Genomic DNA, 70744 nt, shown 5'->3' with positions numbered 1-70744 from the left:
CCACCAACAGCCAGGCCAACTCGCCACCCATGTCAGTGAGCCATGGTGGATGTGAGTCCTTTAGCCCCAGGAGACTTTAGGTGACCAACATCCTAACTGGAGTCCACTGAAGGACCCTGAGCCAAAATAGCTCCCCACTCCCTGCAGCAAAGCTACTCCCAAATTCCCAACCCTGAAAGACTATGAGATGATTTTTTTTTTTTTTAGATGGAGGTTTGCGGCTCGCTCTGTCACCTAGGCTGGAGAGCAGTGGTGCAATTTCAGCTCACTGCAACCTCCAGCTCCCAGGTTCAAGTGATTCTTCTGCCTCAGCCTCCCAAGTAGCTGGGATTACAGGCACCTGCCACCACCCCCACCTAATTTTGTATTTTTAGTAGAGATGGGGTTTCGCCATGTTGGCTGGGCTGGTCTTGAGCTCCTGACCTCAAGTGATCCACCCACCTCGACCTCCCAAAGTGCTGGGATTACAGGCATCAGCCACCACGCCCAGCTGATAAATGTTTATTATTGACCTCAGCTACTAAGTTTTGGGAGCAGTTTGTTATGCAGCAATGGATAACTAATACCCATTATCCAGGAAGATCTTCCTGTCCCCTAGACCTGGCTACATGCCCTCTTCTGTGCACCCACGGTCTTTTAATTTTGTTACCTTTTTATTAAGCAAGTCCACATCAATCACACTATGTTCCTTAAACCTAAACCAGATGTTGTGACTCCTCCACCTATAACCCTCTCATAACTTTTCCTTTTGCACTTAGAGTAAAGTAGGGTTTGCAAAACCCGGCTCCAACTGCTCTCTTCCTTGCCCTTGGAGTTCCAGCCCTGTGGAACTTCTTTTCTCACGCACACTGAAGTCATCTCCCTTCTCTGAGATCTTTCCTCTTTCGGTTTCCCTGACCCCACAGCCTTCCCTCTGTGTTTTCATGCTGGGCCCCTTCCCAGCGCAGAAACTCATCTCTCTTCCTGTCTTCTGACCACTTCTTGACCATCACCCCTGAGTCATTCTCGATTCTATTATCTGTTTAACTTATATGTGTATGTGTATATATGTGTGTGTGTGTGTGTGTATATATATAGAGAGAGAGAGAGGAGAGAGAGAGAGCATGAGAGAGAGAGACAGGGTCTTGCTCTGTTGCCCAGGCTGTAGAGCAGTGGTGTGATCATAGCTCACTGAATCCTTGACTTCCAGGCTCAAGTGATCATCCCACCTCAGTCTCCTAAGTAGCTGGGACTACAAGCCCGGCTATTTTTTTTTTTTTTTTTTTTTTTTAGAGATGGGGTTTCACTATGTTGCCCAGACTGGTCTCGAACTCCTGGCCTCAAGCAATCCTCCCATCTTGGCTCCTGAAGTACTGGGATTACAGGTGTGAGCCACCACACCTTGCCCCCTGTTTTATTTAATTCATAGACTTTATCACCATGTCAACATATTTGCTTATGTATTTAACATACACTAGAGTTTGTGTTCTTGGAAGGCAAGGGCTTCATGTGTCTTGTTTACTGTTCTCTGCAGGTGCTCAATAAATATTTGTTAAATGAGTAGATGAAAGAATAGATTTCCATCCACTCTCACCCCTTTCCTAGGGAAAGTCCAAAGCTATATTCATCTCCGTATCCTGGCATCCAGCTCCTGGGCAGTTTTTGAACTGTCGGGTTAAGTATCTTTAGAAATTCACTGGGCGAAAAAGGAGTGTTGAGCTGTCCTGCTTGGCCACCAGAGAGTGACAGAAACGTGGAACTGACTCCAGGAAAGGACCTGAACCCAGAGGGAAAGGATCTTGTTAAAGTCCAACGTTCCGATGCCCAAGGGATGGCCATCCAGGGGCAGAGACTGGGCTCTTTCGGGCCCACAGGAGCGAGGAGGCAGGCTTTAGGAGGTACACGGGGAGCATTAGATCCCAACCTTTCCTTTCCAGACTGTTACATCCTGTCTCCCTAGAGGGGGCTGGCAGAACAAGTGATTTAATCCTTGGATTCCATTCTTCAGGCCCTCTACACCTATAAATAGCAGTGCTTATAGCTCTTGCCTGTAATCCCAGCACTTTGGGAGGCCAAGGCAGGAGGACCACTTGAGATCAGGAGTTCGGGACCAGCCTGGCTAACATGGTGAAACTCTGTCCCTACTAAAAATTTTAAAATTAGCTGGACGTGGTGGCACACACCTGTAGTCCCAGCTACATGGGAGGCTGAGGTAGGAGAATTGCATGAACCTGGGAGGTGGAGGTTGCAGTGAGCCAAAATCATGCCACTGCACTCCAGCCTGGGCGACAGAGCAAGACTTCGTCTCAAAAAAAAAAAAAAAAAAAAAATAGCAGTGCTTTGGGTTTGTCCATTGCTTGTAAACTCATCAGCCCCAAACTCAGCAATTATTTGTGCTTTTGCTCATTTGTTTGTTTTTTGAGATAGGTCTCACTCTGTTGTCCAGGCTGGAGCGCAGTGGCACCATCATAGCTCTCTGCAACCTTGACCTCCCAGGCTCAAGTGATCCTTCTGCCTCAGCCTCCCAAGTAGCTTGGACTACAGATACACACCATCGCACATGGTTAATTCTAAAAAAATTTTTTGAGGCTGGGCACAGTGGCTCACGCCTGTAATCCCAGCACTTTGGGAGGCCGAGGCGGGTGGATCACGAGGTCAGGAGATCAAGACCAGCCTGGCTAATATGGTGAAATCCCGTCTCTACTAAAAATACAAAAAATTAGCCAGGCGAGGTGGCAGGCACCTTTAGTCCCAGCTACTCAGGAGGCTGAGGCAGGAGAATGGTGTGAACTCAGGAGGCGGAGCTTGCAGTGAGCTGAGATCGTGCCGCTGCACTCCAGCCTGGGCAACAGAGCAAGACTCCGTCTCAAAACAAAAAAAAAATTTTTTTTTAGAGAGAGGGTCTCGCTATGTTACCCAGGCTGGTCTCAAACTCCTGGGCTCAAGTTTATCCTCCTGCTTCGGCCTCCCAAAGTGCTGGGATTACAGGTGTGAGTCCCTGAGCCCGGCTCAAACTCAGCAATTGTTATTTTTCTTCATATATCTTATGTGGAGCAACTTTCAATCAACAATGTAGGACCTCCTGGCACTGATAATGTATGGGGTACAGGGAGTTACAGAGTTGAGCAGGAATCCTCAAGGAACTTACGCTATAATGAACAGTAACTATTTTAAAGTGTATAATTCAGTGGAATTTAGGACATCCACAGTGTTATGCAAGCATCACCACTGTTTAGTTTTTTTTGTTTGTTTGTTTTTGTTTTTTTTTGTTGTTTTTTGAGACGGAGTCTCGCTCTGTCGCCCAGGCTGGAGTGCAATGGCGCGATCTCGGCTCACTGCAAGCTGTGCCTCCCAGGCCCACGCCATTCTCCTGCCTCAGCCTCCCGAGTAGCTGGGACCACAGGTGCCCGCCACTGCACCCGGCTAATTTTTTGTATTTTTAGTAGAGACAGGGTTTCACCGTGTTAACCAGGATGGTCTCGATCTCCTGACCTTCTGATCCACCCGCCTCAGCCTCCCAAAGTGCTGGGATTACAGGCGTGAGCCACAGCACCCGGCCACCACTGTTTAGTTTTAAAACATTGTTGGCTGGGCGCGGTGGCTCACGCCTGTAATCCCAGCACTTTGGGAGGCTGAGGTGGGCAGATCACTTGAGGTCAGGAGTTCGAGACCAGCCTGGCCAACATGGTGAAATGCCATCTCTTCTAAAAATACAAAAATTAGCTGGGTGTACACCTGTAGCCCCAGCCACTCAGGAAGCTGAGGCACGAGAATTGCTTGAACCCGGATGGCAGAGGTTGCAGCAAGCCAAGATCGCGCCACTGCACCGCAGCCTGGGTGACAGAGCGAGACTCGGTGGCAAAAAAAAAAAAAAAAAAATGTTGTCACCTTCAAAGGAGAGACCACGCCAGCTAGGCAAGCACACCCCATTCCCTCCTGCCCCCAGGTCTCGGCAACCACTAATCCACTTTCTGCCTCTGTGGCCACACCTCTTGTGGATATTTCATACAAGTGGAGTCAGACAATATTTGACCTTTTGTGTCTGGATTATTTCCCTTAGCATAGTTTTTGAGGTTCATCATCTTTCCTCTAAATCTGAAACTATTCTAAAATTTCAAAGTTTATTTCAAAACATTGAGAGCAGGTGAGCCCTGCGGGTTGCCTGTGGCTCTAGAGAGCTGGGTTTGAATTGGTAAAGTTTGGGCTCAGATCTGCTCCACGTGCTTCCATATTCTGGGAGCAACACTTACCAGGGGCATGGTCTTCTCATGATAGATGGCAGAGATGCAAAAGGCCAAGCCAAACCACATGAGTTTATCTAAAGCATCTGCTGATGTTACATCCACCGACATTTCATCAGCCAAAACAAATTACATGGCCAGGTGCAGTGGCTTATGCCTGTAATTCCAGCACTTTGGGAGGCCAAGGAAGATGGATTACTTGAGTTCAGGAGTTCAGGACCAACCTAGGCCAATAGTGAAATTCCGTTTCTACAAAAAATACAAAAATTAGCCGGATGTGGTGGTGCATACCTGTAGTCCCAGCTACTTGGGATGCTGAGGTAGGAGGATCAGTTGAGCCTGGGAGGTGGAGGCTGCAGTGAGCTGTGATTGTGTCACTCTACTCCAGCAGAGGTGATAGAGCAAGACCTTGTCTCAAAACACACAACACAACAAAACATAAAAGCAACAAATCACATGGCTAATCGACATCCAGGGGTCAGGATAGCATGCTCTTCCCAAGCTGATAAGTGTCCATGTCTGGGATGAGGAGGAAGAAAGATGTGTGAACAAATCATCCAATCTGCCAGAGAGAACTAAACACTCCACTTCCACTCTATATGGTGGACATCATTATGTCTGTCTACTTTATTTGTTTTTTCAGAGACAGGATCTCACTCTGTCACCCAGGCTGGAGTGCAGTGGCACAATCATAGCTCACTGGGCTCAAGCAATCCTCCTGCCTCAGATCCTGAGTAGCTGGGACCACAGACATGCACCACCACACCCAGCTAACTTTATTTATTGTTTGTAGGGATGGGGTCTAGCTATGTTGCCCAGACTGGTCTTGAACTCCTGGGTTCAGGTGATCCTCCTGCCTTGGCCTCTCAAAGTGCTGGAATGATGGGTGTGAACCACTGCACCTGGCCAAGATGCTTTTTAAAAGATGTGCAATCTCACCACTGTGAAAGGAAAATAATTCTTGGACCCCGAAATCACTAAACCAAAGGGAAAAGTCAAGCTGGGAACTGTTTCAGGTAAACCTGCTTCCCATTTTATTCCTAAATGATAGCTACGAAGACTTTTAAAAAAATGCTATATACCTCCCTCACAATTTATCTGGAAGGAAATTCCTTGTGGGCCTCAAGATCTTTACCCTAAAACAGTTCTGTTGAATTTCCCCCAGCAACGTAAGTTGACAGCTGATCTTCACAGGTGCGAGACAAAGGACAGAACTTAAAGTCATCCCTCTGTTCACTGAAGACAAAAGCATATCTGATTGCTTCCTCTGCCCTAGTATATATTAATAAAAATGCAGATTCTGACAGGGCGCCGTGGCTCATGCCTGTAATCCCAGCATGTTGGGAGGCCGAGGCCGGCAGATCACAAGGTCAGGAAATCGAGACCATCCTGGCTAACGTGGTAAAACCCTGTCTCTACTAAAAATACAAAAAATTAGCCGGGCGTGGTGTCAGGCGCCTGTAGTCCCAGCAACTCGGGAGGCTGAGGCAGGACAATGGTGTTAACCTGGGAGGCGAAGCCTGCAGTGAGCTGACATCGTGCCACTGCACTCCAGCCTGGGCTACAGAGCGAGACTCCGTCTCAGCAACAACAACAACAACAACAACAGCAACAACAACAAATGCAGATTCACTAAGCCCCTCTAAGGCATAAATGACTATTTCTCTACCCCACCCTCACATGTAAATTGCGTATTCAGTGAAAAACTGATCAAAGACTCAAAAGAATGTAACTGTTTGAGGCCGGGCGCAGTGGCCCTCGCCTGTAATCCCAGCACTTTGGGAGGCGGAGGGAGGTGGATCGCTTGAGGACAGGAGATCAAGGCTAGCCTGGCCAACATGGTGAAACTCCATCTCTACTACAAATACAAAAAAAAATAGCTGGGCGTAGTGATGCATGCCTGAAATCCCAGCTACTCGAGAAGCTGAGGCAGGAGAATCTCTTGAACTGGGAGGCAGAGGTTGCAGTGAGTGAAGATTGTGCCACCGCACTCCAGCCTGGGCAACAAGAGCAAAACTCCATCTTGGAAAAAAAAAAAAAAGAATGCAACTGTTTGTCTTCTATCTATCTATCTATCTATCTATCTATCTATCTATCTATCTATCTATCTACCTATCTATGTATGTCCTGGAAGCACTCCCTGCTTCAAGTTGTCCTACCTTTCCAGATTGAACCACTGTCCATCTTATACATACTGATTGATAGCTCGTGTCTCCCTAAAATGTATAAATCCAAGCTGTACCCCAATTACCTTGGGAGCATGTCATCAGGACCCCCTGAGGCTGTGTTACAGGAACATCCTTAACCTTGGCAAAATAAGCTTTCTAAATTGATTGAGACCTGTCTCAGATATTTTTGGTTCACAACATGAAAAATGATAAGTGAGATAACGCAAATGTTCATTAGCTCTACTGGGCCATTCAACCTTGTGTATATATATTTCAAAACATCACGCCATACACGATAAATACAAACAATTTTTATTTGTGAACTAAAAGAACAAAATAAAAAATAAATCAAGGCCAGGCGCGGTGGTTCACGCCTGTAATCCTAGCACTTTGGGAGGCTAAGGTGGGCAGATCACCTAAGGTCAGGAGTACGAGACCAGCCTGGCCTACAATGGTGAAACCCCGTCTCTTCTAAAAGTACAAAAATTAGCCAGGCGTGGTGGCAGGCACCTGTAGTCCCAGCTACTCGGGAGGCTGAGGCAGGAGAATCGCTTGAAGCTGGGAGACAGAGGTTACAGTGAGCTGAGATCACGCCACTGTACTTCAGCCTGGGTGACAAAGGGAGACTCTGCTCTAAATAAATAAATAAATCAGAAAAAATTAATTAATTAAAAGATGTGCAAGCAGGACAGGTAGAACATACTAACAGTATTGATTTCTAGGTGATAGAGTTTATGAGTAATTGCAATTTCTCTTTTTTTTTTGAGACGAAGTCTAGCTCTGTCGCCCAGGCTGGAGTGCAGTGGTATGATCTCAGCTCACTGCAACCTGTGCCTCCCGGGTTCAAGCAATTCTTCTGCCTCAGTCTCCTGAGTAGTTGGGACTACAGGGGTCCACCACCACTTTTTTGTATTTTTAGTAGAGACGAGTCTTCACCATGTTGACCAGGCTGATCTTGAACTCCTGACCTCGTGATCCTCACGCCTCAGCCTCCCAAAGTGCTGGGATTACAGGCGTGAGCCACCGCACCTGGCCTACTAATTGCGGTTTCTAAGATAGCCACCTCAATACATAGATCCCATCCTATGCACTCGTCTTGCTGTAAGAGGAGTGGATGTACCTCTATCAAGTGTGGGGGAATGGGGTCTACATTCCCTCCCCTTGAATCTGGGAGGGCCTTTTTTGCTGCCTTGAGCGAAAGTGTTACCGGAAAGGTCCGATCCAGACCCCCAGAGAGGGTTCTTGGACCCCGTGCAAGAAAGAATTCAGGGTGAGCCCACAGAGTAAAGTGAAAGTTTATAAAGAAAGTCAAGAAATAAAAGAATGGCTACTCCATAGGCAGAGCATCACTAAGGGCTGCTGGTCAGCTATTTTTATCGTTATTTCTTTTTATTATTATTATTATTATTATTTTTGAGACAGAGTCTCGCACTGTCACCCAGGCTGGAGTGCAGTGGTGTAATCTCGGCTTACTGTAACCTCTACCTCTCAGGTTCAAGCGATTCTCATGCCTCAGCATCCCAAGTAGCTGGGATTACAGACATGCACCACCACACCCAGCCAATTTTTGTATTTTTAGTATAGACAGGGCTTCGCCATGTTGGTCAGGCTGCTCTTGAACTCCCGACCTCAGGTGATGTGCCTGCCTCGGCCTCCCAAAGCACTCCCGGCCCAGTTATTTCTTGATTATATACTGAACAAGGGATTATTCATGAGTTTTCCAGGAAAGGGATGCGCAATTTCCAGAACTAAGGGCTCCTCCCCTTTATAGACTATATAGGGTAACATCTTGGCATTGCCATGGCATTTGTAAACTGTCATGATGCCAGTGGGGGTGTCTTTCAGCATGCTAATATAATTAGTGTAAGCAGTGAGGACGTCCAGAGGTCACTTTCCTCGCCATCTTGGTTTTGGTAGGTGTAGGTCGGCTTCTTTACCACATGCTGTTTTATCAGCAAGGTCTTTGTCACCTGTATATTGTGCTGACCTCCTGTCTCATCCCGTGTCTTAGAATGCCTTAACCTCCTAGGAATGCAGCCCAGTAGATCTCAGCCTTATTTTACTCAGCCCCTATTCAAGATGGAGTCACTCTGGTTCAAACGTCTCTGAACAAAGAGTATGGCAGGAATGATGATGCACGACCTCCCGAGGCCAGATCATAAAAGGCAACAGTCTCCCAGCTGGCTCTTTCTTTCTCTTGAAAGAAAGACCTAGGACCTAGCCGCCATGTTGTAAGGAAGTCCAGGCCACATGCAGAAGTCACATGTGAATGTATATTAAGCATGTCTTTTTAGTTATTTCTGATAGAATAAAAAGTCTGTTCGGATACCTGGGGCCTTTCTGATCCTGGAGGGACTATGCCTCTTAGGACCAGCCAATTCCTAGAGAGAGTAACAGAGTGGCTTTTAAGCGTGCCTTTCATATGCAAACCAAGCAATCACAGCTCACCCCCTCCACCTCCTTTATTGGGATATCAGATTCCAGGCCAATATTCCCCAATCCTAATCACCCCAGGGCCAGGGACTTGACATCTCAATGAGATGGGATAGTTCCCTTGACCTTGACACCCTTCATGGGTGGGAACTGAAATGGATTGTTTCACTCAGTCCGCCCCTGGCCACGCCTCTCGAGAGGGAGCGTGCAAGCTAGCAAGTGTAGGAACCAGAGGCAACGCACGCTGGAACCGGCCAGTCGTTTGTCTCTGGTGGGAGCAGGCCTTGTGCGGCCCCTGCAGCAGCGTCTACGCCCCTGCCCTCTCGGCACCCAGGTTCTTGTTCCGCGTCCAGGAAGAATCAGGTCACCCAAACGAGTTCAGGGGTAGGTAGTGTATGCGGAGGATTTTATTGGGTGGTGGATGTGGCTCTTAGTAGAATGCAGAATTGGAAAGGGGATCGTGCGGGAAGAAAAGTGATCTTTCCCGGAAGCTGCACTGTCTGAAGTTAGCCTCATTTAAACGTAGTCTCTGACTCTCAGCTACTTGTATCCCCAGTGCTCAGCCGCTTGCATCCCCGACCGCTTGCATCAGCCAGCTGAAGTCTTTCTTTTTTTGAGACGGAGTCTCCTTCTGTGGCCAGGCTGGAGTGCAGTGGCCTGATCTCATCCCACTGCAACCTCTGCTCCCAGATTCAAGCGATTCTTCTGCCTCAGCCTCCCAGTAGCTGGGATTACAGGTGCCTGCCACCACGCCTGGCTAATTTTTGTATTTTTAGTAAAGACGGATTTCGCCATGTTGGCGATGCTAGTCTTGAACTCCTGACCTCAGGTGATACACCCGCCTCAGCCTCCCAAAGTGCTGAGATTACAGGCATGAGCCACTGAGCTCAGCCAGCTGAAGTCTTTTTATGGACACAGGATAGGGGTGGGATGGGCCAAAATGGCAATTATTTGTGGCGGGGGGCGGGGGCGGCGGTGGTGGAGAAACGGGGTCAGCTATTTTGACTTAAGGCTGAGGTTTCAGGCTTCAGGATGGAGTTTTCCTTTTTTTTTTTTTTTTTTTGAGATGGAGTCTCACTCTGTCACCCAGGCTGGAGTGCAGTCACCACTCTCTCAGCTCACTGCAACCTCCTTCTCCCGCGTTCAAGCAATTCTCCTGACTCAGCCTCCCGAGTAGCTGGGATAATAGGCACGCACCACCACGTCAGGCTAATGTTTGTATTTTGAGAATTAGTGTTATATTAGTGTTACTCCACCCCCATTTATATCAGCAATAATCCCATTTTCTGTCTTTCTTTCTTTTTCTTTCTTTCTTTCTTTTTTTTTTTTTTGAGACAGAGTCTCACTTTGTCACCCAGGCTGGAGTGCAGTGGCCTGATCTCAGCTCACTGTAACCTCACCTCCCGGGTTCAAGTGATTCTCCTGCCTCAGCCTCTGGAGTAGCTGGGATTACAGGCGCCCACCACCAGAGCCGGCTAATTTTTATATTTTTAGTAGAGACGGGGTTTCACCACATTGGCCAGGCTGGTTTGGAACTCCAGACCCCCAAAGTGCTGGGATTACAGGCGTGAGCCACCACGCCTGGCCTTAATTATCCCATTTTCTACAGTGAACAGAGATCACTTTTATAAAAAGAATTGGCAAGTGTTATGTTTAAAAAAAAAAAAAAAAGACAATTAGGCCAGAGTGAGACATCTTGATTTTCTTTTTTTAAAAAATTTAAGTTATTTCTACTCCACTGGAAACAATAATATTCAGCAGAGGGATTCTTCTTCTTTTTTTTTTTTTTTTTTTTTTTTTTGAGATGGAGTCTTGCTCTGTCACCCAGGCTGGAGTGCAGTGGCCGGATCTTGGCTCACTGCAAGCTCCGCCTCCTGGGTTTATGCCATTCTCATGCCTCAGCCTCCCAAGTAACTGTGACTACAGGCACCCGCCACCTCGCCCGGCTAGTTTTTTGTATTTTTTTAGTAGAGACGGGGTTTCACCGTGTTAGCCAGGATGGTCTCAATCTCCTGACCTCGTGATCCACCCGTCTCGGCCTCCCAAAGTGCTGGGATTACAGGCTTGAGCCACCGTGACCAGCTGGGATTATTCTTCTTAATATAAATGTTTATCAAATACTGTGTTAATACAAAATAGCAATTTCACAAACACAGAAAGGGTCCAATACCAGCAGGACATTTTTTAAAAGTCATGCCGCAAACGCCACTTTCAGACATTGTAGACATTATAGGTCTATAAAAGTGAATATGAAAGACAATCATATAGTTTCTGTTTTCCCCCCACCCCGGAGAAAGGCCTTAAGAAGCAGCGAGGCCTGCACCTGCAGAGGTGGGGAAGCTCCTAGTGGAACCTGGCAGTGTAAACAGGACTGGTGGGCAGTGCATTCCGTGAAAGACCAGAGCCTGAAATTTGAAAATGCTTATGGAGGCAGAGTAGCCCTTCCAACATTGATTGCCCTCCTTCCTTTCTCTAGTGTATTTAATCTTGCTTTCTTTTTCTTTTTCTTTTGAGACAGAGTCTCACTCTATCACCCAGGCGGTAGTGTATTGGTGTGATCTCGGCTCACTGCAACCTCTGCCTCCCAGGTTCAAGCGATTCTCCTGCCTCAGCCTCCCGAGCAGCTGGGATTACAGGTGTCTGCCACCACACCCGGCTAATTTTTGTATTTTCAGTAGAGATGGGGTTTCACCATGTTGGCCAGGCTGGTCTCAAACTCCTGGCCTCAAGTGATCCACCCGCCTTGGCCTCCCAAAGTGCTGGGATTACAGGTGTGAGCCACCACACCTGGCCTATTTAATCTCTTTCTCCTGCCTTCTAAACCCTCTTGACCTAATGCTGGCTTAAGTTCAGGGCCACGCTGCCCACTGGGTCTCTAGGACCACCTAGCCTCAAGGTCCCCCACAAACATGGGCCATCACGAAGACAAGAGGCCATGAAATGTGATCCTGTATTCCTCCCAGTGGGGTCAGGGTTATGGGTAACCAGATTCTTGGAAGCTCCTAATTTCTTTCTTCTTACCTGTCCCCACATGGCCTGGGGGCACTCTGACTCCCAAGGTATGCTTGGGACACCATGCTGAGCCCTACCAATTGTAGCAAATAGACACTAAGCGCCTATTACCAACAACTATGGCTTTCCGGGAATGTACCACTAAGAATAGCTTTCGGAACTTAGGATTCAGAACCACTCATGGGTCATAAGATCAGTCTGGTGGGTTGCAACCAGCAATTTGAAACCATGACGTAAGATGGGATGGGATAGGACAGGGCAGGGAAGGATAGGATAAGATAAGATTGGATGGTGCTAGGATTTGTGTTCCTCCAAATTCTACGTTGAAAACCTAACTGCACGGTGATGGTATTAAGAAATGAGGTGTTTGGGCAGGGCGCAGTGGCTCCCAACTATAATTGCAGCTCTTTGGGAGGTGGCCAAGGTGGGCAGATCACTTGATGTCAGGAGTTCAAGACCAGCCTGGCCAACATAGTGAAACCCCATCTCTACTAAAAATACAAAAATTAGCTGGGCGCCATGGTACGCATCTGTAATCTCAGCTACTTGGGAGGCTGAGGCAGGAGAATTGCTTGAACCTGGGAGGTGGAGGTTGCAGTGAGCCAAGATCACACCATTGCACTCCAGCCTGGGCAACAGAGTGAGACTCTATCTCAGAAAATAAGAAAGAAAGAAAGAAAGAAAGAGAGACAGAGGAAGGAAGGAAGGAAAGAAGGAAGGAAGGAAGGAAGGAAGGAAGGAAGGAAGGAAGGAAGGAAGGAAGGAAGGAAGGGAAGGAAGGAAGGAAGGAAGGAAGGTCATTAGGTCAGGGATGCTGCGCCTTCATGAATGGGATTAGCACCCTTACACAAGAGGCCTGAGAGAGCTGCTTTGCCCATGTGTCGGCCATGGGAGGAGACAATGAGAAAACACCACCTAGGAACCAGGAAGCAACCCTCACCAGACACCAAACTTGCCAGTTCCTTGTTCTTGGACTAATCAGCCTCCAGAACTGTGAGAAATAAATTCCTGTTGTTTATAATCCACCCAGTCTATGGTATTTTGTTATAGCAGCCAAAATAGACAAAGGCTAGGACAGGATAGGATAGGATAGCAAATATCAGAGCACATCACCAGTCAGTCCTATTTCAGTAAACTGGAATCACTGTGTAAAATGTATTTCTTTCTTTTTTTTTTGAAATGAAGTCTTGCTTTGTCACCCAGGCTGGGATGCAGTGGCATGATCTCAGCTCACTGCAGCCTCCACTTCCTGGGTTAAGCAATTCTCCTGCCTCAGCCTCCTGAGTAGCTGGGATTACAGGCATAAGCCGCTGTGCCCAGCTAATTTTTGTATTTTTAGTAGAGATGGTGGGAGGGAGTTTCACTGTGTTGGCCAGGCTGGCTTCGAACACCTGACTTCAGGTAATCCACCCACCTCCGTCTCCCAAAGTACTGGGATTACAGGCATGAGCCACCTCACCCAGTCTGGAAAATGTATTTCTTAGTATGAGTCTTCATCAAATAGGCTTGAAAAACACTGCCCTATGGGAGTAAACAGAAGACGACTGACCTCTGCCACCTGGACCCTGGGTGATGAAATGGGCAGGTCACATGATACACAGGTAAACCCAACACCTAACCCGTAAGGGCTGCCGGCGCCAGCTAGGATGTAGCACCCTCCCTTTCTGACACTGCAACAGGGGCAAAAATCTGTTTGAAAGTCCACCAGGAAGCCAGATTTACAAAAAAAAAGTTGTCAGGACAAGCTGAAGGTATGTGAGCAGGCAGACCTCCGCTCAGATCTGTGATAACCAGTCATGGCTGCGCCGAGTCCAGTAGATCCCAAATCCTCATCCCAAAATGCCAGATGGATAAAAACAGTCACCTATGTACGCACTCATAATGCTTTAAATAAAATATTGCCTAGTTAAGGTATTTAAATGCCTTTTTATCATGTGGGTGCTGGTGGAGAAAGCTCTGCACAGAGATGGACGCTATAGGAGACGGGTCCGCAGCCCACAGCCTCCTTTCTGCACAGTCAAGTCCCCAGAACAAAGGGCTTTCCCAGAACTGAGGTTACAGAGGCTGCCAGGCCGCACAGGAGGCTTTGACCACAAAGTGTCCTTGCCCACCAGAGAGACTTCCAGCCTTTGCGCGTTCCCTGCGGTGGCCTGATGGGAGGCAGAGGCAGAGAACGTCAGTGTTTGTGTCTTCAGACCTACCAAAGCTCAGGACGAACTGACAAAATCGGGATCCAGCAGCCAGGACACGGGGTTGCTAGGAGGACTTAGGGAAATGGCCTTTCCCTACCTGGCCTCTCAGGGAGCAAAACCGCTGCGTGTTGTGGAAAGAAGCACGTGACCTCCAAGGACCGTGAGCTGAATTCCAGGCCCCGCCTGCACCAGCTAGATGACCCTGGACAAGTCACTTAACCTGTCTGAGCAACCTCAGTATCCTCATGTAGCATGAAAACAGTAATTTCGGCCAAGCATGGTGACTCACGCCTGTAATCCTCGCACTTTGGGAGGCCGAGGTGGGCGGATCACTTGAGATCAGGAGTTCGAGACCAGCCTGGCCAACGTGATGAAACCCTGTCTCTACTAAAAATACAAAAATTAGCTGGGCGGGGTGGCAGGTGCCTGTAATCCCAGCTACTCGGGAGGCTGAGACAGGAGAATCGCTTGAACCCGGGACGTGGACGTTGCAGTGAGCCGAGATTGCACCACCGCACTTCAGCCTGGGTGACAGAGCAAGACCGTGTCTCAAAAAAAAAGAAAGAAAATGAAAACAGTAATTTAATTTCATCTTTCGAGGTTCTGGAAGAGCCAAATACAAGAAGAGGGATGCGAATATCTGCATGTTCATAAGTGCGCATATTATCTGTTATACTGGTAAGAAAGGGGATGGTGTGCAGAGATGTGTTCGTGGGATGCAGGTCGTGGTGTGCCTGTAAATTAGCTCTCCAAAAATATGAAGCTCTGATCTGTAGTATTCGCCCATCATCATGGTGTAAACACTCACACTTTGGTTAATTTCACCCTACCAGTTTTCTAACAACTTGCAAAAGCCTGAATATGTAACAATCGGTCTCTGGGGTGCCCTAAGGATATAAGAACACTGATACCTTCAATGACTCCTCATCTCCTGCCCCAGCAGTGGAGTAACATGAGATGGGATGGTATACCCTCCTCACGTAAAGTGCTCATGGCTCTCCCTCCAGCAGCGTCCCCCCCTACAACCCATATCCCTTCTTCTGCTGCCCACCAGATCAGCAGCAGAACAAGTGTGGGCCTCCTCCTGCCTCCTCCTCTCCACACTTTGATCTTCGTGCTAGGGTTGGCTGTTCTATATCTTCCATATAAACCAGTTCTCTGGGCCGGGCGGGGTGGCTTAAGCCTGTAATCCCAGCACCTTGGGAGGCAGAGGTGAGTGGATCACTTAAGGTCAGGAGTTCGAGACCAGCCTTGCCAACATGGTGAAATCACATCTCTACTAAAAATACAAAAATTAACCAGGCGTAGTGGTGTGCGCTTGTAATCCAGCTACTTGGGAGGCTGAGGCAAGAGAATCTCTTGAACATGGGAGGCAGAGTTTCCAGTGAGCCGAGATTGTGCTGCTGCACTCCAGCCTGGGTGACAGAGAACCGATCTCAAAAAATACAAAAATAAATAAAATTTAAAAACCAAACAGAAAAAACTGAAACCCTGATTTGTGTAAAGCACTTGTGGATCGTGATCTCCATTTGATAAATCAGGAAACTGAGGCACAGAGCGGATAAGGGACAGGCCCAAGGGTCTTGCACACTGGTTTGTGGAGAGCTGGATTTGGGTCAGGTCTGACTGGCACCAGATTCTGGACTCCTACAATACCATTTCTGAGCATCTCCATGACAGAGCTGGCACTGCACAGGGCCCCTTTGGGGCTTGGTTTGTTGTCACCAACTTCACATCCCTGGCTTTCCTGGCCAGGCTTCATGAGAGGTACAGCTGGGAAGTGGCGGAGCAGGAGGAGCCTGCACCTGGCTTGTAGCATTTGCGGCGACCAATTACATACATTGCTTTCCATCTTCGGCAATGCCACTTTGGCAGCACAAAATTGGCCCTGGCATGAGTATTTACACCATGGAAATTGACAATGCTACACACCAGAGGGTTTAAAACAATTATTCTCTTTTTTCTTTTTTTGACATGAAGTCTTGCTGTGTCACCCAGGCTGGAGTGCAGTGGCGCAATCTCGGCTCATTGCAACCTCCGCCTCCCAGGTTCAAGCATTCTCCTGCCTCAGCCTCCCGAGTAGCTGGGATTACAGGCATGTGCCACCACACCCAACTAATTTTTTATATTTTTGGTAGAGACAGGGTTTTGTTATGTTGGCCAGGCTGGTCTCAAACTCCTGGCTTCAAGTGATCCACCGCCTTGGCCTCCCAAAGTGCTGGGATTACAGGCGTGAACTATCGTGCCCCACCAAAAAAAAAAAAAAAAAAAAAAAATTCTGTAATTTTTTTAAAGGTCAGCTTTCCTCCCTGGACAAAAGATTTGGAGGCAGTGGGTTTCCTTGCAAGCAGCCAGGTCTGGCCAAGGGCGGGAGGCTTGGGTATTAGATAGTCCTGGCTTCAGTGCTTTGCTCTGCTGGTTAGAAGCTGGGTGCCCTTGGGAAAATCACCAAACCTCTCTGGGCTTTGCCTTCCTGCTTTGTAATATCAGCAAATTATCCTTACCTCACCGGGGGAGTCTGTGTGAATCGGTGAAGACAGCATCTACAAAACCACCAAGGGAGACTGGCACACGGAAGAGACCCAGACAGGTGAGCCTCTGCCTGCCCCAGCTTCCAGCTCTTTCTTGTCACACCTGCTGAATACCATGCCTGTGACATCAGCATGCTCATTGAAAGCGGGTGCTGGAATTGTCACTGACGCTTTCTGAATCTTACAGATGCTGTCCCCAGAGCCTGCATTTCGGCATCTGGTTACACTGTACATGGTGGCAAACTTGACAGGTGCCCATCTCCCAACCCTTTGACCTCTACCTGCCCCCTCTCAGCACCCACGGTGCATGAAGCCAGCGTCGGCACCCTTAGCACCCCAAGCTGCCCCCATCTCCTACTTCCTGAGCCCAGTAGCAGGGGCTCAGGCATCGGTGGAGGAAAATGCTCTGCAGCTTTTGCAAACTGATATGGAAAAGAGAGTTTGGGATATGGTGGCTCACGCCGGTAATCCCAGCACTTTGTGTGGCCGAGGCGGGCAGATCACTTGAGGTCGGGAGTTGGAGACCAGCCCGGTCAACATGGTGGAATCCCGTCTCTACTAAAAATACACAAATTAGTCAGGCGTGGTGGCATGCACCTGGAGTCCCAGCTACTCGAGAGGCTGCGGCAGGAGAATCGCTTGAACCCAGGACGTAGAGGTTGCAGTGAGCCGAGGTTGCGCCGTTGCCCTCTAGCCTGGGTGACAGAGCAAGACTCCGACTCAAAACAAAAAGAAACGAGAGTTTGGGAAGCTGAAAATTGGGGACTGTAAAAGTGTTCTGCAAGCCTTCAGTGCGTCATCCCCCTGTGCGAGCCTCCGCCCACGACCAAGGTGGCTTTAGATCTCCCGTTCTGGGCCCATCTATGTCGCCCTCCACACCCTCAAACGCCATCCTAGGATTCTCCCCTGCAGAGCCTGACGCTGATGGAAAGGAGAAGGCTCAGCGCCGCTCACACCACACCTTGAGCTTCCAATCCAGTGGGAAAGACCGCTCTGATCTGTGACACTGACTCAAATCCTTCCCTGGCCGGGAGGCTGTCGGTCCTGGGAGCAGCCCCAGCCAAACTCTGTCTGGGCCTTACAAGCAAGTCCTCCCAGCTGGGCACGCAGCCGGGGTGTGGGAAGTGTGTTGGGGGCCACTGATTCAGCTGCCCTCCCAAATGTGAGTCCGCTGAGCAGGACCCGGCCTCACTCCCACCTGCTTTCACTCATCCTGCCCGGGCAGTGCCCACTGAGCTCAGGTGAAGATGCCAACGAGCCCAGAATGTCACACAGGCCAGCCTGCTGCCGAATGCTCTCCTGACTCCCTGAGGCATGACCACAGCTCTGCTGGGTCACCGGGAACATCGCCGCCCCGGGGATGGAAAGGAAGAGAGTGTTGCTGTCTGAATCTCCGGTGCATGCTTTCCCCCCGCTTTTTGTTTGTTTGTTTGTTTTGTTTTTTGAGATGGAGTTTCGCTCTTGTCGCCCAGGCTGAAGTGCAGTGGTGCAACCTTGGCTCACTGCAACCTCCACCTCCCCGGTTCAAGTGATTCTCCTGCCTCAGCCTCCCAAGTAGCTGGTATTACAGGCACACGCCACCATGCCTGGCTACTTCTTGTATTTTTAGTAGGGACGGGGTTTCACCACGTTGGCCAGCTTGGTCTCGAACTCCTGACTTCAAGTGATCCACCTTCCTCGCTGATCACTCGGCCTCCCAAAGCGTTGGCATTACAGACGTGAGCCACCGCGCCTGGCCATCTATGATGTCTTTTTGACAACTTCAAGTTGACCCTAGGGGCTTCAAGACCTGGTGGCCACCCATGAGCCTGAATGGCAAGACAGCCAGAGCTGTGCTCTCACAATTATGGCATCATCCTGGGCTCTCAGCTGCCCAGGAGTGCTGGGGAGGCCAGAGCATCTAAGGGAATCCTGCCTCCCTGCAGCCCCCAGGCCTGGTTTACCACTCGTGGAAGACATAGATGGTGCCCACGGAAGTCATAATCCAGACCAGCCAGCACATGTGGGAGGCCCAGGGGCCCAGCTCCCGAAGGTTCAGCCTGGGAGAGAGAGAGCCAAGGCCATGGCCCTGAGGGGGGCCCACCAGGACCCCAGCCCTTGAGGACTGACCTGTCACAGGAAACGGACCCCAGGGAAGTCCTGTCACCTGTCGCTCCACAGCTGGGACATGGGCGATCACAGGCAGATGGGTGAACAGGCAGAAAGGGCGCTAGATAACTTGAAGCAGCAAGCAATAATTAGAGGAAAATTAGCAAAATTGATAATATCTAGAAGAAAAGGTAAGTAGCACCTCAAACTGGCGGGATTATGAACAAGTAAAGCCTGTTTGTAGGCAAATTTTGCATTCTCCGCCACTGCAGTTCCAGCAGCTAACCAAAGCAATGCTGTTTTGTTTTGTTTTGCTTATTTTTTTTGAGATGCAGTCTCTCTCTGTGCCCCAGACTGGAGTGTAGTGGCACAATCTCAGCTCACTGCAACCTCCACCTCCTGGGTTCAAGCGATTCTCCTGCCTCAGCCTCCTGAGTAGCTGGGATTACAGGCATCCGCCACCATGGCCAGCTAATTTTGTATTTTTAGTAAAGATGGGGTTTCTCCATGTTGGCCAGGCTGGTCGCGAACTCCTGACCTCAGGTGATCCACCCACCTCGGCCTCCCAAATGCTGGGATTTTAGGCCTGAGCCACCGCGCCTGGCCTTCAATCCTTTGTTAATAATTATTTTAAGAGACAGGGTCTTGCTACTTGAGAAGCTGAGGCGGGAGGATTGCTTAAGCCTGGGAGGTCGAAGCTGCAGTGAGCCATGATCACACCACTGCACTCCAGCCTGGGCAACAGAGTGAGACCCTGTCTCAAAAAAAGTTAAAAATAATAATAATTTAAAAGTGAAAAACATGAGGAAGATCTGTTTTTACCAACATAGATAGATCTCTAAGCTATATTGTGAGGTGTTTGGGTGGTGGAGGGTATGAACCAAGAATAAGATGACTAATATTGTGTGTATGTATAAAGAGATAACCGTCGGCTGGGCACGGTGGCTCATGCCTGTAATCCCAGCACTTTGGGAGGCTGAGGCGGGCGGATCACGAGGTCAGGAGACTGAGATCATCCTGGCTAACACAGTGAAACCCTGTCTCTACTGAAAATACAAAAACAAAATTAGCCAGGCATGGTGGTGGTCGCCTGTAGTCCTAGGTACTCGGGAGGCTGAGGCAGGAGAATGGCGTGAACCTGGGAGGCAGAGGTTGCAGTGAGCTGAGATGGCGCCACTGCACTCCAGCCTGGGGCGACAGAGGGAGACTCCATCTCAAAAAAAAAAAAAAAAAAAAAAAGAGATAATTGTCACTGCACAGAAAAAGATCTGAACCTCGTCCCATGTGGTTTTGTCTGGAAAGAGGTAGTTAATAGTGGTGATGATTGGGGAAGAAGAGGGTCCTTTAAGTTTCTTCTGGAATGAATTTCTATTTTTTTTTTTTTTGGAGATGGAGTCTCGCTCTGTCACCCAGGCTGGAGTGCAGTGGTGCAATCTCAGCTCACTGCAAGCTCCTCCTCCCGGGTTCAAGTGATTCTCCTGCCTCAGCCTCCCGAGTAACTGGGATTACAAGCACCCACCACCATGCCTGGCTAATTTTTGTATTTTTAGTAGAGATGGGTTTCACCATGTTGGTCAGGCTGGTCTCAAATTCCTGGCTTCAGGTGATCCACCCACCTCGGCCTCCCAAAGTGCTGGGATTACAGGTGTGAGCCACTGCGCCTGGCCTGGAATGAATTTGTGAAATGAGAATGTGTTACATAAAACTTCTGCCAAAAAAAGTGACCTGCTTGGAGTCTGTCATTATAAAGAAGTTAAGTAACATTGAAGAGTTTAAGAGTAAAAAATAATAACCCGTCTCATTACCCAAAATAACCATCAGTGAACATCATTCTAGATATCCTTCCAAGTAGACCTAAAATTAGGCCACCGGGTAGAAGGATAGGATGGGATGAAGGGAAAGGAGAAAGGGTGAGAATTAAGTTATACACATCATTTTAAATTAAAAGTATTACATTTAATTTTAACTTGACTTTAAAAGAAGAAAATGGACACTTAAAAGTTTTGCTGAAATTCAAACAAATGTTTTTTCACTATAAAATTCACTTGGATTCTGAAGTTAAGATAAATTATGTAAAGCACAAGAAAATTGGATTTTCAGCCGGGTGCAGTGTCTCACGCCTGTAATCCCAGCACTTTGGGAGGCCAAGGCAGGTGGATCACCTATGGTCAGGAGTTCAAGACCAGCCTGGCCAAAATGGTGAAACCCCATCTCCACTAAAAATACAAAAATTAGTTGGATGTGGTGGCGGAAGCCTGTAATTCCAGCTACTTGAGAGGCTGAGACAGGAGAATTGCTTGAACCCGGGAGGCAGAGTTTGCACTGAGCCACGATCACGCCATTGAGTTCCAGCCTGGGTGACGAGAGTGAAACTCCATCTCAGAAAAAAAAAAAAAAAGTTGGATTTTTAAAATTACATGTAGGAGGCCGAGGCGGGCGGATCACCTGAGGTCAGGAGTTTGAGACCACCCTGGCCAACATGGTGAAACCCCGTTTCTACTAAAAATACAAAAATTAGCGGGGTGTTGTGGCACATGCCTGTAGTCCCAGCTACTCAGGGGGCTGAGGCAGGAGAATCGTTTGAACCCGGGAGGTGGAGGTTGCATTGAGTCGAGATCAAGCCACTGCATCCGGCTGAAAATCCAATTTCCTTGTGCGTTGCATAATTTATCTTAACTTCAGAATCCAAGTGAATTTTATGGTGAAAATTCTGGGCAAGAGAACAAGACACTATCTCAAAAAACATAAACAAAACAAAAAATAAAAACAAAATAAATATATACTTATAAAATGTGGCCACTGCAGTGGCTCATGCCTGTACTCCCAACACTTTGGGAGGCTGAGGCGGGAGGATGGCCTGAGGCCAGGAGTTCAGGACCAGTCTGGGCTACATAGTGAGACCCATCTCTACAAAAATAAAAACAGTAGCCAAGCATGGTGGCTTGCACCTGCAGTCCCAGCTACTTGGGAGGCTGAGGTGGGAGGATCACTTGAGCCCAGGAGTTGGAGGATGCAGTGAACTGTGATCACAACACTGCACTCCAGCATAGGCAACAGAGCAATAACCCTGTCTCTAAAAAAAATTTTTTTTAAATTTAAAAGCTATATTAAATTAAATATTAAGTAAATATAAATATAAGTATATATGTATGTATATGCATGTGTATGCATGTCTATTACACATATTTATATATATGTGTATATATATAGATACATGCATACGTATGTACATATTAATATTTGCTTTTCTGGATGGGTGTGGTGGCTTACACCTATAATCCAAACACTCTGGGAGGCCGAGGTGGGCAGATCACTGGAGGTTAGAAGTTCAAGACCAGCCTGGCCAACATAGTGAAACCCCGTCTCTACCAAAAATACAAAAATTAGCTGGGCATGGTGGCGCACGCCTGTAATCCCAGCTACTCGGGAGGCTGAGGCAGGAGAATCGCTTGTACCGGGGAGGCAGAGGTTGCAGTGAGCCAAGATCTCGCTATTGCACTCTAGCCTGAGCGACAGAGTGAGATTCTGTCTCAGAATTCTCAGAAAAAAAACCCGATGTATATATTTGCTTTTTCTGCATAAAATAACTCAAGAAGGACACACAAGAAAGTGGGTATAAGCAGCTGCTTCCAGGAAGGAGAAAAGTGTGGCGGAAAGCTGTTCACCTAACTCCTCTGTGCCAGGTCAACATATTACCCAGCCAAATAGAAAAATAAATTCAAACAATGAAAAGAAAGGCTGCCAAGCGTTTGCTGAGCAGTGGGACAGTACTCACCAGGGTGCGTAGGAAGCCGCTATGAAGAAATAGATGACCATCCGGTCGAACATGTGTAGACAGTGTTCCACCATCCTAGGGCGGCAGAGAAGCCGGCGGTCACAGCCCCTGCACAGAGGGAAGGGCCAGTGCCCCTAGAGCCGTGCCCTGGGCTGATCGTGCCTGCCTACAGGTTAGCGGGGCTGGGTTCCTCTATCCAGCCAGGACCCCTTGGGCCTCAGAATCCTCATCTGTAAGTGACCAGGGCAGTGATCTTCGAACCAGGCTCCTTATCACCCTAGGGCTGCCTGGAGACACCTTGCCTTGGGGGTCCCACTGAGGGCCTTGTGCCCCTGCAAGTAAGGATCGGACATCCTCCTTCACACATTTTTTTTTTTTTTTTTTTTTTTGAGACAAGGTCTCGCTCTGTCTCCCAGGCTGGAGTGCAGTGGCATGATCTTGGCTCGCTACAACCTCTGCTTCCCAGATTCAAGCCATTTTCTTGCCTCAGCCTTCCAAATAGCTGGGACTACAGGCACCCGCCACCATTCCCAGCTAGTTTTTGTATTTTTAGTAGAGACGGGGTTTTGCCATGTTGGCCAGGCTGGTCTCGAACTCCTGACCTCTAGTGATCCACCTGCCTCGGCCTCCTAAAGTGCTGGGATTACAAGCGTGAACCACTGCACCCGGCCATCCTCCCCTACTTTAATCAGAGCCATTATGCATTTCTGCTTTATATACTGGGTTTTTCCAAAGATTTATAATGGGGAAAGAATTCTGTGGAGAAAGTGCAAAAATGGCCAGACGGAGTGGCTCACACCTGTAATTCCAGAGCTTTCGGAGGCTGAGGCAAGAGAATTGCTTGAGCTCAGAAGTTGGAAACCAGCCTGGGCAACATAGTGAGACCTCATCTCTACTAAAAATTAGAAAGATCAGCCAGGCATAACAGTGCGTGCCTGTACGTCTAGTTACTCCAGAGGCTGAGGCAGGAGGATCTCTTCACCCTGGAAGGTTGAGACTGCACTGAGCCATGTTTGTGCCACTGCACTCCAGTCTGGGCAACAGAGTTAGATCCAGTCTCAGAAAAAAAATAACAACAACAACAGAAAAAACACTGCAAAAACTACTAAATTACGTGCCCCTCAAGACTGTCTGGGAGCTGACATTCTAATGCTAGAAGAACTTAGTGGTTCAGATCCGAGCTGTGGAGCCAGAAGGCCTGGGTTTGAATTCCAGCTCTACTCTTCAGGAGTACATAACCTTGAGCAAGTTACCTATTCGCTCTAGATCTCAGCTTCCTTCTCTGTCAAATACGGAGGATGCCAGCAACCTGACATGGGGTTGTAGGGAGGATTAAATTAGCTAATACTCAGTGCAGTATATAGTAAGTGTTCAATAAATACCAGCTGTTTTGGCCGAGTGCAGTGGCTCATGCCTGTAATCCCAGCACTTAGGGGGGCCACGGTGGGGGATCACCTGAGGTCAGGAGTTTGAGACCAGCCTGGCTAACATGGTGAAACCCCATTTCGACTAAAAATACAAAGTATTAGCTGGGCGTGGTGGTGAGTGCCTGTAAGCCCAGCTACTAGGGAAGCTGAGGCAGGAGAATTGCTTGAGCCTGGGAGGCAGAGGTTGCAGTGAGTCAAGATCATGCCATTGCACTCCAGCTTGGGCAACAAGAGTGAAACTCTGTCTCAAAATAAATAAATAAATAATAAAAATAAATAAATAACCATTTTTATGATGACCTCACCTTGTATAGTGAGCGATAACCCTCAATACATGGGACTGTCATGGTGCCAGCCTCCACAGTGGTGCCCAATGAGTCACACCCCTGGTATTCACACACTGGGACCCTCCCCTCCCAAAACAAATAAGGTAAACTCAGGGAACCACTAGGACATTGCAGAAATGATGGTGTATGGTTCCTAAGGCCAGATCATAAAAGACATTACAGCTTCTGCCTTGTTCTGTTAAGTTGCTAAGTTTGGGGGAAACAAGCTCCCATGTGTCTGTGAAGACACAGCCACACTACAACCTTGCACTAACTCACCAGCCAAGTGAGGGGGCTTAGACTCTCCAGCCCCAGTCAAGCCGTCAGATGACAGCAGCCCCAGCCAACCTCTGACTACAGGAAATACCACGAACTGGAGCCACACAGCTAAAGCTCTCAAATTCCTAACCCCTTGAGGCTTTGAGAGAGAATAAGTGTTTCTTGTTATTTTAAGCCACAATGCTCTGGCATACTTCATTACAAAGCAATCACTGACCCATACAAACTGTGGTTCTGTCTAGCAAAGTGCAGCCCTGAACAAATTTGACTAATGATTGTATGCACAGCTCAACTGCATGTCCTCCTAGAAATTAAAGGGAGTGGCATACAGCTTTATGGGGGGCCTGGATTCCTAGAGTCAGCTTGGGTTGAATGTGGCTGCTATGCAACCTTGAGCAAATAAGGTTTCTTTTCTTTTTCTTTCTTTCTTTTTTTTTTTTTTTTTTTTTTTTTTGAGACAGATTCTCACTCCGTTGCCCAAGCCAGAGTGCAGTGGCACTATCTCAGCTCACTGCAACCTCTGCCTACCAGGTTCAAGAGATTCTCGTGCCTCAGCCACGTGAGTAGCTGGGATTATGGGTGTGTGCCAGACACCGTACCTGGCTAATTTTTGTATTTTTAGTAGAGACAGGGTTTCACCATGTTGGCCAGGCTGGTTTCAAACTCTTCACCTCAAGTGATCCTTCCCCCTCAGCCACCCAAAATGCTGGGATTTCAGTCATGAGCCACCTTGCTCATCCTTTTTTATTTTTTTAATCAAAACTAGCCAGGCGCGGTGGCTCACATTTGTAATCCCAGCACTTTGGGAGGCCAAGGAGGGCAGATCGCCTGAACCTAGGAATTCAAGACCAGCCTGGGCAACATGATGAAACCCCATCCTACAGGAAATACATGAAGTTAACTAAATGTGGTGGTGCATGCCTGTAGTCCCAGCTACTCAGAAGGCTGAGATAGGAGGATTGCTTGAGCCCTGGAAGTGGAGGTGAACCAAGATGACGTTACCACGCTCCAGCCTGGGTGACAGAGTGAGATCCCATCTCAAAAAAAAAAAAAAAAAAATCAAAACTGTAAAATCGGGGATTCCAATGCCTACATTGCAGAATTATTGAAAAGATTGGGGAATGGCACCTGTAGCATGCCTGGAACGAAGCCTAGAGGGGAGCTGGCCCATAATGACCACCCAGCAGCCAGCAGGAGCTTTTCTCTTGGTCCTCTCAGAAGCGAGCAAACCAAGCCAGGCATGAAGGCTCATCCCTGAAACCCCAGCACTTTGGGAGGCTGAGGCAGATGCATCACTAGAACCCAAGCGCTGGACACCAGCCTGGGCAACATGGTGAAACTCTATCTCTACAAAAAGATACAAAAATTAAAAAGCAAATGTTAAGTGGTTTGTATTTATTAATGGGTTAATTTAAACAGAACAGCCTTTTCAAATGCTGCAAAGTGTATTTTCTACAATAAGATTTTCTATTTTTTTTCTTTTGCCTTTGTTTCCAGCTTACTAAGTACAGATTCTGCAAAACTATTTCATAAGCCAGTTCTGTGGAACCCCTTTCTGGCCATTTCCTGAAGCAACTTTCTTTCCTAATCATCCCCACAACACGAAGGCTAGGTTCTGCAAGTAAAAGGGTGATGAGACAATTCTGGACTCATTTAAGTGGCAAGCACAGGAGGGTGGGTCTCAGAGAACACGTAGAGAGAAGTGGAGGCTCGTGTGGTGTGGAAATACTGACCAGATGGAATTAACCACCTTCCCGGAAGCAAGACTGGAGAGTGCTGTGGAGCTTGCCGCAGGTTCTGCTGGATAGGAAAGTGTGTCTCCTCCACCTGCTGTCTGCTTCTGTCCTGTCGTAGCCCAGCAGAGCTGTTTTAACGCAGACATTTGCAGCCTGCGCAGTACTCTCCTGGAGCCAGTAAATCGCCAGTTAGGAAAAAGATCAGCACTGACCAGAGATGTTGGAAACCTGCATTAATCCCCAGTGGAGGCAGAGGCTCTGAATGCTGAAGCCACAGCTGCGACATGGCCACACTCTGCACATGGCCCCAGGTACTCAGATTTCTGTACCCTCAGGGTGGCTCGTGGTCTCCAGAGCCGGGGTTCAGGCCCTGCTGACCACAGTCAGCTATCCCTGCTGCCTCAGACCAGGGCCGAATTCCTGGTGTGCTTCCCTCCTGCATGCACTCAATGGCTCTGTAGCCTTTGCAAGCACCTGCCTGGCAGGGCTATGGCAATGTGTGGAGTCAGATGATGGTGCCAAGCTGGGAGTGGACTTACAGTGAGACAGTGTAGATAAAGCCTCGGGCCCAGCTCCCCAGCAGCCCCTGCTCCTGCACTGTGGCCACTGTGGCAATGTGGCTGCTTCTATTTCCTTGAGCTCCATTGCCATCTTATCCCAGGCAGGGCCCCTTCGCCCCCTGCACCTGCCACCATCCGTCCTCGCCCCTGACTCCCAAGCCTCCTTTCAGTCCTGCTCTTGGGAGAGAAAGAACCCCTGGCTTGGGGAGCCTGCCTGGTCCTGAGGTGGCCTCCTGCCAAGGCCCTGGAATCCCCCGTCCTGGGGCTCCTGCCCCACCTCTGAGCTCTCCCTCTCACTCCCATCCCCTTGACCTCTCCTGGCTGGGGCCTTGCTGTCTGTCACCCCTGAACGGAGCTGACGCTGACACCCAGGAACAGCAGGGACCTGAAACTGTTCCACTCATCTGCTTCAACCAGCACCTTGAGGACAGACCTACACCTGCACTTGGAGCGTTTAGTTGAACTGCAGTTTTGATAATCACGTAACTGTGTGCAAATACTAGAGCAGGTGACTGTGGTGTGAAAGGGTGAATACTCGGGAAGTGTGTGATTTTTGTCTGAGAAGTTTAGTCAGCAAGCAGTTAATTCATGGCAACATAAAGAAAGTTGATATGAAAACTGCCTTTCCCCTACATCCCTAAGGAGAATGCCAAGAAGACCAGGACATGCTACTACATATGTTCAAGAAATGATGAAAGGGAGCACTGAGGAGCTAAGATACACGGGTTTAATCTCAGATTCACTTCCGATGCACCGCCCGAGTGTCTGGAGAGGAGAATCTGGACTCCTTCGTGCATCCGCTTTGAGAGGCGTGGCCCCAGTACGAACTTGGGAAGCCTTTGCAGTGGCAAAAGTCATGAAATTAGGTGGCAACACCTTAGGACCATCAAAAGGAAGGGTTGTCTGGGGAATAAAGGCTTGCTGTTAACAGATTTGGCTTGTCAGGTCTAAAGAACAACAAAGTATTTCTCCCTGGCTCTTGGAATTCAAGGTCCTGAGCTCTTCAATCCTGGGCAATTTCACATTTGCTCATTTCGCACAAGCAGGAGACAGGGAGAGTTGTTGGGATTCGTGCCAGGCAGAGCCGAGCACATCAGGGGCCCTGGGTAAAAGGGGGTGAGGATAGCGCAGGCACCAAAGGTCTCCGCATGGGGTTGCCAGCCGCCAGTGGACACCAGATGGGAAGGGAAACTGCATGCTCACCGTTTGCCTCTGCCTGTGGGGTGCTGCCCCCACAGTGCCTCTCAGGTGTCTGCAGCCTCACATCTTGTTTCTCACCCCCAATGTGGATCACAGCCGCTGCATGTCTCTGTAAGCACCACAAGGCCAGCGGCCTCCCCTCGGGCTCATAGGATGCCTGAACCACCAGCCTCATCCTGAACTCCCCTCCATGGACATGAGCCCCATTAGCTTTTCTCCCATCTAGAGGCAATGGAAGGCCAAACCTTCTTAGAGAAAGAACAAGAAACTGGGGTGAGCCGCCTCATGTGTTGAGATGTAGAAAAGTGAGATTTATTTGCAGAGAAAAGAACTGGACTCCACTGTCCTGAGGGTGCCTCTGGTCTCTCGCACTTGGATCCCCTCATGTTTCCCAAACCCATGTCCAGATCTCCCCCTCCCCACCCTATCTCTTCACTCCTCGAAAACCAGCTCCCCTAGCTTTGCCCAGACCACGCGGCAACGCCATGTCAGGTAAATCTTTCCTCTTCACAGTAGACTCTGAAATTGGCCCTATGTTCCACACTCCCCTCTTCATCAATGAAAAGGAGCAGCTTGTGGTTTCCAGTACCCGATGCCTCCTGTCTGTGGCCCCTCCAGGACATGGGTTATAAAGTTTCTCTTCCTCCAGATGCCTTCGTGCACCGGCCTGCACCGACCATCCTGACCTCAGCCTACCTTTTCTCCATCCTGAGACACAGCACATGTTCGCCAGGAATCTGTGGCTCTGACCACCTCTGACGATTCACTCCCCCGTCAGTCCCCTGGGACCCCTGAGACAGTTCAGCCTGAGACCCTGGCCTTCCGGGCCTCCCCAGCTGTTTCTGGTCATTCCTTTCCTCGAGTCCCTCCACCTTGGATGCCCAGGGCAACACCCTGGCCTCCCCTACACGCTGGCTTGGTTCTTCTCATCCATTGCCATTGGCTTGGTTTCTGTTGTGTTTGGTTTTTAGGGGTCGGGCTGCCGAGTGCTGTTCTTCTCCCGGGCTCTGTCCTCCTCTCTCTCCTTGGGTTGCAGCATCCAGGTCTAATCTAACAACTCCATAGCACACAATGCGGCCCAGGCCACGCACGGAGGAAGACAGCGGAGCGGCCGAGAGGCTCCCAAAGGGAGCCAGGGCCCAGGCCCAGCACACCCTCCCCACAGTCCCCTGCATCCACTGCCCCTCCTGCACCCGGCACTGGGCAGCGTGGGCTGTGTCAGCGGTGTCCGTCCTCCCTTCTCAATCTGTTGTGAGCTCCATTAGGCCAGGACCGGTCCTTGGAAGCTGTGGGACCCTCAGCCTCCCTAGCAGAATGTCTCGCACAGAGCGGTGGCTCCATAAAATATTTATTTCCTATTATGTCCATTTATTTTATAAATTTCATGCAGGCCAGAGAGATTGGAATTATCAATTACTTAAAAAAATAAAAGGATAAAAGCAAGACCTGGAAATATAGAGCCAGTAGCACTGGAATGCACCAACTAAGGCAGAGAGACCCCCTGAGACTCCGCGACTGCTGGACCATTTCGGGCAACATCATATCTCAAGCGGAGAGGGAGAGAATCCGCCCGTCTCGGGGGGTGGGGTTTTTAAAGCGGATTTAGTCATGGTCTGGACTTGCCCAATGTTCTGTGCTATGCTGTGGGAAGGGACAAGGTCCTAAACTACGCTCACAGGACTTAAATCAAACAAACAACACACACAGGTGGGTGGGAAGGCAGGCAGATGACTCAGTTCTGTGCCCACCACCCACAGCCCCTGATGGGCCATGCCTTCTGCTTAGACAACAGCCTCCTGGACCCCACAGATGGGGGCAATGGCATAAAGTCAGACTTGCAGCTGAGGCCTGACTGGCCACAATGGCCCTGTCCTCCATCACCAGTGACAGACCTGTCACTTTCTCACTGATCCTTCATTTTCCTATGCAATGGGGCTAATATTGCCTCTTTCTAAGGTTGCTATGAGGATTAATTTTTGAGATAATAGACTTTGAGATAACAAACCTGCCAAGTGCTACATCGATGCGATTATCCTGAAATTGAGGAAATGTCAAAGCGGCACTAGATGGTGGCATGGCCGTGAGTGGGAGAGAGAGTGTGGATGTTCCGGATGTCCCCGGATCTCTACCAAACAGAAGATGCAGTGAAAGCACAGCCAGTGTTCCTGGTGTCTCCTTTTCTCCTCAGGGCAATGAATTACAGGTTTTCTGTGCCTTAGCTTTCTTCCTTTCAAATGGAGTTAATAATACTGTCTGTCTCGGGGATATTCACAGACGTGAACAGTTAATGATTGCAAAGTGCTTTGAAAATAAATGAGCTTACTCATAATGGTGGTGTTTGATATTTATAATAATAAGCCTGGGCTGCTGGCTTCACAAACTATATTCATTGGTACAGGGCTTAGTTTTATGACTGGCTTTTTCAAACTTAACATAAAATACTCTTATTTTAAAGTAATCAAATGACCTTCCTGCATTCATCCAGGGTCTTATTTGGAAAAACTTAAGATTTGATCATAGATCTATTTTAAACAGTGCCAAGTTAACTGACATTGATGCCATCGTATCTGGGGTCCCTAGGAAATCCAGAAGGGGACAATGAATGGTAGGAAGACTCGGACTCGGGTCTGCCTGTAACACTTGGAGCCTGCAAGGCAACACAGTTAATTGAGTTTTATTAAAATGACTTGGTGTGGCTATAAAGCAAACCACACTCCTCTAGCCGACTGGAAGAACGTCCCGTAAAAGCCGTGGGGTGGGAGGGCCTCTCCTGTCTCCTCTGCGCGGCAGGCAGACAGGGATGACACCCAGGTGTGAATTCAGCCTGCACCTCCTACAGATGAGCTGTTGAAGGCGATGGCCACAGCAAGTCCGCACCAAGTGCTCTTTAAACTCAGCAAACTATCCCAGGAACAGAAAACCAAACAGCGCACGTCCCGTGTTCTCACTCATAGGTGGGAATTGAACCATGGACACAGGAAGGGGAACATCACACACCAGGGCTTGTTGTGGGGTGGGGGGATGGGGGAGGGAGAGCATTAGGAGATATGCCTATTGTAAATGATGAGTTAACGGTTGCAGCACACCAACATGGCACATGTGTACATATGTAACAAACCTGCACGTTGTGCACATGTACCCTAGAACTTAAATAAAAAAAATAAATTAATTAATTAAGAAAAAATGAGTGTTTCTTTAAACAAATAACCTTCCCGGCATTGCCTCCAGAGGTATGATTAATGCGGCCCGGCACCTCCTTCTTCACTCAGCGATCACTTCTCTCCAGCTTGTTCCCAGACGCAGGTTCGCTCACGGAGGCGGGAAGATTTCAGGCGATGTCTGTTCTTGTCTTTTGTCAACACAGAAAACGATGGAGACCCCACTGGTCAGGCGAGCCCCGCGGTCCCTGTACCTCACTTCACCGCCTGGGGAAGCCTGGTCCCCATCGATTCGCCAAGGAATAAGGAAAGAACACGTCTTACCTGGATGGCGGGTCCCTGTCATGGTGGCCTTGGATCCGGCTTCAGCGGGAGAGGCAGCGCCTCGCTCACGGCTCCCCCCGCCGCTGCCTTACCCGGGAGCGCCACCCCGTGCCCTGCCAGAGGAAGTGCAAGTACCAGCGCAGCACGGGCCGAAAGCCACACTGTGGACCCGCAGCGCAGCGCCAAGAAATCCCAAGTCCATTCACCAGAGGAGCTTCTCCACCAAATCATTGAAAACTGAAACGAGAAATGAGTCTCCACGGGTATCCCCTTGAGTCGGCCGTACGGAAAATGCAACCTGGTCAGCTGCATTTCTGCTGCCAGCCCTCCTCCAGGCAAGCACCGGCCTCGAGAAGGGCAAAGGGCAGGCGGCCACGGCGCGGTGTCACAGTTCAGAGGCCTTCTCAGCTGAACCTGAAGTTAGTCTAAGCTCAGGCCCCAGAGTGAGGACTCGGGGCCAGGCATCCGATTCCCCATCAACTCCTTTACCTAAAGCTGTGCAGAGAATCCGAGGCTATGAGTGGGGTGGGGGAAAGATGTACAGGGATGCTTTGGTTTCACTCCTGAGATACGAGAATATCCTCTGAACACACATGCAGATAGCTGGACTTCTACACAGACAAAATCCAGATCGTTTCTTTCCTCCCAGCATAAGGAAACCATCCAGTAAGAGCTGGTGTTCATCGATGCTACGTGTCCAGAATGGGGCTGAGCACCCGCCTCACTGCATCCTAACATCTGTCTAATGAGGCAGAGAATGTCACTGTCACACTCTGCAGACGAGGAAGCCAAGCTGTCAGCAGGTCCACATCTTGCCACAAAACCAGTAACCTGTGGCGCTGAGATCGCACATCGGTCGTCCACTGCCACCTCCATGGCCTCCTTCTCTGGGGTTTGCCTGCCTTCTGATGGCCGCCATGCCTCTGTCCCCTTGCAGGGGCTGGCTCTTCCGGTGGTCAGTACTTTTTGGCTGCAAGCAGCAGAGATTCCCTCGAGGGCTTGTTGAAAGCGCTCACATCAATGGGGCCTCAGAAAGGGAGCTGAGGCCGTGCACGGCACTGCAGTTTCTCCTCATGCTTTGCATCCCTGGCTTGACTCTCCCTCAACATGTCCTGCTATCTCCACAAGGTGGCCAGCCCAGCCCTGTCCTCCTCACCTTCCAGCCCCAGCTGAGCAGCCCTCTCCGCATCATCTCCAGCTGCTGCCCAAGCTGCACCGAGCAGGTGTCCAGCACCCATCCAGCCACTGTCTAGAGGGCAGAGAGACCTGCTGGGACTGTGACAACACCTGGCCCTGCCTACATGCCCTGCAGTAATGCACTGAGGAGTGCATGGCAGCACATATGTGCCTCATGTGTCCTGCTGTGATGCACCGAGTGGCACACAGCATTATTGTGTCAATCATGTGTCTTGATGTGATGCACTGGTTCAGACAATATCACGGAGGCAGTGTTTCTTTAATACTGTCAAATTTGAGGAAACAATCTAACAAAAGCCACTTGATGAACATTCTGTAAAGGTGACATAGATACTTCAAAAGTATCTCTGACATAGAAAGAAAAAAACAAAAAGGGAGCTAGTCCAGATTTAAAAAATAAAAGATATAGTAATTAAAAGCAGTTGTGGTGCTTGGATAAAAACAAACAACAGAAGGTGTAAACGGCATTATTAGACACACTGGGAAAAACTTTATATGGACCTTGTATTAGATAATGGTGTTGTGTGATTGTTACATCTTGTCTGTGTGGGAACCAAAGGGGAATGATTTTGTTCTCAACAGATGAATGCTCAAGTATTTGCGGGCAAAATATCACAACGACTAACTTTCAAAATGGTTCAGTCAAAAGAATGACATATGTACAATTAAAAGGGGAAAATAAATGTGGCAAAATGCCAATGACAGTTGAATTGTCATGTGGGAACCCACTGGACTATTCTAGAAACATTTCTGTAGCTTTAAAATTATTTAAAACAAATGTTGTGGGGGAAACAGCACACATTTAAGGTAGTAAAAATATTCAGGACACACAAAGAGGGGGTGAAAACAGGTAAAACGACAGGGTTTCTGGCCTCAGAGAGCTTCCTGAAGCTGTGCACATGCCTGTCAGGAAGGCGGTGGAATGAGCAGAGCTTTGTGGGGCAGGTCATGTCTCTACTCAGTGGAACAGAGGATGGGGTGTCTGCAAACAGTGAATTTTAAGCCATTTGTTTAGTCCACATTACAGTGAATCCAAATAAGAGTTTGGAAAGCCAGTCACACCAGACTATCTTCACTTTGTTTAATGATAGACACAGGCAGGGACGGGAACAGACGTCCCAAATGGATTCTCAGCTACACGCTTGGAGACCCAGAGGAGTGAGCACGGGAGACAGCAGCAAGGACCTGGAACAGGTCAGGCTATTCCATCATTTAATTTAAAAGGGGAGGTGGCTCCTGTTCACTCAGGAAAAAGTCAGGGGCAGGGCAAGTGCCAAATGTACCAAGGTGATGCATTCTTCTAATATTGTTCAGAACATGTCTTCACGTCTCATCAAAACAACTTACGAAAGCAGAATATTCATCCTGTATCTAAATTCCATGTCCGTGCACTCAGGACCATGAACAGCTACCTTTACTCTCCAATATGGCCCATCGGATGAACACTTGTGAATTTGGACCAATATTTGCTGTTGCTCTTTGAAAAGAAGCATTTTCATCATTGCTTTTGATGGAAAACAAATTTAGCTAATCTTCCATTTTGTCCCTGCCTCCAGTAATTCTGGTCTGCTCAAGGTATTCAGCCAGCCAGCAGAGATAGAAAATAAAGGCCAGGCACAGTGGCTCATGCATGTAATCCCAGCACTTTGGGAGGCTAAGGTGGGTGGATCACTTGAGGTAGAAGTTGAAGAGTGGCTTGACCAACATGGTGAAATGCCCTCTATACTAAAAATACAAAATTAGCTGGGTGTGATGGCACATGCCTGTAATCCCAGCTACTCGGGAGGCTGAGGCAGGAGAATTGCTTGAACCCGGGAGGCAGAGGTCGCAGTGAGCCAAGATCGCACCACTGCACTCTAACCTGGGCAACAAGAGCAAAACTCTGTCTCAAAAAAAAAAAAAAAGAGAGAGAGAGAGAGAAAGGAAGAAAAGAAAAAGTATGGGAGCCCATGAGTTGGAGACTGGAGTGAAGTATGATTGTGTCACTGCACACCAGCCTAGGTGATGAAGGGGAGGGGAGGGGGAGAGAAAGGAAAAAAGAGAGAGAGATAAAGAGGAAGAGGAAGAGAGGAAGGAAGGAAGGAGAGGAAGAAGGAGAAGAAGGAGAGGAAGGGGAAGAAAGAAGAAAAAAGGTCAAAAAGAAAAGAACAAACATGCAGGAGAATTTGGAGCAGCTTTGCCATTGAGTTCTTGGGTTCCCCAAGTCACGCTACACCGTGGACCATCAGCCAGCAGAAATCCATTCTTGTTACACCTGTGACCCCTGCTAGCAAGATGGTCAATGTGGTGGAATTCCTCAGGAAGGTGAGAACAGAGGACATTTGCCTCTTAAGGGTTAAACTCTAAGTTACTTCAATTGTAAGCAGAGACGTGTAACACTATTTAAGGAAAAACAACAAATTGTAGCCATATACGATGTGACTGTAACCTGAATGAACATACACTGCAGCCAACCAAGGAAGTGTCCATCAGAAGCAGGATGGGCAACTGGGGAAAGAATACCAAGGGAAGGTGAGGTAGCCCAGCAGCATGGCTGCCCACACACCTGCAGGGAACAGAGCCACTGCTCAAGACAGCAGAGCCTCCCAGGGACACAAGGCCCCGGCCCAGGAGCCTGAGCATCTGCTACTTCAGATGTGGTCTCTTTATTGGAACAAATCAATATAATCCCAGATCTCTGGTCTGCAGCCACTGATCTGGCAGATGATTTTTCTCTGTACCTACTGATACGGGTTGAGGTTTTTTTCTCCTGCAATCTCACGTCCAGAAGCTGTCTTGTCCTCATCTGGCAGGGACAGCAGTAGCCTTGGTGGGAGTGCATCAGGGCTGTGCTACCTCTCCAGTTCATCCATACAACCTAGAGCTCAGGGCTGCCGGCTGCCTTGCCATTCCACAGGACGCCACCATGGCCCATCGCATTAATGATGGGGCCAGGAAACAAGACACCCCACTGTTTTGGTGAAATTATGACCACCTGGGCTGGGATGTAACTCTTGTAAGAATGCACAGGGGTGCTGCTTTGAAGTTTCCGGAGCCTGTGATCTAGGAAGGTATGGATGCACTCTGTGAGGGGGAGGACAGGGTGCTGTGCCCACGTCCACCGGCACTAGAGACGGGCAGGCACTCTGAGTCTCTCTGGAGCTCTGCAAGCAACAACCACCAGACCACACACGCTACTCTGCTCACTTTCCAATTAACCTACAAACTGCCAGTTCCACATGAGGCCTAGAAAGAGCAAAGCCTCCAGAGCAGGTAGATGTAAAAGCTGGTCTCCCCGTCGGGCCACGGTGGCAATTAGATCCCATGATGCATGGCAGAGTCACTGACAGGCCCAGAGCACAGACCCCTAGGGTTCTGGGACAAAACCACACCCTCCTCTGCAGATAATTGCTCTTCTGAGAACCAGCTCTCAGCTTGTCCTCTAGACCCTGATGGACACTGAACATCTATACTTCACCATGGCACAGCTAGTGACAGCTAGCCGGAACGTGAGTGGACCACCAGAGACTGTGTTTTCTGACCTGTCACGTCACCAGGTGAGTCAACTGTGGGAGCATGTCATCATTACATTCAGGCAAGATGTATATATTTATTAGGTATATAGGTGTACACACACACAAGCATGCATGCATATGCACGCACACGCACAGACACACAGGTTAGGCTTTGGCATGTTCTGGAGCACAAGATACACAAGCAAGTGGTTCCGATGCTCTTCGAGCCCACAGCTGCATGGACAGCACCCCTCACCACGCACCTATTGGCCCCACGGGGACTTCCCTAGGACCACTCACCCGAATTAAAAGTTGGATTTGATTTCTGCAAAAGATGCTGACAGCTGACACCACTTGAAGGTGAAAGTTGGCAACATTCTAACCCATTTCAGTGGCCCTAAAGAACAGCGGGGGAGGGGGGCCTACGCTATCAGTAGGCAGGTGGCACGATGGCTGCCTCATGCATGTTAGCCTTTCTCTCCAGCCACCCAGCCTTGCTCAATGTTCTCATTAACAAAGTGGCCGTGGAGGCAGTGAAGGATGTTGTCAATGGCTTCAACCACATGGACGTCCTCACTCCAAGGCTAGTCTGGCTAAGGTCCACTGCTAAATGTGTAAATCCGCTAATGGGAGAGACCAACACAATTCCTAGTATGAAAAACTCAACTGGAAAGAAGAGCCAGCCCCCAAGTACATCGGGCCATGTGTTCTGGGAGAGGGACAGAGATATCTCTTGGCCACTGCACTTGGCTCACAGAAGCCTCATCTGCTGCACTGGTTGCTTCCAGTACTGCTTCCAGGAGACCCGTCTGACAGCAGAGCTCAGCAGTGAGGCCTGTGACAATCGTGATCCCGGCACACACCCCACTACCTCGGGGAGCCTCCCAAGCACCAGGCAGTGCTGGCTGTGACAAGGCCCCCCTTGAGGGCTGCTGGGTTGCCCAAGACGTGTCCTGCACTCCGAGCCATCAGTCAACAAGTGGTATGGGTTCTCCCACGGCCGGAAAACACGGGTGGAGGCACACGTGGAGCGGGAATGGCTCCTCTCATTACGCCCCTGCACCACTAGCAAGGTTTTGGATTCTCCGCTCACAATTCTGGACTCTGCTGGTTTGGGTGTCTTCATTCCTCAGATGCTTCCACAGACGGACACGAGGTGCCCACTGCCCTGCAGGTGGAGGCTGCCACCCAGCCGCACTGGACGCCTTGTGCCAATGAGCCAGAAGAGTTTACTGCTACGGTGAGGGGACTGTTCTCGATTGTCCTGGGGAAATATAGCTCCCACCACAGATTGGGGGGCTGGGAGGAGGGTCTAGAATTTATGGGATTCTCTAGGGAACCTCTTAGTATTCCTAAGTCCAGTGATAAGTCAATGGAAACCTACAGCTACCCAAAAGGAGAAGGATTTCGAATGGGAAAGGCCTTTCAGGAATGAGGTCTGGGTTAACTCAGCAGGTGAAAAACCACCACCCAGAGAGGCAAAGGAAAGGAACATGGAACAGTGGCAGAAAGGAATTTTCAAACACAAACTTCTGCCAGATCATCAGGTTGCAAAAACAGGACACGCAGCAGCTGTGTGTGGTCTCCTCACGGTTTTGGTAAGATACACCGGTATCTATGAGCTAACTCTACCGGTCAGTTCTTTCCTTCCCTCTTCCCATCCCAGCACCACCATGAGCAGGATGGTCAACCCTATAGTCACCCCACATGCAAGTGTATCAGAGAAAGGTGTGACCACACTATAAAAGGACAATCCCAGAGTGGGAATACTGACACATGGGATTTGTGCTTTGTGTCTCCTCTTTTTGGAAGAGGAGGAACGGTCTTCAATTGCACAGGAGAGAGTTGTATCGCATTAGACAGAAGCATCACGCTTCCTCAGAGGTGTTGTTTAAAAGGGGCCGGAGCTGAGCTGGCAGAGGATGAACAGCATGTGCCCAGCTCTGCTACCACCCATGGCCCCCAGGTCTCCTCAGCTGAAGCAGCCACAGAATGCCAGTCCTTCGATGGCTGCCAGCTGCACCCTGTCACAGTGTGGAAGGTGGAAAAAGAGAAGCAGTGATTCACGGAGGGTGAGGCAGGGTGGCCCATGACGAAGCAGACATGAGGTGAGGGTGGTCACCCAGAGGCTTCCGGAGAGCCCCAGCTTTGCAGCTGCCAACTCAGACAGTGGGGCTCTCAGGCACCCTCGAGAGTTGCAGCGGCTGCAGGAACCCTTGAGTCAGAGACTTGGGTTCGTCAAGCAGGGCCTGTGAATAGCAGCTTCCCTAATCTCCTCTCCCCCAGCTCTCCCAGACCCTGGGATGTGAAACCCCCACGTCTAAAAACAGGGAAGGGCTTCTGCTAGTTTTGCCAAACACTGGCCAGGAGGCCTGCTGTCCAGCACCCAGGCCTGCCCACCTCCCCTTTCAGGAGCTGGTCTCCAGCACTGACCTGGGAAGCTTAAATTTATCAGTCCTCTCCTCAGTCCCAGGGCCTCACCCTCCCTGCCCTGATGGCTGGTCCAGGAGTCAACGTCTCCCGAGGCCTGGCCGGTGAATGCAGGGGAAGGTCCCAGCCACAGCAATCGTTCTCAAGAGTAGGCATGTGGCCAGTAACAACGGAACTACACATTTCTGAGTAACATTTGGGTGAAAGCAGCTCTCCCTTCTTCCTCTGGACAGTGTGTTATGGAGAGATGGAACCAAAAACTACAGCAGCCATTTGGTTACCACAAAGGAAGCCAGACTGAGACTCACATTGACCACACAGAAAGGGTAAATCAGAACACTGCAGAGAAACAGAACCTGGACCCTGGTCAAGCAGACCCTCAACTCCACCCTACCTTTGGGTTTTCAATTTGCACGCTGTTAAAATCTGTTAAAATTAAAGGCATCCTGACTTACAGGTTTTCATGAGTACTTTACTTGTGGATTTCTTGGCTAAATGTATTAACATTTGTTTCTTCTCACTAAAAGTCCAAATTTTCAACAAAGCTGTATGTGTAAGATTGATAGTTTCATTCCACTTGTTCTTTTCGTAACTGGTGTAAGCCACCAGGTTCTCAGTGTACTGCAAGATCAACTTTACAAACCTGTAAAAAAAAATTAATTTCTTTATTCATTCCATTATAAAATGAAACAATGAATTAAATGTCTTCTCTTCATTCTTGGAATTATTCCTAAACTGCACTTAATTTATGTCTGAGGATTCAAGAAAAATAAATCCATATAAAACAAAAATAAGAGAATACAAATGAGAGGAAAGAGAAAAATACTGAAATGTAAATGCTACTGGACACTTGGACAGGCTCCAACGCAAGCACCTTTTCAGACATTCTTCTCCAACCCGGACATGACGGCCATCATTCCAGGAAGGAACTTAAGGGTCATCTGCACCAAACTGACACATAACACATAATAAACACACAACACAAGATAAACGCACAATACACAGTCATCCCTTGGATACCAAAATCCAAGCATACTCAAGTCCAGCGTGAAAAATCGGCCCCCTGAACATGCGGGTTTCACAATGAGATTTTTGTGTTTTGGTTTTTTTTCCCACATTGATGTTTACAACCAAGACACTGCAATTTCAATCTGTGTTTGCATGGGACGCAGAGCCTGCTGATACAGAGGACCAACTGTATTTACTGAAAAAGCTCCCTGGACAAGTGGACCTGTGCAGTGCAAACCTGCGTTGTTCAGGGGTCAGCTGCAATGACAAGCAGGCCTTTTAACCTGCGTTGTTCAGGGGTCAGCTACAATGACAAGCAGGCCTTTTAACCTGCGTTGTTCAGGGGTCAGCCACAATGACAAGCAGGCCTTTTAACCTGCATTGTTCAGGGGTCAGCTACAATGACAAGCAGGCCTTTTAACCTGCATTGTTCAGGGGTCAGCTGCAATGACAAGCAGACCTTTTAACCTGCGTTGTTCAGGGGTCAGTTGCAATGACAAGCAGGCCTTTTAGCCCCGTCAGGAGCCTCTTGGGCAGCGTGCCCTCCCCCTCCTCACACATCCAGCTTCCATCCCCCATGATGGAGGGGCCGGCTCAGAGGAGACACGTGCCACTGAGACAGCTGTTGCTGTTAAAGAGATTTTACTTAAGATATTTGTCAAAATGTTAAGAGCGGGGTCACTCTGACTGATGACAATAAATGTCATCTTTACTTTTTCCACGTTTGCCAGGTAGTTTTCACCAACACTTTATCTTGAAAATATTCAAACTTAAAGAGAATCTAAAAGGATAAAATAATGAAAAGCCACAGAACACTTTGTCTAGAGGAGGGTTCTCTACTGGGGTGATTTTGTCCCCCAGGGGATATCTGGCAATGTCTAGGGCACTTTTGACTGTCATACGGAGGGTAGGGGTGCCATTGGTATGTTGTGGGTAGAGGCAGGGCTGCTACTGAGCGTCCTACAATGAGCAGGGCAGTCCCGCACCAGCCCCATAATGCCAGCAGTGCCAAGCATGGGGCACACTGAGCTGGAGTGCTCAGTTGCTAACAGTCTGCACGTTTGCTCCCCTCACTCTCAGCAGGAGTCTATGCTTCTTTCCACAAAACACCCCAGTTGTATTTTCACGTTCATTTAAACGTGTACTGAGGTGCCTGGCACCTGCAAAGCATTGGCTTAAAACCAACAAGATATCCAGAACTTCCTGGCAGCCAAGGGAGGCTGGAGCTGGAGCTGCACTGAAGCCCAGATGACAGCTTGTGTCACCGCTGCCCGGAAGCCTCCCTGGTTTGGAATCTCTGGATGTAAAGTGGGTCACACAAGTGTCACACTACTTCAGACTCCCAGATTGGGATGGCCTTAAACACGGACTTCCTGAATTTGAAACTATTAGTACATACGCAGATTTGGTTTTTGGCTGGGCACAGTGGCTTTTACACCTCTAATCCCAGCACTTTGGGAGGCCAAGGTGGGATGATCACTGAAGGGCAACATAGTGAGACCTCATCTCTACAAAATCATTTAAAAATTAGCCAGGTAGGCCGGGCACGGTGGCTCAAGCCTATAATCCCAGCACTTTGGGAGGCCGAGATGGGCGGATCACGAGGTCAGGAGATCAAGACCATCCTGGTTACCAGGGTGAAACCCCGTCTCTACTAAAAATACAAAAAAAATTAGCGGGGCGTGGTGGCGGGTGTCTGTAGTCCCAGCTACTCAGGAGGCTGAGGCAGGAGAATGGCGTAAATCCGGGAGGTGGAGCTTGCAGTGAGCTGAGATCCGGCCACTGCAATCCAGCCTGGGCGACAGAGCCAGACTCCGTCTCAAAAAAAAAAAAAAAAAAAATTATCCAGGTATGGTGGCATGGCTGTGGTCCCAGCTACTCAGGGGGCTGAGGTGGGGGGATCACCTGAGCCTGGGAGGTCGATGCTGCAGTGAGCCGTGATTATGCCACTGCACTCCAGCTTGGGCAACAGAATAAGACTCTGTCTCCGAAAAACAAACAAACAAACAAACAAACAAACAATCAAAACGTGGTTTTGAGACCTTTGGAAGTGGGAGTTCTTCTTGCAGGCCAGATGTCAGACCCTTGCCTGAGACGGCGGTGGGAACACCAAGGAGATGGTGGAATCTCACTCCCACAGGCTCACCCCCAATCTGGCCCACGATGCAATGTGACTACAGAGAAGTGGGACATACTTACTTTAGGTACTGATGATACGCATGCGCATTCTTCCCACAAACAGCATGAATGTTGACCAACTTCAGCGTAATGAGTAACAGGATCAGGCTGAGCACAGGTGACAGTAGTCTGATACTAAAAACAGATGAAAGTAAATTCAAATGTGAGGAACGTTGGTATTTTCCACCTTCATCAGGAAAAAGATGCTTCACCTAATCAACATCCTTAAGTTCCAACTTCTCAAAAAATAATTTTCCTAATCCTCAGAGCCCAGTGCCTGCTTCCAGCACCCAGGCCCGTGGCTGGCGGGAGTGCCCAGTATAGCCCTTGCTCCCGGCCCATCCTGCACATCCACATTCCTTGCTCTCAGTAATCATCTGAGGTGTCCGGTCTATGTCAGGGCTGCCAGGGGCTCTACATGCTCACGGGGCACCAGGCAGGCCCAGTCTGCGCCCAGCAGCCCCCCTACTCCCTGCCCTCTGACATCTAGGGAGGAACTCTCACCAGAGGAAAACAAATGGCCTCAATATGAAAGCGGGTTCAATGCCACCAGATTAAAGAAATCTCAACTAAATTAACATCTTATTTTTCCCATTAAACTAGTTGAGACATTTAAAAATATTCTGGTTTTGGAGAGTGGTAATAAGAGAATGACCTTGCCTTATAAACTGCTGGTAAGAGTGTAAATTGAGTAGCACCTTTCTGGAGGGGAATCCAGCGATATCTATTTAAAGCTTTAAAAACACAGATACCACTCAACCCAAAAGTTCTAGAAACGTATCCAAAATGGTCATTTTTAAAGGCTGTAGCACATTCTAAAATATACACTGTAAGTGAAGAAACCATAATGCTGTTAATCTGCTATTAACTTAATCTGTTGTTATATTTTAAATCCAAATCAAGTTAATCTGCTGTTATACTTTAAATCCAAATATTCATTTAGGTAGATAGAACCCACATTTCCGTATGCCCAAATTACAAACACTATTTAAAATAGTATGTACTATAACTTTCTATGAAAATCAGCATGGGGAGTCCTCACAGTCCTCAGATAACATCATTTCATTCAACACTGTTTCGTCACAGCATCAGTGAGAAAAGAAATCGATACCCCGCGAGGGCCACGGTCTGTGTGGAGAAGCACGTTCTGCATGGGTTTTCTCCCATCCCCCAGTTTCCTCCCACATCCCAGAGCTGTGCACATTAGGTGAACTGGCGCATCTCCATGGTCCCAGAGTGATCGTGGGTGTGTGACTGGCCCTGCGACGGAACAGCGTCCTGTCCAGGGTGGGTCCTGCCTTGTACCCAGAGCTGCCGGGATAGGCTCCAGCCACCCACAACTCTGAACTGGAATAAGCAGGTTGGAAAATGAATGAATGAATGAATACAAATTATAAGAACTTGTAAAGTCTACCAACATCATACAAGTGCTCGACAGTGCGTGCCACGTACGAAAGTGCTCAGTGACCCACACGTTTGTTCCTGTTGGTGCTGGAGCTGTGGGTGGGGGGAAGGGGGTAGGCCTGGGGAGGTCTCGCTCTGCAAACATTTATTGCCTCACTTAACCACCACTGGACTGCCAGACTGCCGTCACTCACTGCCTCACCAAACACTGAGTAGTTCTCACTTGTTTTTATTCATCTTTCTTTTTTTTTTTTTTTTGAGACGGAGTCTCGCTCTGTCGCCCAGGCTGGAGTGCAGTGGCCAGATCTCAGCTCACTGCAAGCTCCACCTCCCGGGTTTACGCCATTCTCCTGCCTCAGCCTCCCGAGTAGCTGGGACTACAGGCGCCCGCCACCTCGCCCGGCTAAGTTTTCATATTTTTTAGTAGAGACGGGGTTTCACCGTGTCAGCCAGGATGGTCTCGATCTCCTGACCTCGTGATCTGCCCGTCTCGGCCTCCCAAAGTGCTGGGATTACAGGCTTGAGCCACCGCGCCCGGCTCATCTTTCTTAAATGTCCATAGAGCTCATATGTACCTCAATGTTTAGCATTGTAAGTGTTTTGGGTCTTTCTTTAGAAGTTTGGTAATATTTTTATGACCAGAAACAAGCTGTGGGAACTTAACTTTTGTTTCCATCGTGCAAGAAAAATAAATCTCAGGACCCCAAACTCACTAAGCTAAAGGGAAAAGTCAAGCTGGGAACTGCCTCAGGCAAACCTGCCTCCCATTTTATTCCTAAATAAGGTGGCTACAAAGAGAAAAAAGCTACATACAGACCTCCCTCACAGTTTGTCCACAAGGAAATTCCTCGTGGGCCTCAAGATCTCTACCCGGAAAGACTTCTGCTCAATTTCACCCTGGCAATGCAGTTGCCAGCTGATCTTCCCAGGGGTGGGACAGGGCGTCATCCCTCAGCTCACCTGAGACAAATACCTATGTGATTGCTTCCTCTGCTCTGTGTAAAATGCAGCTTCACTGAGCCACACTAAGGTGTAAATGACTATTCCTCTACCCCCAACTCAGAAGTCAATTGTGTATTCACTGAAAGGCTCATCAAAGACTCAAAACAATGCAATCCTTTGTCTCTTGTCCACCTAGAACCTGGAAGGCCCCCACCTTTGTGTTTTCCCACCTTTCCAGATGGAACCAATGTACACCTTACACCTACTGACTGATGTCTTATGTCTACTTAAAATGTATAAAAGCAAGCTGCGCCCCAACTACCTGGGGCAGATGCCGTCAGGACCTCCTGAGGCTGTCACAGCACGTTCTTAACCCTGGGAAAGTAAACTTTCTAAACGGATTGAGACCTGTCTCAGGTACTTTGGGTTCACACTATCAATTGTGAACTCCAAGTGTATCAACACCTGCCGATGGGGTTCAGTGAGGGGCCTACTGTGTGTGTCTGAAAGTGGGGACTAGAACTGCATCTGTGACAACTTCCTGCCCCACAGTGCCCCTCCAAAACAGGAAAGTGAGCACGCACCTACTCCACATACGCAGGTAGTTCTGCCGCTGGCGAGACCGCAGCGTCCTCTCCACCCACTGCCTGTGTCTCAGTTCCGACTCAACAGTGACCTGGTCAGACACAAGGTGGCACTGCTTGCCAATGCTTCGGAGCACAACCAGCACTTCCAGCACAATCCTGGGGCAGAACAGGGTAGGAACAGGTGTGCTGCAGAGCTCACGGAGCAGCTGGGGCCACCCACAAACAGAGCCATACTTGGAGCAGGCATCATGATCCTCATCTGTACCTCACTTTCCTTCTGCATCTGCAAGACTGCGGCTTTCTGGGAGCCAGGGCTAGCTGCGTATCACTGGTGGGTCTGCAGGGACAACCGTGACATGCGGCAAGTGTTAACTAAATACACTGAATTGTGGCAAACAGAATGTGACATTCACAGCCTCGTCAGATGTGCCAAGCTTGCACAGAGATTGTCAAAACTGATCTCATAATTCCTCTTGGAGCAGTAACAGTGGGATTCTAAGACTACTTTATAAAATCTAAAACATAGAAAATGTCTAAGTTTGCTATGCTAATCTGCAGAATCAATGTTTCAACAGTTGTCAGGATGTCCTGGAACTTACGTCTCAGTAGGAAGATGATCCAAGTCCTTTAAAACACAATGATTCTCAGGCCGGGCGCGGTGGCTCAAGCCTGTAATCCCAGCACTTTGGGAGGCCGAGACGGGCGGATCACAAGGTCAGGAGATCGAGACCATCTTGGCTAACATGGTGAAACCCCATCTCTACTAAAAATACAAAAAACTAGCCGGGCGAGGTGGCGGGCGCCTGTAGTCCCAGCTACTCTGGAGGCTGAGGCAGGAGAATGGCGTAAAACCCGGGAGGCGGAGCTTGCAGTGAGCTGAGATCCGGCCACTGCACTCCAGCCTGGGCAACAGAGCGAGACTCCGTCTCAGAAAAAAAAAAAAAAAACACAATGATTCTCAGGCACATGGTGATACAGCTCATCCGTCATTTTTGTAATTAAAGAGTGGCTGGCATTTGTTTCAGAATTATCTTCTAATCTGAAAAATAGAAAATATTTAAAGATACATGACAATTAAAATGCCCACATTAGTGCCCATGCACAATAATGGTTAATGGTTCACTGAGCAGCAACCTGACTGTGAATCTTAGTTTCCCCAAATATAAAATGTAAAAAGCCACCATCACGGGACAGTGGAGAAAGAAACGATGCCCTATGCCAAAAGCAAAGTCCAATGATGACTGATGACGAGACGATGAACCACCTGCGTATTCCTCCTGCTGAACAAGTATGTCTGCTGTTGTCTATGATTCCAGAATGCATGCCTCCATCCCCACTTCTCTCCTGAGCTTCAGACCCATCTTTCTTTCTGCCTACTCAGTAGTTCTCATGGACGCCATTGTCTACCCACAAAACCTGCCTCTCGTTCCATGTTCAGTCTCCACCAGGGCCCCAGGCCAGCTGGAAGATCGCATTCAGCATCACTTGCAGCTCCTCACAGCCACCAAGGCCCAGAAATTCCTCCTTCCCCTTTTATCTTCCAACAGCCTCGCTAAAGAAGAAATGCTGCTGAAACTAACAGTACCAGACAAGCTTGATGTCAGCCAGGCCCCAGGATGCCACGTACCTGACTGCTTCCCAAGTGAGTTCTTCGGGGAAAGGCAGCAGAGCCCAAACCCTGATACTCTCCTCACAGCTCAGCACCTGGGATGAAATGTTTTATTGACTTTGTAGATTTCACGGTAACTTCCTAGAAAATCTGTTTTTAGATTGTTATGGATGTTACATCACTCTCTAGAAAATACGTATCTATAAAATTATTACAAATTCTAAACATTTTAAAACCAGAGGGTGGGTGTCAGTTCTTCAGTACATTCACATGGGGGAAGTCTGGGGAGACTACCAGGGGATTGGTAGGGAGTGAACGTCTGGGGTGGCTATGACCATGTCCATAGGTTCTTTTGACACCTGCCATTGAGAGGGAGGACCCCAGCAAATCTGCACGAGCTCTGGCGACAGGCCTGGAACAAACAGAACACAGCAGGTGTGAAGATGCTGCACCATTCTTATGCGCCATTGACATGGTTATCCAAAGCCATGTCAGAGGCACACGTGCCTCTCCAGTTCAGGCCGTGCTTGGGGTGCAGCCGCTGTCACCTTGGGACTGTCCCTGCAGTACCCCCACGAGGCCTCCGACCAACTTCCAGTCTTCTTAGATGAGACACCCACAAAGTCCTGGGGGACTGCAGCTGTCCACCCCCAGGCCAGGCCACAGGACGGATCCCTCAGCAGATGCTCCCCATTTCTAACCCACTAGCATATGAGCAAGTCAAACGGTGGCTTCTGGCACCACGGAGTATGAGTGATCTCAACAGCAGGAATAACCGAAGCCCAGGATGCAAAGCTGCCTGAATACGTGTGAGATGCCAGGAGGGGGACAGGAAGTGGTAAGGACCCAAATAGGTAAGGGGCACGGGAGAGGATGGTCTGGAGCCTCAGCAGCTCTGGTTGGAAGACAAAGGCTGCCTTCTTGAAGCTCCTCTTCCTTCCTAAATCTTCCCTCCTCCCTACCTGCCCACCTCTACCTTCCTAAGGGCTTGCGCTTGGAAAGCACGGCAATCCCCACTGGTAAAGCTGGTCTGCAGCGCCAACGGGGAATGGCATCCGACCAGTGCAGCCCAATGCTCTGCCTCCAAGCCACACCTCCAGGAGGCTGTTTTCCCAACTTCACTGCTGACAACCCCCTTCTGACAGTACTTTCCTTAAGGCATTCTCAAGGAGGCCTCCGACTTCTCAAGGCACCGTTTCTTTAAAGTGTCTTTGCAAATCTCTTCTGACCCGCTGTGTGTTGATTTTACAGCTTCCTTTTAGAGGTGGTCTCATTTATGAATTTTCACCTGCACGGCTGTTACGATGCTTATATTCTTGGGGACTGTCTCTTTCATCCCCTTGCACTATCCTTGTATCCTCCCGTATGTAGAATAAAGCACCCTCGCTGATTGCCAAATTGGAACTTCCTGGCAGAAATGCTTAAGTTGTTTGTTTCAGTAAGTTAACAAAAGCTAGTCCGTGCAGGAGAAGAAAAACTGACGTTACTCACCACTGACAAATAAAAACTGCTCCTAGCTCTGCGTTACTGCTGACAGCAAGAAAAGCCTGCCAGGGGATTCAGCAAAAACACTTCCCAGCACTCATCCATTTAACACCAAAAACCTCAGTGTCGTCAGCGCTGCATTACTTTCAACTGCTAGACACGGAACTTGAGGCCCAGAAGACTGAGCAACCAGGCCAGGGCCACAGCAAGCACCACACTGGCTAGAAAGCTGGATCTGCCCAACTCAAAGTCTGACTCAGCAGGCAAACTGCACCTTTCCAGCATCTCTGCAAAAGACAGGTGGTTTCAGTGATGTACACACCCCTCCCAGCACCCTGCGTTCCGCATACCTGTTTTTTAGGGTGAAAAACTGGATGGCAGCGAGAACTATAGTCTTCTGCAAGACTAATCAACAATTCTACTGCTGCTTTTTCCTAGTTTAGGGAAAAAAATGGTTACTATCGTATTTGGGTAGGCTTTTTGTTTTCTTCTATTGAACTGTAGGCCAATTGGAGTCCCCATTTCTCATTATCTTTCTTCAAATAATTCTATGCAGCTAGAAAAGCAAATGCTGCATTAAAATAGGTTTGACATGGCAGGCAAATCACAACCAATAAAATGATTTTAAATGGAGGCCATTAACAATAATAGATCACAAACGCCACACCCACCCTCTGTGCACAAAACTGGAGATGAATAAGAAAAAAAAGATTCCAAACAATTGGAAATTTAGGAAATAGTTACTTAAACACTAAAAAACAATACAACCAAAAAAAAATCACATAATCATTTAATTGCTAAGCACATACATATTTTTAAAAGCATAAAAATTACATTATTTGAAGCTGATATAACCACATAACTTAAAAATCCAAGTCAGTCAACTGAAACCTATGAGAAACAAAGTCAGTGAATTGATAGTTGACAAATTAAAAAATCTGTAACTACCTACAATTCTTTTCTTTTCTTTCTTCTTCTTCTTCTTTTTTTTTTTTTTTTGAGACAGAGTCTTACTCTTTTTGCCCAGGCTGGAGTGCACTGGTGCGATCTCGGCTCACTGCAACCTCTGCCTCCCAGGTTGAAGTGATTCTCCAGCCTCAGCCTCCTGAGTAGCTGGGATTACAGGCACCCACCACCACGCCTGGCTAACTTTTTTTTGTATTTTTATTAGAGATGGGGTTTCTCTCTAATAAAAATGCTGGTCTCAAACTCCTGACCTCAGTTGAACCACCTGCCTCGGCCTCCCAAAGTGCTGGGATTACAGGTGTTAGCCACTGCACCCGGCCCACTACCTACAATTGTTAAAAGCACAGACAAACAACTCAAGTAGCTAGATGTTAACTACAGAAGAAATGTGCTGGCCTTCCCTTCACTCAGATGTGTGCACCAGGGAGTGTGCTGGGCGGAACACGGGAGGCACACACATGTGCCTGCATGGGTGATGTCCCCACAGGGCAGACCAACACACAGCATATGTGTGCCATTGCAGAGCAGTGTATGTATCCCACCGCGGAGCGGTGTACATATCCCACTGCAGAGCGGCGTACATCCACCACTGTGGAGCGGCGTACATATCCCACTGCAGAGCAGCGTGCATATCCCACTGCAGAGCAGCGTACATATCCCACTGCAGAGCAGCCTATGTGTGCCACTGCAGAGCACCTGGCTTCTGTTCCAAGATGTGAACCCACCCGAGGGCTTCTGAGGAGAGGATGACATGTTGGGAAAGGATCAGTCTGGCTGCTGTGTTATGACAAGGGGAAGGGCTCGCAGAAGTCGGTGGGCAGACCAGTCAGTGCCAGCGACATTCTGGGGAGGGACCAAGGCGTTGTGACCGGGTGGTGGCACAGGAGGGACAGGGAGAAGCAGATGTGGAACATATTTCTTTTTTTTCTTTTTCTTTTTTTGAGACGGAGGCTTGCTCTGTCATTCAGGCTGGAGGGCAGTGGCACAATCTCGGCTCACTATAACATCTGCCTTCCATGTTCAAGCTATTCTCAGGATTACAGGCGCCCACCACCATGCCCGGCTAATTTTTGTATTTTTATTAGAGACAGGGTTTCACCATGTTGGCCAGGCTGGTCTAGAACTTCTGACCTCGGGTGATCCTCCCGCCTTGACCTCCCAAAGTGCTGGGATTACAGGCGTGAGCCACCGTGCCCGGACTGTGGAACATAGTTCTAAGACCTGTTCCAAGGACGGAGTATGAAGAGAGGAGAGGAATCTGAGGCTTCCAGCCTGGGCAGCCACCTGGGAGGCTGGAGGTGCCGCGTAGACGGAAGGACTTGAAGAATGAAGATGGGGAGACACTGTGTCCCTGAATAAGCTTCAATATTGTGAAAAATGTCAATTATCCCTAACTCAATCCATGAGGTGCTCTTATTTGTTTTTTGGGTTTTATGTTTGTCCAAGTTTACACAGAATAATAACTATTAATTTTTTTAAAGTAAAACTAGACTCTGTACCTTACTCTCAAGATGAAATAAATTCCAGTTGGATCAAAGGATGTAAATGGAAAATAAAGAAAAAATAGGTAGGGCGCGGTGGCTCATGCCTGTAATCCCAGCACTTTGGGAGGCTGAGGTGGGTGGATCACAAGGTCAGGAGTTCAAGACCAGTCTGGCCAACATGATGAAATCCCGCCTTTATTAAAAATACAAAAAAACTAGCTGGGCGTGGTGGTGGGCACCTGTAATTCCAGCTACTCAGGAGGCTGAGGCAGAGAACTGCTCAAACCCGGGAGGCAGAGGTCGCAGGGAGCTGAGATCGCGCCACTGCACTCCAGCCTGGGCGACAGAGCGAGACTTTGTCTCAAAAAAAAAAAAAAAAAAAAAAAGAAAGAAAGAAAGAAAGAAAAAATAGAAGTACTAGAGAAAATGTATACATATATTTTTAATTTTGAAAAGTGAAGATTCTTTTCAGAATGACTCCAAATGTGAAGCCAAAGAAAAAAAAATCAAAACCTATGAACAAATAACAAAGCAATATGTACACAAATAAGGCTAATGAACCAGTGGGAAAAATAAAACTGAAATAAATGGAGAAAATACATTAACAGGCAGTTAATGAAATAATTATAAACACCTAGTAAATATTTAAAAAATGAAAATAAAAACATAGTCTTGGCTGGATATGATGGCACGCGCCTGTGGTCCCAGCTACTCGGGAGGCTGAAGTAAGAGGATGGCTTGAGCCCAGGAGGTCGAGGCTGCCATGAGCCATGACTGCACCACTCTACTCCAGCCTGGGTGACAGAGCGAGACCCTGTCTCATAAAAAATAAATAAATAAATAAAATAAAAGTATTTTTAAAAACCTTTATTGATATCTTTTATCTTAGAACTTTACTTTTTAAGAGTATTTACATAAGTGCCCAAATGAACAAAGATATTCATTTCAGCATAATAATTAGGAATTTTCTACATCAGGAACATTACAACTCATCCATCAATGAAGGACTGCTTAGGAAAAAAAATAACATATTGATAAAATGGAATATCAAACAGCTGACAAAAAGAATAAGGCAGAACAAAGATGCCAAAAACACTGTTAATGAAAAATGCTAGCTATAAAACACAAGGGACCTTCCTACGAACTCACTTTGGTACACTCATAGCAAAAATGTGGTAGCAACACTACCTAATTATTAACAGTAGTTATTTCTGGGAGATGGAATTCCTGAGGGTTGTTAATTTTCACATTAATTTTTCTATTTCTAGTAATTTTGTTTGAACATTTAAACAATTTTTAAAATAATTGTCACATGCATAATCTGAAAAAAAGATTAAAATGTCAAGAACAAATGTTCTAACCTAAATTATTTACTTTGAAATAATAAAAGAATTGATTTATTGATGATGCAAATATCCTACCCCATCGATGTAGCAAACATCTGTGAAAATTTCCTAATATTTGGTTAATCCTGTTTTATAATTTGCTATTTCATTTTTCAATACTCAGCTGCTGTTACATACAAAAGCAAATGTGTTTTTAAGAAACAAGTTATTATTTTAGCTGAGATTAATATTGATTGATCTGTGATAGAGAATATAAACTTACGTGTAATCCAATCACTTTTTTTTCTGATGGAGGATACTGTAACTCAGATATACTAAAAGATGATTAATAGTTAATTGCATTTGAAAAATAAACTATATTCTTTCATAGCTGAATGAATTAATCTAATTAATGATTTTCTTCCCTATAAATTACCTTAAAAACTGATAGTAGACCTTCATCAACGAATCTGAGTAACAGTACAACAGAAAATGCAAGCAACTGATTAGTTGTTTCTTTTGAAAATTCGTGTAAGTTGATCTCCCTGTAGCTTAAATGATCTCTTATGCGGGGACCCTCCTAATGGTTCAGGAAATTCCGAGAAATTCCTTTCAGAAATTAAACAGAGAAAATATTTTATTAGTATCCGCAGCAGAGAGCCGTGCCTGGTGTTGCTAACAGAAGGAAAGAGTGAATCCATCAAGTCCTCTGAAGCCCTGGGTGGGACCCTGCTGGGGACAGCTGTTCTCCTACACCCACGGGACAGAAAAGGGAGCTGGAGAGACTGTGGGGAAGGCAGAGCTGCCCAGGTGGTACTGCAGTCTCATCAAATTCCAGTCTTTCTTGTTTTCACAAGGGGTGCCTCACAATATCGCAGTTGGTTGTACATCCCCTGAAGTACAAAGAATAATATTATCTTCTCTTCCTTTAGCTCTTAGAACAATACCACGTGGCGGGGAGGACACCCCCTGCACTATTGGGAGTAATATCATTCTCTATTATTCTGGATAGTAGGAAAAAGACCACAGGTGGGATGGACAATCCCTGTGATATTGAGAGTAATATCATCCTCTCTCAACGTGGATATTAGGAACCATATCACAGGGGGCGTGTACACTTCTTCGATATTGGTAGCGGTATCATCCTCTCCTCCCTGGGTATAAGAAACAATGTGACAGGCGGGGTGGACACCCCCTGCGACTTGGGGTGTAATATCCCTCCCTGGATATTAGGATTCACGGTGGACACACAGCATGTTTACGATTTTGTGAGTAATATCATCTCCCCCTCTAGACACTACGAACAGTATCAAAGACGGGTGTACACCCTCTGCAATATAGGAAGGAATATCATCCTCTCCCCCCCTGGATATTAGGCACAATATCAAAGGAGTGTTTATAACCCCTGCAATATTGGGAGTAATATCACTCTCTCCCAGGTGGAAATTAGGAACAGTATCACCGGGGGTGTGTACACCCCCTGCGATATTGAAAGTCATATCATCCTCTTCCCTCCTGGATCATGGGAACAACATCACTGGGGGGTGGACACTTTCTGCGATATTGGGAGTAACATCATCTTCTGTGCCTTGGAATATCAAGGACAATATCACAGGGGGGCGTGTACATCTTCTGCAATATTGGAATAATATTATCCTCTCTCCCCCTGAATATTAGGAAAGATATCACAGAGTGGGTGTTCACCTCCTGTGATATGGGGATTAATACCATCTTCTCCCCTTCCAGATATCAGGAGGAGTATCACATGGGGGTGTACAGTGTCTGTGATACTGGGAGTAATATCAACCTCTCGGCCTTGGAATATTAAGAAGAATATCACAGGGTGGATGTCCACCCCTGCCATATTGGGAGTAGTATCAGCCTCTCCTCTCCATGGATATTAGGAACAATATCCCAGGCTGGGTGTATGCCTCCTGCTCTATGGGGAGTCATATCGTCCTCTCCCTTCCAGGATATTAATAACAATATCACAAGGCGGGTGAACACAGCCTGCGATACTGGAATTATCATCCTCTCCCTCTCCGGATACTAGGAACAATATCGCAGAAGAGCTGTACTCTCCCTGCGATATTGGGAGTAATATCACACGCTTCTTCTGTGAATGTTAGGAGCAGTATCACCGGGTGACTGTCCATTCGTTGCTATGTTGGGAGGCATGTCGTTCTCTACTCCCCTGGATGTTAGGATCAGAGTCACAGGGTGAGGGTAAACCTACTGCGATATTAAAACTAAAATCGTGCTCTCCGACCCTGGATATTAGGAACAACATCACAGGTAGGTGTACACCCCCTGCGGTATTAGGAGTAATAATGTGATTAATTATTAAACATCAATGATTGATTTTAATAATTATCAATGATCCCATTAATTAATAGGACACCATTATTAATTATGGGTAATTATTTTAAATATATGATTATGCACGCTTAACACTAATTATTAACATTAATCACATCTAACAATATGATTAGTTCTTAATATTAATTATAATTTTATTACCAACATCACTTAGTATTGATTTAAGTAACATTAATTGCTGATGTCATTATTTTATTAATAGTGATATTACTATTAATTAATAATACTAATGTTAACATTTTTAACCAGTATTAATTTTTACTATCTTTATTATGATCATTAATATTGATGATTACTCTTAATTTTTCTTATATTTATGAATATTAATAATTAATAGACTTGTTCCTGATATCCGGCGGAGAGAGGATGATATTACTCCCAATATCGAAGAAAGTGTACACCCCTCTATGATGTTATTCCAAATAGCCAGGGGGTCAGGATGACATTATTGAAACTACCGCAGTGGGCGTACATCCCTTCGGTCATCTTGTTCCTTATATCCTGGGTGGGAGAGGATGATATGACTCCCAATATCGCAGGGGGTGTACATCCTCCTGTGATATTGTTTCTTATATTCAGGGGGAGAGGATGACACTACTGTCAATATCACAGGGGTTGTACACACCTCCTGCGGTATTGTTCCTAATATCCCGAAGGGGAGAGCATAATATTACTCTCAATATCGCAGGGGGTGTACACCTCCTTTGTAATATTGTTCTTAATATCCATGATGGGAGAGGATATGACTCCCAATATCGCAAGAAGTGTACAGCCGCCTGTGATATAGTTCCTAACATCTAGGTGGGGAGAGGATGATACTACTGCCCATATCGCACGAGTTGTAAAACCACTTCAATATTTTGCCTACAATCCTGAGGGGAGAGGATGACATTACTTCCAATATCGAAGAAGGTATACATCCCCCTGTGACACTATGCCCAATATCCACGTTGGGAGACGAAGACATTGCGCCCAACATCGCAGGGGATGTACGCCCACCCTGGGATATTGTTCCTTATATTGAGAGTGGGAGAAGATGCTATTACTCCCAATAACGCAGGGGCTGTGGCTGTACACCCCTCCTGTGGTATTGTTCTTAGTATCCTCGGGAAGAGAGGATGATACCACACCCAATATCGCAGGGGGAGTACACCCACCCAGTGATGTTGGTCTTAATGTACTCCACCTCCCTCCACCAGGGATATCGTTCCTAATATCCAGGGGAAGAAAGGATAGCATTATGCCCAATATTGCAGGGGAGTGTACACACCCTCCGTGATGTTGTTCTTAGTACCCAAAGGTAGAGACGATGATATTACTGGTCATATCGCAGGGAGTGTACACCCTTCTGTGATATTGTTTTTGACATTCAGTGAGGGAGAGGATAACATTAATCCCAATATCACAGAAGGTATACAGACCCCTGTGATGTAGTTCCTAATGTACAGGGGAAAGAGAAGAATATTGCTCTCAATATCGCAGGGGGTGTAACCACCCTGCCCCCATATATCATTCCTAATATGCAGCGGGGTGGAGGCTGATAGTACTCCCAATATCCCAGAAGGTGCACACACACCTGTGATACAGTTCCTAATATCCAGCGGGAAAGAGGCTGATTTTACTTTGGATATCGCAGTGGGTGTACACCGTCCCCAACCCCGGGGTATCATTCCTAATATCCAGGCGGGAAGAAGATGACATGGCTGACAATATCGAAGGGGGTGGACACCTCTTCTCTGATATGGTTCCTCTTATCCAGGGGGTGAGTGGATGATATTACTCCCAATAAAGTAGGAACCATACAGCCACCCTGGGATTTTGTCCTTAATAACCACAGGGGAGAGATGATATTACTACCAATATTGCAAGGGGTGTACACCCTCCTGTGATACTGTTTCTTATATCCAGGAAAGGAGAAGGTGGTATTAGTACCAATGTTGAAGGGATGGACAGTCCCCATGGGATATTGTTCTAAAGATACAGGTTGAAAGAGGATGAGATTCCATCCAATACAACAAGGGTTGTACACCCCAACTGTGATATGAATCGTAAAACCTAGAAGAAGAGAGAATGACATTGCTTCCAAAAACACTTGGGGTGTACACCCACCCTGTGATATTGTTCCTGTCATTTAAAGGAAGAGATGATGATACTAATCCCACTACCAGAGAAGGTGAACACCCCCCTGTGATATTGTTCCTCATAACTTGTGGGGGAGAGCATGATATTACTTCCAATATGACAGTGGCTTGACACCCAGTCTGTGATATTTCTTCTAATTCCCAGTAGGTAAAGTATGATGCTCCTGCCAAGAGAGTAGTGGGTGTACAGCCACCCTGTGATATGTCTCCGAATATTCAGGGAAACACAGGACGACATTATCCCAAATCTCCCAAAAAGTGTACACCCATAGTGTGATACGGTTGCTAATATCTGGAGGTACAGAGGATGGTATTCGTTCTCCTGTCGCAGGCTGTGTACACACAACCTGTGAAATTGTTCCTAATATCCTGAACAAAAGAGACTGCTAATAATGAACACACATTGCAGGGGGAGTAATTATTAAGATCCACATCGTAATGGGGAGTAATAGCAACCCCCTCTCTCCCCCTCGCTGTTACAGTCCACATCGCAGGGGGTTGAGGCACCCCCACGATATGGGGAGTAATAGCATCCCCCTCTCTCCCCCTGGCTTTATATAAGGAGTCTGGCCTTATATAAGTGCCCCCCAATGCCATCGCAGGCTTTAATGCATTCGCTTAAAGATTTTCCTCATGTACATCTGCCATTCCCTTAATAGGTCGAATTGCTACCTGACATTCTGTATTAGCGTTTTCATGAGCAAGCAGCTGAACCATCACTTTCTTGGCATGAGAATCGGAAATAGCCTTTTGAGCCGCATCCTGCAAACGGGCGATAGGATCTGGATAAAGCTCCCTTGGACCCTGTTGAACTGTGTGAAAAGAAGGATAAGCAGTAGCAGGGTCATGAATTTTTTCCCAGGCTCTTAGGCATATAGTTCTGAGCTGATCAACAGCCTCATCACCCATTACCATCTGTTGATTTAGAGTGCCCCATGTCTGTCCGATTCCAAGCAATTGATCAGTTGTGATATTAACGGGACGCTGGGCTTGAGCATTTCTGCGTGCCTAATTTGTTGCTTCATCCGTCCACCAGGTTTTAAATTGGAGAAATTCAGAGGGGGACAGGGTGGATCGGGCTAATGCCTCCCAATCCATAGGTATTCAACGTCTGTTATAAGCCACACATTGTAACAAGGAATAAACATAAGGAGAATTTGGTCTATCTTGTCCCATTGCTTGCTTTAAGTCTTTTAATATTTTAAAAGGAAATGGCTTCCAGTACGCTTGAACAAGTTCTCTGGGCTCCTCAGCTGGAAAAAGAATTACCAGAAACCGCCAAGCATTCAAATCCGCCATTTCTTGTGCCTGGCGAATGGATGCCTGGATTGTCCCTGTGCCATCATTTGTATTTGCACCGGCTCGCAGCATTCCCCTACCATGATTAACAGGTGGGCAAGCCTGGATCATTCCCTCATCCTAACCGGCTGTTGGACAAGCCTGAAGCTTCCCTTCGCCCTAGTTACTGGCGGGGCCTGCAACAATGGGAGCCGCATTGGAAGACTCCCCTTCCAAAAATTCCTAAGGCTGGCCTGGGGGTGGCCATTCCAGACCTTCCCCTAAAGGCGCAGTAGGTGGCACTGTTTCTTTTATAAGCTTTTGGAGATTAACATACATACCTTCCCGTTTCTCGCCCTTTTAAAAACTAGACTGTCATGGTTCACTTTGCTGATAATTAGACTCCTGATTATTCAACTTTCCTATGTCATCCTGAAACTCCTCCTTCTCCTCCTCAGTGTGGAAGGGCTCCAGTGCTGTTTTAACTGCCGACCACACAGACCAAGCAGAGATGGGAATATCGCGGCCCTCTTCTTGTGCTCGTTTTAAGTCTGATCCAACCTTGTCCCAATCTTTTACATTCATGGCTCCATATTCCGGGAACCAAGGAGAATACTTGTCTACCAGATGGAGCAAAGATGTGAGATTTTGGGTACTCACAATTACCCCTCCGCGGCGCAGTAACTGCGTACAAGGCTTAAGTAACTAGCGAACTTACTCTCAGCCTGACCCATATTTTCCTGAGGTTTCCCTGGGATTCTCCGAGCGCCCGACTTACCCTAGAGCTTGAAGTGAAAACCTACTCCGGAGTCCTTTGTCGGTCGTCCTCTGCTTTCCACATTCTGGTGTTCCTTCACTAGACTATTTGTAGAGATTACGGGGAGCCCCGCGTTGGGAACCAGAGACCAGCCTGGGCAACCGAGGGAGAACCCCGTTTCTACCAAAAAAAAAAAAAAAAAAAAAAAAAATTTAGCCAGGTGTGGTGTCGTGTGCCTGTAATCCCAGCTACTCCATGAGAAATCAGACAAAACCTGGCACCAGAGACTGATTTTCTTCTAAAATGCTTTCTCTAAAATATTTTTAAAACAAAAGGAGGAAATTTGAAGGGAAAATATTTTGGGCCCCCCAAATCACTAAGATAAAGGGAAAAGTCAATCTGGGAACTACTTAGGGCAAACCTGCCTCCCTTTCTATTCAAAGTCATCCCCTGCTCACTGAGAAGAATGCATGTCTTATCGCCTCCTTTGGAAAGGCTCATCGGAAGCTCAGAAGAATGCAACCGGTCCTCTCTCACCTACCTGTGACCTGGAAGCCCCCTCCTGGCTTCGAGTTGACCCACTTTTGCTTCAGGTTATACTGGATCAAACCAGTGTTCATCTTATGTATGTTGATTGATGTCTCCTGTCCCCCTAAAATGTATAAAACTGTCAGATACAGTCAGTTTCTCTTCCAAGGTTTGGCATGTGAACGTTCTTGTTTTTTGTTCTCAAACTCAACTTTCTTGTTCTCCATGCCTGCTTGCCCTTACTGTAAACAGGGTTACTGTAAACAACCTTCCCGTCAGTTCTAATCAATAACTCGCATCTGTTCCCTTGGTTACCTGCTCTGCGCCCATTTCTCCCTTCGAAACCACACGTCCCACCGTTGTAACTCATATCCTCCTTCCCCCTTCCTTATTTGGGAAAATATTGACAAATAACCAACCAGGTCAGTTTAGATCTTGAGGTCTGGCCCCAGTCCATCCAGAGGTAGGGACTGCGTTAGGAATAAAAACCCCTGCTTTCCTTTGTTCCCTGTGCTCTTGCGATTGTGATTGATGCGAGCAGCACGCTTCTGCAGAAGTAAATTGCATTGCTGAGGAAACTTTCGCTTGAGTGCTGGTTTCACTTTGTGGCACCAAGCATTTATCTCCAACAAAACCAAGCTGTGCTCTGACCACGTTGGGCAACTGTCATCAGGACATCCTTAGGCTGTGTCATGCACAAGCATCCCCAACCTTGGTAAAATAAACTTTCTAAATACTCTTATCCCCAAATGCTCAGGGAGGCTGATTTGAATAATCATAATACTGCAAGGCTGCACTCCAGCCCGGGCGACAGAGCAAGGCTCTGTTTTAGAAAAATAAAATAAAATAAATAAAATAAAATAAAATAAAGTAAAATAAAATAATATAAGATATTCCGGTCTCCCGCACAGCCAACTCTGCGTGAATTACTCCTTCTCTATTGCTATTCCCCCGTCTTGAGAAATCGGCTCTGTCTCGGTAGCGTGCAAGGTGTACCCACTGGGCAGTTACAGAATGGTCATTATATTGCTTGCAATTTTATATCTATATTATGCACAAATAGCTATCACCTTGTATACAAGGTTAAATGTGAATGTCGTCCTTGCAAGGTCAGATCCCAGCGCAGGAAGGATGCACCCCCTACAAACTGCTAGGCCAAAATGGTCATTCTGGCCTCATCCAGCCTCACGTGAAATCGCAATCTCCCGTCACACAGGGTCTGAGGGGGCGGGACCTGAAGCCCCATACAATCAGGGGCGCTGGGGTGGGGACCCTTCAATCAGGCGCGCCGCGGGAAAGGAGAGGGCGACTTCCGGGATCGGGCGGGCGGGCGCTTTGTCTCGCCTTCGCCACAGTAGAGGCTCTTTCTGTTAGTCTCCTCTTGGCTCTGGGAGGCCCAGGTGGCTCTGCAGCAGCCTCTGCCACCGTGTGACTTGCGGGTATTGGGACATCCCTAACTGACACCAGGACACCCGGGAAGCCGAGGAATGGTGAGTGGACTGCGCCTGGCTTCCCGAAGTGGGGAAGAGGGCTGGTTGAAACCTGCTGGAACCAGCCATCCGCTGCGGAACCTGCGGACCCAGTTGCCGCTTCGCAGCCGGGCCTCAGTCCGCTTCTGTGCAGGGCCGGGCGGGGCGGGCAGCGGGACCCCTGCGTCCTGTCTGTACCTGTGGGCGCCACTTCCGCCGGCCGGAGCCCTCTCGGGAACCCCGCGCCTCCCCCACCCACGTAGTGCGGTGACCACGGGAGGGGGATCCGAGAGAGCCCCAACTCGGTGTGCGGGGTTCCAGTGTGGGAGGAGCTGTGGTTCATGGAGCTTCCAGTCCCACCTTTCTCCCCCTAAAATTAACCTGAGGCTTTGTCAAAACGTTAAACGGTGTGTTTGAGCAAACGGCGATTCATAAATCAGGTACCACAGTCAAGGTTTGTGGTTTGGGGTTCACAGGAGGGGCGTAAATGAAAGGTTTTGATAAGGTTAATGAGGAAGCAAACCATACATGTATATATACACATATATATACACACATATACATATACATATATACACATACATATATATATATTTTGTTTTGTTTTGTTTTGTTTTTTTGAGACAGAGTCTTGCCCTGTTGCCAGGCTGGAGTGCAATGGTGCAGTCTCAGCTCACTGCAACCTCTGACTCCCGGGTTCAAACGATCCTGCTGCCTCAGCCTCCCATGTAGCTGGGCTTATAGGCGCCCACCACCACGTCCAGCTACTGGTATGTTAGTAGAGACAGGGTTTCGCCATGTTGGCTAGGTTGGTTTCCAACTCCTGACCTTAATTGATCACCCGCCTCGGCCTCCTAAAGCGCTGGGATTACAGGCCTGAGCCACCTTGGCCAAAATATTTTCCTGTTTCCAAACATTTTACATGAGAGGAAAGCGGAGAATAAATCATCTGACACTCTACTGTAAAAAAAAATCTTTGTGCCTCTCTTCTTTTCATCTTTCCTAAGTGTACATATTACCAAAATATCTTTAGGTTGAGGTCCCCCCGTGAAAACTTTACAGGGTGTTTTGTCCTCAGCCACCCTCCTGTCTTTTCCTAGTCCTGGCATTTTAGAACTGTCTGGGGATGACCCAGGAGACCCACAGTGGCCATGTCTATTGGAGGGTCTAGTGAGTATCAGCCCCGGGGTCATCTCATCGCCAAGGACAGCCTGAGGTCGGGGGTAGAGTCTCTCAGGGGAGCAGCTGGATGCTCTTGGCCTTAGAGGAATCTCCTGGTATAGTTTCATCTAAAATGGTGACCCCTTAGGGTCATTAAAATTTTAGGACATTAAAATTAATGGACAATACAACATAATGTCATTAAAGCTAGGTCATTAGAACTGTTCCTCCAGCCGCAGTTTTTATTCCTCAGAGACACATTGATGGTCTGCCAATGGGACGCTGATATTGAGAGGAAAAGGCAGAAATGATTTCTGCTCTCTAGATTGTCTCAGACTTGTGAAGAGAGAAAAACTGTCCCAAAGGACAAGGAAAACCCACCCCAGAGAGGATGTGCAAGAACCTGAATATGAAAATGCACTGAAGGCACACAGGAGGACAAAGAGCAGTGCCAGTGCCTCCTAAGTAGTCACTGAGGACTTTACTGAACAGGATGGGTGTTCCGAGGGATAGAATGGCCTGCCGTGACACTTAGAAAGGTCTGTGTTGGAGTCAGCGCTGCCTCTCCCTGAGTTTGTTACCTTGAAAAGGCTTGTCTGCTTATATGAGTTTCAGTTTTTCATTGACTTTAAGATACATTTTATCAGTACAGCTTGAAAGATAAACATACTATTTCCAAAGAGACAAGGTAAAATGATGTATTTTATTTGCTAAAAATTCGTATTTATTTCTTCCCTAGAGTGAGTGTAGTAAGTTTTAAAGGTCTGTTCTTTTTAAGGGTAATTTCAAATGGAATTGTAGGACTTAGCTTTGTCAATGTTATGGTGAAATAAAAGTGTGATAGATAAATTGATGATTTACAAAGATTCACCAAAATGTCAGTTTCCCTCTTGTAGCATGGTGAAGAATTTATGATAGTGGACACATCTGTATCCTCTTATCTGGATATCTGAGGGGTTTTTTTTTGTTGTTTTTTGGGGGTTTTTTTGGAGACACTGTCTTGCTCTATAGCCCGGCTGAAGTGCAGTGGCGCCATCTCTGCTTACTGCAACCTCTGCCTCCCGGGTTCAAGTGATTCTCCTGTGTCAGGCTCCTGAGTAACTGAGATTATAGGTACCCACCACCACACCCAACTAATTTTTGTATTTTTAGTAAACACTGGATTTTAGGCCTGGCACAGTGGCTCAGGCCTGTAATCCCAGCACTTTGGGAGGCCAAGGTGGGCGGATCATGAGATCAGGAGTTCCAGAGCAGCCTGACCAACATGGTGAAACCCTGTCTCTGCTAAAAATACAAAAAAATTAGCTAAACCTGGTGGCAGGCACCTGTCATCTCAGCTACTCAGGAGGTGGAAGCAAGAGAATTGCTTGAACCCGGGAGGTGGAGGTTGCAGTGAGCCAAGATCTTGCCACTGCACCCCAGCCCAAGCGACAATATGAGACTCTGTCTCAAAAAACAAACAAACAAACAACAAAAAGGCGGGGTTCTGATATGTTGACCAGGCTGGTCTCAACCTCCTGACCTCAGGTGATTGCCTTCCTCAGCCTCCCAAGCTGCTGGGATTACAGGCGTGAGCCACCATGCCCTGCCCGCTCTATTTTCTTTTTATTCCCTAAATTTTAATATGTTTGAGTTTGTCTGTTCCTTTATCACTGTTTTCTTATAAAAAGAAATTCTGCCTAATCCCTCGTAAAAAAAAAAAAAAAACCTTCCTGTGACTTCTGAAAGTGTTCTGGTTTTATCTTTCATATTTGAATATATAATAAGTTGATTATGGTTCATGGAATGGAGAAGAATGCAATGCATTTTCCCAAATAGATGCCAGCCTGGTTTGCCTCATATTTTAAAGTGCATGTTATTTCTTTTTCTATTCTACGGTGCCTACTCTATCATTCCTCAACTTTCCATATAAATGCTGGGTGATTAAGACTTTTTTTCCCCTTAGTCTGCTTGCCCATCTCTCTGCTAATACTGTGCTGTCCTGAATGTTTTCTTTGAAAATCTTAGAAGTATGTTAGAGAAGCCATCACTCTTTTTTTAGATGACTAAAGATCATTAGACATTTGTCATTTTTACTACGTATGAAAAAGTAGTTTTTCTTGCCTAAAACAACCTGATTTGGGAATTTATGTGATTTCCTAGGAATAGCATCTGGAAGTGATGACATTAATGTCATTTTAAAAATCATGTGTCGGCCGGGCGCGGTGGCTCAAGCCTGTAATCCCAGCACTTTGGGAGGCCGAGACGGGCGGATCACGAGTTCAGGAGATCGAGACCATCCTGGCTAACACGGTGAAACCCCGTCTCTACTAAAATACAAAAAAAAATTAGCTGGGCGAGGTGGCAGGCGCCTGTAGTCCCAGCTACTCAGGAGGCTGAGGCAGGAGAATGGCGTGAACCCGGGAGGCGGGGCTTGCAGTGAGCTGAGATCCGGCCACTGCACTCCAGCCTGGGCAACAGAGCCAGACTCTGTCTCAAAAAAAAAAAAAAAATAAATAAATAAAAAAAAAATAAAAATCATGTGTCATATTTCCTATTATTCCTTTCTGCCTTGACATTGTGAATTAGAAATTTTAAAATTTGTTGTATTAGTATTGTTAAATATCAATTTTTGGTTTTATTTACTACTCAATTAAATTTAATCAGCCTATTGTCTCTTGGTGTAATCACATGGAATGGGCTCAACTCCCCAGTAAACAAGTGACGGCACATGTAAAGTATTGTGTACCAGGGAAACTCATTGAACACTTTGTGTTCAGACTGTGATTTGGTGTCTGGTTCCCTCAGCACCACTGCAGTGACACAAAATAATAGACCTTCAGCGGAAGAAGTTTTGGCAAATATATTGCATAAGCCATTTAGATGCAGTGAGCCATTCTTATAACTTGGGTTGGTGGAATCCCTTTCAAAATGTAAGTTACTAATACAAACAAAGATTGAACTTTGCGAACAGGCATTTTTAAGAATAAGTAGACTCAGGACTGATAATATTAACTCTCTTATGCACATCAGGTAGGACTTTATTATGACAGATACTAGAAATGTACAAAGTGAAGTTAAAAGGTGACTCCTAGCAGCACATCTTACTCCCTGGATTCTCTAATGAGATGGGTGTTTCTACTTTGCTGTTGCCTTTTTGAATAGTTCAATTCTAGCATTAGTGCTGCTGTGTGGGAGGGAGTATGTGTGAACAGAGTAAGAGTTGTGACAATCAAGTCATAGAATAAATGCTTGGAAATTTTAGAATCATGTAAACAGCTTATGGATTGAGTATAGATTCCCAGTGCTGTCAGTCTCACCCGTCCTTCTATCCACATATGTGGAATGTTCTAGGACTCCGTGGCTTTTGAGGATGTGGCTGTGAACTTTACCCAGGAGGAATGGGTTTTGCTAGATTCTTCTCAGAAGAATCTCTGCAGAGAAGTGATGCAGGAAACCTGCAGGAACCTGGCTTCTGTAGGTGAGAATGACAACACATTTCACTTAATTACAGAAGTATTTCGCTATCATCAGCGCTATTTGTGATTTGGAATGGGTCAAGGGAATGATTTGGTGAAGAAATCAGGCATGGGCACTGTGTACAATGAACATGAAATCTAGTAATGTTTCTATAGTTTGTAATAATTCGTGATAATTTTGTGGGTCTGCATTTTAGGAAGCAAATGGAAAGACCAGAATATTGAAGATCACTTCGAAAAACCTGGGAAAGATATAAGATAATTTGCACTGAGAAGAGGAAATAAAGTCCTCTGAAGGAATCTTAGCTTGTCATGAACTTAAAAACAAGCAATCAAAACAAATAAGAGTCACTTGAAATTTATTTCTTTTTAGAAAAATTTCACCCAAAATGTAATATACTTCTGTGTAGCAGTCAGTGTTTGGAAAACAGTTTACTTGAAAATAGTACTACAAAATTATGTACATGAATGTTACTAATTTGGTCATAGCCATGCAGGTGGTAGCTGTGTTTTCAGCAGTAACCCATTTACTTTCAAATAATTCAGTCATGGCAATATATATATATATGCATTTTCCTTGGTATTGGTAGCAGTGTAAGTCCAAGACCTATGAATAAGTAGAAAGTTATTAAACCAAGCAATAATAATATGCTTGTCATTTTTTTTTTTTAACAGAAATCATACGATACAGAGACTGTGTGAAAGCAAAGATGGTAATCAATATGGACAGTTGTCAGCCAAATTCCAAATCTTGATCTGAATGAGAACATTTCTCCTGGATTAAAACAATGTGAATGCAGTATTTGTGGAAAAGTCTTTGTACGTCACTCCCTCCTTAATAGGCACATCCTAGCTCACTCTGGATACAAACCATATGGAAAGAAACCATATAAATGTGAACAGTGTGGGAAATTCTTCGTTTCTGTTCCAGGTGTTAGAAGACACATGATAATGCACAGTGGAAATCCAGTTATAAATGTACGATATGTGGGAAAGTGTTTTATTTTCTCAATTCATTTGAAAGACATCAGAGAACTCACACAGGAGAAAAACCCTATAAATGTAAACAATGTGGTAAAGCGTTCACTGTTTCCGATTCTTGTCTAATACATGAACGAACTCACACTAGAGAGAAACCCTACGAATGTAAAGAATGTAGAAAAACATTCAGATTTTCTTGTTCTTTTAAGACGTGTGAAAGGACTCACACTGGTGAAAGACCCTATACATGTACCAAATGTGATAAAGCCTTCAGCTGTTCCACTTCTCTTCGTGACCATGGAAGCATTCATACTGGGGAGAGACCTTATGAATGTAAACAATGTGGCAAAGCCTTTAGTGGCTTGAGTTCCCTTTGTAACCATAGAAGTACTCATACTGGAGAGAAAGCCTATAAATGTAAACAATGTGACCAAGCCTTCATTCGCCTCAGTTCCCTTCACCTCCATGAAAGAATTCATACTGGAGAAAAACCCTATGAATGTAAGAGTTGAGGTAAAGCCTACATTCGTTCCAGTCATCTTACTTGCCATGAAAGAAGTCATGATATAGAGGCTGGGTGTAGTGACTCAGTCTATAATCCCAGCACTTTGGGAGGCCAAGGAGTGTGTATTGCTTGAGCCCAGGAGTTCATAACCAGCCTGGAGTAAAACAATGTGAAACAACCTGGGCATCAGGGTGAAACCCTGTCTCTACAAAAAATAAAATAATGCCGGCCGTGGTGGCTCACGCCAGCTACTCGGGAGGCTGAGGCAGGAGAAGGGCGTGAACCCGGGAGGTGGAGCTTGCAGTGAGCCGAGATCGCACCAGTGCACTCCAGCCTGGGCAAGAGAGCGAGACTCCGTCTCAAAACAAATAAATAAATAAATACATAAAAATAACTAGCTGGGCATGGTGGCACATTTCAGTTGTCTTAATTCTTTTTCAAGGACATAAAAAACAACGGGGGATTGGAGGAAAGCCCTGTTCATGCCGATCATGAGGTCAGGAGATCGAGACCATCCTGGCCAACATGGTGAAACCTCGTCTCTACTAAAAATACAAAAATTAGCTGGGTGTGGTAACATATGGTTGTAATCCCAGGTACTCAGGAGGCTGAGGCAGGAGAATCACTTGAACCCAGGAGGCGGAGGTTTCAGTGAGCCAAGATTGTGCCACTGCACTCCAGCCTGGTGACAGAGTGAGACTCCATCTCAAAATAAATAAATAAATAAATAAAGCCCCTTGAATGTAAGAAATGTGGTAAAACATTTACTCTTTCCCATTCTCTCATAAACATGAAAAGGCTCACACTGCAGAGAAACCTTAAGAATGTAGGAAATGTGATCAAGCCTTCAGATTTTCCTGTTTTTGAAGATTTGGGAGGACTCAGAGTGGAGAAAAGCCTTTTGAATCTAAATTTGTGGTAAGGCCTTCAGTTGTGTTAGTTCCTTTTGAAGACATCAGCTCATTCCTGAGAAAAACCCTATGAATGTCCAGAATGTGGGAATGTTTCATTTCTCTCATGCCCACTCAAGGACATATGAAAATGCACACTGTAGCTGGCTGGACCTTGTAAATACAAGAACGTACACAGGATTAAAACTCTAATAGTTTAGAAACTGCAAGAATATTTTCAGTTTTCACATTTACTTGAAAAGTCATGTGAAAACTCCCATGGGAAAGAAGTTCTATAAGTGAAGCTTTTCTAATTTGGAAAACCTGATGCAAATTAATTATCGTGTAGTGTTTGAAAAAAATGTATGAAATGTTACATAAGTTACAAGTATTTTGTTTTTATCAGTGGCTCATACTTAAAGAGTCTTGAGTATGCATTTCACCTTGTTTTGCAGGGAAACCTTGAGGTGAGAGTTCTGTAAATGCTCTTTAAGCAGTAGTACTTGAGTTTCATAGATAATGATAATATGTTTGTTGGTAGAATTTTTGTCTATTCATTTGGTAATTTGCTGGATTCATGGTTGAATTTTGATGTTTTTCTAATATGTAGGTAAGTTTAATTTTTTTATTTCATTATTATCTTTTTTTGAGATGGAGTCTCACTCTGTTGCCCAGGCTGGAGTGCGGTGGTGCGATCTCGGCTCACTGCAACCTCCGCCTCCTGGGTTTAAGCGGTTCTCCTGCCTCAACTTCCCGAGTAGCTGGGACTACAGGCGCCCGCCACTACGTTCAGCTAATTCTTTGTATTTTCAGTAGAGACAGGGTTTCGTCATGTTGGCTAGGCTGGTCTTGAACTCCTGATCTCATGATTTGCCCGCCTCGGCCTCCCAACGTGCTGGGATTACAGACATGAGCCACCGTGCCCGGCCAGGTAAGTTTCATTTGTATGTATTGCCCTGTGATTAGTGGACCAGTGAATAATGATTGTGAATTGTTGGGATAGTCTTACTAGCCTCATTTGGCAAATTTTGATTATCCCTTGTTCAGTATACACATTCCACCTTTCTTTATTAAAGGAAAAACTACTCTTGATATAAAGATGTTTATTTTTTGCTAGTAATGAATTGGTATTAATTCCTAAGTACATAAAGTTTACCATAGAGTATCATCTCGTGAGTTACTTGCTTCTGTTGCCCTTTATTCTTTATTATTTCTGTCTGTTATTTGGATCGTTCACTTTGAATGAAGGAGAGAGTACTGTCATAGGACGATATGTTGTAACCAATCTGAGGGAGGAAGCATTCAGTCTCTCAGTCACATATGATAGCATTGGGCTTTTCATCGATGCCTTTGGTATTGTAGTAGATCGTATTACACCATTATGGTATGATAGTTTATATATTGTATTTTAGAGTACTACAGTCTTACCAGTCAGTGACACATGATTCAGTTCCCTACCAGCCAACAGACAAACCAATCACATGATCCTGTAGGAACAAAGGAACATCCTCAGCCGGGCGCGGTGGCTCAAGCCTGTATTCCCAGCACTTAGGGAGACCGAGGCGGGCGGATCACGAGGTCAGGAGATTGAGACCATCCTGGCTAACATGGTGAAATCCCATCTCTACTAAAAATACAAAAAATTAGCCAGGTGTGGTGGTGGACGCCTGTAGTCCCAGTTACTAGGGAGGCTGAGGCAGGAGAATGGCGTGAACCCGGGAGACGGAGCTTGCAGTGAGCCGAGATCACACCACTACACTCCAGCAAGGGTGACAGAGGGAGATTCTGTCTCAAAAAAAAGGAAAAAGAAAAAGGAACATCCTCACTTTTTAATGCTATATCACTCTCTGCTCCCAAGTTAATCCCTGTTTGGGCCTGTGGGAGCTTACACCATCCTCCTCTATGTAATTAATAACTGATATCTGACTTATCTGTTTAGTAATAGATGTTATGTGTTTAACGGTGCCAGTAAACGTAGGGTGCTCCTTCCTTCCTCACCAGTGGGGTGCATGAGACACTATTGAAACAATTGGCAACGAACACAAAAGGAATGGACCAGCCCTCATAGAGGACACCTGCTCAACTTGACCTACCTGCTGTCGGCTGATGGTTCCGTAACATATCAGCAGTCACCTAGGTCAGAACCATGAGCTGATGATGGGCCTTCCCTTTGGTCTGCACAGTGTTTTGTGGTCTTCAGGTGTTGTCATCTTCTCCCACACTAAAATGCTCTCATCTCCTAGACATGAATGTTTAATTGCACCCCAGCATGACATTTGGCCTCTGCTTAGCAGGCAGTTTTGAGGCCCTGGCTTATTAATGCACAACAGTGCAGCACACAAGCCAACACTTAAGTCCTAATTAGCAAGGATCAGGCTGTATCTCTGTAGTCCCTGCATCTACTCTGGTCACCATCTCTGTATGCTTAGGGCAGCCATGTGAACATTATTAATTATTGTACACTCCAAGACAATAGTTATTATGTAGGCAGAAGTAGTGGCCTTGTTTGTTTCTTGTGCTGCTGCTCCCCTTGCGGCTGTCCCATACACCCTCCTGATGAGGTGTACATCTATGGTGTCTCATGGTTCAGGCACTGATGAGTAAAGAAAATGGGAAGAAACAGTTTGACATTAGCCCCTACCGAAACATATGAAGAAACGTCTCAGCTGCTTGCATTGAAAAATTCCTAGCCAGTGTGTGGGCTTTTCTTGTCACTGCTGCTTATCAGCATGTCAAAAGTCGAATCTTCGGACGGCAAGTCTTGCTGGCCTTAGACATAATGGCCTTACTGCATGTGGAGCTAACCCCAGGAAGATGGAGTGACAGTCTCTGGAGGATTAGGTGGTCTCCTCCAATGTGGCTTGATGGGCTCCTGAACTCTTTCCTGTAACCATGCAGAGAGTCTACACTGCCAGTGATCACATGCCACAAACTCAAAATATTCAAAATATTCTGAAACAGTTTCCATTGAAAGGAAAGAGAAAAGTAGTCAGGTGCCACGCTCTGGTCAAGAGAACTAGTAGATGGCTCACAAGAACACTCTGTCGCTACTGTCTGTGCTTCTGTCACAACAAATATCCTGATCCTTCAGTTTTAAGGGTGCAGGGCCATTTTCCTCCCTTTCTTACTGGTAGTTCTCAAGATAACTGTATGATATGCTGGGAATGCAAAATCCTGATAATCAGGTGACATTGGTCAGAACAGCCCAGGCTCTGTTAGAGTCCCTGCTCAAAACAGAATGGCCTTTAACGCTTGTGTCTAGCAAACCACATCGTGGGAGAAAACCCAAGGTGGGCTGCTTTCTGGGGTCCCTCAGTTGTAGTGCAAGTGAAGTGTTTACGTCAAAATTCCATCCATCTGCTCTGGGTAGCCTTCCTGATCTTGTGGTAGCGGTTCATATTGAATCCTAGACTTCTGTTGTCTTTTGTTTGCTATTTTTAAATAATAAATTCACTTTATGTAATTTATGTATGAATGTGTTTGGTCTCATTGTACTCAGAAAAGTTGGTAGCCATTGCACAGTGAACCCGCTTCATAATTGGTGAAACCACCTATGCTCCCCTTGTGCCACAGCAAGGAGGGTAATTCAGCCAAACATAAACTTCATGTTCCTAAAACCCTGTAGCACAATTATTACCATGTGGGAGGCCTTTAACAAT

General features: G+C 47.0%; 1 protein-coding gene, 1 long non-coding RNA gene and 1 pseudogene across 2 annotated transcripts; 2 read left to right on the top strand and 1 right to left on the bottom strand.

Annotated features, from left to right (window-relative positions):
• Nucleotides 1-31085: 31085 nt before the first annotated feature.
• LOC110742800 lies at nucleotides 31086-33038 on the top strand (annotated as a pseudogene).
• Nucleotides 33039-38885: 5847 nt separating this feature from the next.
• LOC116274561 (endoplasmic reticulum membrane-associated RNA degradation protein-like) lies at nucleotides 38886-52093 on the bottom strand. The gene is made up of 7 exons (XM_031665626.1): nucleotides 51975-52093; nucleotides 46297-46373; nucleotides 45634-45708; nucleotides 45269-45319; nucleotides 44667-44885; nucleotides 41758-41871; nucleotides 38886-39193 (listed from the first exon to the last, which is right to left on the bottom strand). The coding sequence occupies exons 3-7, from the start codon at nucleotides 45657-45659 to the stop codon at nucleotides 38986-38988; spliced, it is 618 nt and encodes a 205-aa protein (XP_031521486.1). The 5' UTR covers nucleotides 45660-45708; nucleotides 46297-46373; nucleotides 51975-52093; the 3' UTR covers nucleotides 38886-38985.
• A 7855-nt stretch (nucleotides 52094-59948) lies between these two features.
• On the top strand, nucleotides 59949-66379 carry LOC101020296. The gene is made up of 3 exons (XR_004183324.1): nucleotides 59949-60111; nucleotides 64585-64711; nucleotides 65385-66379. It is a non-coding gene; the product is annotated as an uncharacterized LOC101020296 (long non-coding RNA).
• The last annotated feature ends 4365 nt before the right edge of the window (nucleotides 66380-70744 follow it).

This window comes from Papio anubis, chromosome 4 (genome assembly GCF_008728515.1).
Source record: "Papio anubis isolate 15944 chromosome 4, Panubis1.0, whole genome shotgun sequence".
NCBI classification, from domain to species: Eukaryota; Metazoa; Chordata; class Mammalia; order Primates; family Cercopithecidae; genus Papio; species Papio anubis.
The sequence above is the reverse complement of the archived record's forward strand: the minus strand, read 5'-3'. Positions and strand labels throughout refer to the sequence as shown.

Excerpts from the sequence above, each read along its gene's own strand:
- LOC116274561 (XM_031665626.1), bottom strand. The coding sequence starts at position 45,659 with ATGACGGATGAGCTGTATCACCATGT. Across the intron at positions 45,320-45,633 it reads GATGAGCTGTATCACCATGT|GCCTGAGAATCATTGTGTTT; the intron begins GCCTGAGAATCA and ends CCACCGCGCCCG. Across the intron at positions 41,872-44,666 it reads TACCTGCGTATGTGGAGTAG|TATCAGACTACTGTCACCTG; the intron begins GTGCGTGCTCAC and ends ATCTGTTTTTAG.